The sequence below is a fragment of the Leptosomus discolor genome, chromosome 7, assembly GCF_034619465.1.
Source record: "Leptosomus discolor isolate bLepDis1 chromosome 7, bLepDis1.hap2, whole genome shotgun sequence".
NCBI lineage: Eukaryota > Metazoa > Chordata > Aves > Leptosomiformes > Leptosomidae > Leptosomus > Leptosomus discolor.
Genome location: NC_141397.1, coordinates 25,692,070 through 25,762,927, shown reverse-complemented (window position 1 = coordinate 25,762,927; position 70,858 = coordinate 25,692,070). Strand labels below are relative to the sequence as shown.

The following is a 70,858-nucleotide window of genomic DNA, read 5'->3' as shown; positions in this document are numbered from 1 at the left end:
GCTTGAGGTGTTTTTTAATACAGAAACTGAAAAAAAAAAAAAAAAAAGATACATAATGAAAGTAAACTACACAGGTAAAAAACATAAAAGAGTATAAAGTGATTGTGTGTTTACAGACTTAAACCAAGAAAAAATTATTAGCAAAAAAAAGATCTTGCAAGAATTTCCTCATGGCTAAAGGTATTCCTCTCCTTTCCCAGTAACGAGAGGCAGCAGTGGACAGCGTGTTTTATTGCAGGTTCTGGGTTTGTCGAACAAGGATGAAGCGATTCATCCCAGCTACCACTCACCATAATGTTTTTTATAATAAATGCTTAGGGTACCTGTTTCCAGCGGTGTTCTAGCTCCGAGTTGAGCACCCCAGCTGTCAGCATCACCTCGCTGCAGCTGCTGAGCACCCAACCCCTGAAGATGTGTGGGGCCTTGCAGAGCCCAGCAGGGCAGGTGAGTCACCCCTAGCCCGACAGTTGCAGCCTTTTCCCCTAGACCTCTCCTTTAATCCTCCTCCCTCCATTTTCCTGCTGTAATGCAACAGCTGTGATGAATTTTATTTCCCTTCTTTTCTCTGTATAACTTGATAGATAGAGCAGAGCACGGTGTCTCTGTGCATTTTTCATTAGAAGAGATGTATCGCAGATCTAGCCTGCAACACTGAACTGCAGACAAACCTCGCGGCATATATAAGCGTTTGACAAGCTTTGGGCTTCGATAAGGACAGAGACCAGGCTTCCCCAAAGGGAAGGATCGGTTTCTTAACTTGGTTGAGTTGGGTTTCTGCCATATTTACACAGTGGTGCCAATCACACTTGGATTTTCCGCTGCTAATCACTAAAAGACACAGGAGCTTAGGCAGAATTTAGGCCAGCGACAGAAAACCAGTCTCACTACTCATTCGATCGCGTCGTTACAATTTGGAGGTGTTCACATTTAAAGAGAAGCGCCCCCGCCGCGGGGCACACGGCCGGGCCTCTGCCCCAGCGCCGCTCGGCCCCCGCGCTCCCGCACCACGGCCGGGCCGGCAGCAACAGCGGCGGGTCAGTACCGGACCGCCCCGTGTGGAGGGCACCGGGACCGCCCCGTCGGAGGGAGCGTCCCTCAGCCGCCATCAACACCACACACCCCCGCCGCCGCCGGTCCGTGCCCCGCCCCTAGGGCAAGCCCCGCCCCCTCCGGCGCCCGACCCCGCCCCCTCCGGCGCCCGACCCCGCCCCCTCCGGCGCCAGGCCCCGCCCCGCCAGTCCCCGGGGCCTGCGGCGGTTCCTGGCCGCGGTGCGGGGCTACCCCCGTCGGGCCGGAGCGGCGCGCCCGGGGTAAGCGTCGCCGCTGCCCCTCGCCCGGCAGCGGGGAACGAGGGAAACGGGCGAGGGGAGGGAAAACGCCGAGAAGGATGCGGGGCGCGGTGCTGGCAGAGGGGCGGCCTGGTCGCGTCCCTGACGGGAGCCGGCGACCCGGCGAGGAGGCCGCGGCTGAGGGGAGCGGCGCCAGGGCGGCCCGTGCGGGCGGAGGGGCAGCGCGCGGAGGGGCAGCGCGCGGCGCCGGAGGGGCCCTGCCCGTCCCTCCCTGCCGCGCCGGTGCCGCCGCTCTCCCCGGGAAGGGGCCGGCGGGGCCCGCTCCGCCAGGGCGGCTTTGTCCCCCCGGTGCGGCGCCCGCTGTCCTGCTGGGGCTGGGGCGGGGGGAGGGAGGAAGAAGGCGGTCACGTGGCGGGAGGCGGCGGGGCGGGGGTCCCCTCTTCAGGAAGCGGTGGGGTGTGTGGGTGTGTGTGCTGAGCGGCAGAGCTGTGGGCGCTGCCTTCTGCGGCCCGGCCTCCCGCACGTCCGGCGCCGCTCCTGCTGCTGGCGGACGGAGGAGGATTGCTTTTCCCCTCTTGCCGACATCCTCGTTCAGCAAATGCACTTTCGCGGAGGTGCGGTGACCGGCGTGTCCCGCTGATAGGGGTGGGAGCAACGCAGGGCCTCCAAGCCTCTGATTTCCGTCATGGGGAAAGGGAATGCTGAGGTTTAATTTTAGCGTTAGGCAACTTTGGAGAGGCACCACTGCCTGATTTCAGCGCCCGAATTAAAAGTGGGTCATTCGTTCTTGAAATGTAACGTTGTGCGTGTATCTTAAGGGTTACACTGGTCTGCAGAGCAAACTGGTTAGGCGTACAGCAGTTTGGTCTGTGCTCGAAGTTGAAGTTACTCATTGATGAGGTGCCAACGTTGAGTCAGTTCGCAGTTTCGTGGTGGTCAGGTGTAAGTAGATACAGCGATCGACTTTAACGTGGAAAATACTCACCACAGATACTGAACTTGGAGAGTTTTTTTAAAAAAAAAAAAAAGAACCAAAAACAAACGTTAGCATGATTAGAGGTTTAAGGCCATCACAGTATTTCTGGCACAGTGTTGCCAGTACATATTATTATGCATGTTTGTCATCTTGGCTTTTATAACATGCTGTAGGGTTGTTAAGCATTAATTGCTATGAGAGCTGTCATTTTGTTCTGGAAATCCTAGTGTTTTGGGGGATTGTTAGTCAATCCAGCATTGCGAGAAGGCTTGTTTCTGTTTATAAGCCGATAGGGTTGTTATTTTTAGATGTTTTTCATCAGCTTTGCAGTTTTAAGTAGGCCAGATGCAGAGCGATTGGGTTTTTGTTTGTTGGTAGTGTTCAGGGCCAGGTACTTTGGGTAAAATGACATGGATCCTTAACTTTAAGTATTTTTATGTTATTTGTGTGTTAGACTTTTCAGGATGAATGTTGTACTTTGTAGACTTAGTATGTTGAGAAAGAAATGTTTGACCTTGTTAATGATGCTGAAATTTGTGAATTACTAAACTCTTCCTTCAGATGGATTAGGTGTTCTTTTTGGTACATTTGGACTAGAATGTGGTTTTCTTGGCCTGATGCATTCTAATTTTCATGAATTCTCAAGTGTTTCACCATGAGTTTTCAAAATGAGTTTAGCACAATTGTTCTGGGCCTTCATTCATGCAAAAGGATGTATTTAGACTTTACCATTTTAAACTTTGTCAGACCATCCTAGTTGAACTTATGTTTTAATAACTGTATCTGTTGAAATGTTTTGCAGGGCCAGATGTAATTTCTAGTAAGCAGGATTAATGGATTTCTTTCAGTGAATTAAATCAGCAAGAGCAATATTATCAGTGCTTTTGCAGAAGAGGTTGATGATGTGGTAATGGTAAATCACACTTGTGACAGCAGAAACTGTGATTTCGCATGGTTAGCCAGCAACATCCAGCAACTTAGCTGAGTCACTTTAAAGGATCACAGATGTATTGCTTGGTAAACATTCTCTAATTTAACTATATCTGCTAAAAATCTATTCTTAATTTGAAATCCTTAGTGACCGTGTTAAAAGACAACTTGAATATTACCTCTCTGCCTCGCCGTATTAAATTCAGCTAGGAGTAAGATTAAAAATGAAAGGTTGAAAAAGAATGATCTTAGTAAAGAACCAAACAAACATCTTGCATGACGTCACACTTTTCATGTTAAGATCAGCTACTTAGTCATCAGCTGAAGCCCTGAAACAGCATCACTTCAGACATCAGGAGGTAATTTTTGTTTAGCACTGACAGAAAATCTAGATGAGTTACGTGGAGGTGTCTTAGAATAAATATGTTATGCTGAAGGTTCAGATGTAGATCTTTGCTAGAATTTGCTGCTGCTTGGACTGGGTAATTATTTCCTTACAATGTCTGTCCTTTAAGCCTTGTGAGGAGAAAAATGGAGGTAATACGTAAAACTTGATACTACCTTTTGTTTTGAAGCACCTTCAAGAGCTATGAAATAGCCGTTAAGACTGAAAAGATCTTACAAGAGTTTTTCCTATATTCTAAAATAGATTCTTAAAATGCTGTATTTCTTAAGAGCTCTGAAGAATTTCCAGGGCTTGAGTTTGCCTGGAGAAAACTTTTGCACCATTTTGTTGGATAGTTGTTGAGGGAGTGACAGCATCCTGAGTGTTTCCCACTAATGCATAAAATGACTGACGTATTTCAGGAAGAGGCCTGCAATTCTGTGCTAGCAAAAGAAGAGCTTTTCTTGTCCAAACAGCATCTGGCTAGCAGCCCTGGGGCATATGTTTGTGGTTGAATTGGAGAAAACATATAAACAAAATAGTGTGTGTGAGTATCCTATGTGATAAACCAGTATCATGCTTGATGTTTGAGGCAATCAGTAAGATATTTGGTCTCTTTAAGGAGTTGTATTTTGTGTTTAGAGAAATGCTGACATGATAAAATAGATATGCTTCTGATACCTGAAAGGTTTATTTGGCCCACAGTTTTTTAACTCTGGCAAACGGAATGGATTATAAGCCCTTGTTGCTTAGCATTTAGTGCTTAGCAGAGTAAAATTTGGAGTGAAATCTTTATTTCTGTGAGCTGATGTTGGGTGGGCTACAAAGTCAGATTCAGAGAGCAGGTAATGGATATGAAAAAGAATGAAGACAAGGTTTGGCGGAGACCGCTTTAATTGTCTTTTCTTTATTTTTGTACCACTTCCCTTTTATGTTCACTTCTCCCTTCCTGCTTTTGCAAGAAATCAGCTGCTTTTTTTAAAATATTTTTTTATCGCATGTTACTGGCATGTGTATGTATACAAAAAATATACAGAAATCCTGTATACACATGTTAATGTAACTGCAGGGAGCTAATAGCATTTAACCTTAAAATCCTGACATAGTTTCTGGTCTTTGGCAAGAACATCTAAACCAAAAAAGAGGTGATGTTTTATTTTTAAGAAAACAGTAACTTAGTTTTGGTAATTAATTAATTAAGAGAATGCTATCAGTCAGAATGTATTGGTCTCAAATTGGATGATGTGTTATCAATTCTGTAACTGAGATACTTGTTCTTTGTATGTTCCCAGGATGGTAAATGCACACACTTCAGTTTTGTAGTTTGCAGTGGTTAAATACCTTGAGTGCAGCTGAGATCTGAGTCACATCTTTGGAATGTGTTATGGTGCATCCTTTTTGTATCTTAGGTTTTAGTATTTTCTTATAAGACAATGTAGTTGCATGTTTAAGATCACACTCTTGCTTAAACAAAAGCCAAACTCCACACATTTTGAGTTCTGGCAAGTCTTTTTTCAAGTATGTCATGAATTCAGTGTGGAATATATTTTCAAAGTGACTTTGCTTTAACTCTGAAGAACAGTTCTTTCATATGCTGTTTCCCATGTCTGGTTTGAGCATATTCATATGGAGGCACAAAGTCTTACTTGCTCATTTTTGAAGTAAATGTCTGGGATGTGCTGTTAAGAAGGAACCCGAAGGGGAAAGTGGCAGTGGAGATAAAAGCAAGGCAGTGCTGATACAGCGTTTACAAGCTGTTTACTCTGCCATTTTCTCAACTCTTGTAGATCAAGAAGTGAAGTGATTGTGAAAGGACTGCAGCATTCTGCAGGACAGTGCTCAGTAGCAGGGCTTCTTCAGCTGCATGGAAAAATTAGTCCAGGGTTGGGGCACTTTGATTTGACTTTCTGAATCTGTGAGTCTCACTCTTGGGATGAGGGAAGGTGACATTGCTGTTCCCTCAGATGTCCTACTGACCCAAAAGATTGACTTCTTTCTTTCTCCTTTTAGCTTGCAAACTGTGTCCTGCACTCTTCAGCACCTTCTTCCAATGTTCTGAGAAAAATGTTATTCGGTACAAATGTGGAATGTGTGCAACTGCCCTGTTACTTTTGTTAGGCCACCATTAGAGCATAGGAAATTAGGAAAACATCTTTCTCAAGGAAACTTAAAAAAGCCCCAAACTGGTGGGTTGGGGTTTTTTTATGGGGAGAAGTTATCTAAATATTTTTCAAATACAGTTCTTACTCAAGTAAATAGCATGACTTCAGAAATAAGTTGCAATAATTTTCTAGAAAATAAAACTTAAACCCCATGTGAAAGAAATAGTAGGAAGTAGGCAAAACAAAATGATGTTAATTTGGTAGCAAAAGCACATAATACTTGTGTTTCCACTCACTTTCTAACCAAGGCAAGTTAATTGCTCTTCTTGCATTGTTTTTGTCTGACATCTGGCCATCTGCTTGGCTGTATATTTTTCAAAATCTTGGTGATAAGTTATTTCAGGGCTCATTGGTGTGAAACCAGACGTGCATTATAAATACAAGAGTAACTGGTATGCTGTACAAGCTGTATTCGAGTGTATTTTGTGTTTTCATCTTATGGGTTGGATGAGAAATGTTCTTTTGGCCTGAGGGACAGGTAAGAGCTGCTGCTTCAGGGTGAAGCAGAGCTACTCTAGTTGTGAATGCTCTCCTGTATGCTGGTAAGTCTTGCCCTGCCCCTCTGACGGGAAGTCTTCCCAGTCCTCAAATGTGTTCCCTACTTGTATCTTGTAATTCCTGCTGTGTTGCTTAATTGTAAATCTAGAGCTGCACGCCGTATCTTGTGCTTATGTTCGGGGAATTTTGTGGGCATGCATCAGTTTGAATTTTTCGGTCTTGTTTTGATTAAAGCCTCTAGTGACCTTTTATCACAGTCTCTAGTGCCTGTCAAGTACAGGACTATCTAAAGGCTTTTTTTTCCCCATGAAATAACTAGCTAGGAGCTCAGTGTAGAGGACAGACTGTAAGATAAGGTGTATCTTTAACTGTGTAAGTAGAAGAAGACTCTGTTGGAGTGAACATTGGAGTAGGCATTGTGGAGCTGATTTACAGTGTCCTACAGAGTAGGAAGGTGTGCTTTACTAATTTATGAGAATAAAGCTGGAGAGGAGAGAGGGGGAGCCACAAAAGACAAATGAACTGTGAAGGAAATACAGTCCTGTGCAAGTCAGGAACAACGAAGGGCAGACTTTTTGGTTGAGGGAAAACTTCTTTGGACTGAGCAGTCATTGGAATTAGTATCTATGATACCATTTTTTTAGCATTAGACTTCTTCAGGTTGTCTTTGGTACCTTCATGTTGGTTCATACTAATTTGTCTCACTATTCAGTCTGGGCCCCTTGGTGCAGAGTGCAGCCATGAGTTCTAAGTTGGACCTGCTCCCCAGACACAACCCACTTAGTATTGATTTGAAGCAATTGCTTTTAATTCTGTAAATGGTTGTTCTCTGTTTGGGCTTTTTGATGATGTAATGTGACCTGAATGTTAACTAGAAAGTCACTTGTCAATGAAAATGACGTATCTTTCCAATTTCAGTCTCCTTTTAAATGTTAACCCCTGTTCTTTTAGATTGTATTTGGTTATTCTGTAGTCCTCCATTATTCAGCAGATTTTAGTTTTGAATAGGCTTGCCTAGTACCACAGGGTACCTATTTATATAGTTAAAAAATTTCTGCCTTCCTATTTTAAAATTAGAGATTATAAAAACAAAGTATTTATGTAGACTTTGTGCTTTAACTGGGATAAGAACATAAGAAAGGATGCAGAGTAGTCTTAAAATTCCCAAATATGCTGTGAAGTAATTAATAGAAAAACAGGTAATTTGGTTCCATTTGAATAAGTACAGCATCAAATATTTTTGTTTCATTGGATTCCAGATTCTGATGCTGTGTCTCTGATCTAACATGTCAAGGGGTTATAAACTACATGCTGCATCACTCATTAGGCCACTTTTCATGACTATAAAGGCTACTGCTATATATAGGGCAGGCATCTACAGGTGGTCCTATAAACCTCTGAGTATTGCTGGATATCAGAGTATGCCAGTAAGATCTCCCAACAAGTCTTAACTAGTTTTCTGAAATGGAAAGTTTGGCAAAGGCTGGAATTGCCTTAAAATAATTGCAGGTTAATTTTTGCTATGGCAAGTTTATTTTTTTTTTTCTTTTTGTGGCTTCCTTTCATGCCTGAATTTTGGCTAACCAATATGTTCAGCTGAGCTTGAGTCTTAAACCAGTGACTGATGGAGCCAAGTGCATCTCAGTAGCAGCAGGTGGCGTAACAAGGGGCAGGTTGGGAGACTTGGGTTGAACTGTAGGAAAGCTGTAGGAGTTAGTGCAGTACTGGCACACGTTACCCAGAGAAACTGTTAGAGATTCTCAAGACTCAGCTGTTGAGAGCCTTAGCTGATCAAGTGTTAGCACTGGTCAGTTCCAGTGCTGGTCCTGCTTTCGGGAGGAGCTTGGACTAGATGACCTCCAAGGGTCCCTTCCAGCCAACATTTCTGTGATTCTGTGGCTGCACAAATTACTGAGTATTCATTCTCTCCATGTTCTGTAACTGTGTGCCTCCTTTGTTTTTTATGAATTTGCCTTTTTTATTCTGCTTATGCTATTCATGCAGGAGGTAGTAAACTGTTGTTGCCCAGTCTGTAGACTAACTTTTTGTGGTAGTGAAATTCACAGGGCTTTATAATGTTAGTTCTTGTTTAGCTAAAACCCAAATTTGCAAGATGGAAGTGCATCTGGAGATATTTCCATTTTCCAAATTCTGTGCTTTCAAGATCAGGCTATAATACCAAGTAATTGAATCAGCTTTGAAACTAAGATGGTGCATTTCCCCAAATGTATGCTCTATTTATTTTTGTAAAATATTCCCTCATGTTTACTAAGGAACATTTGTTTCGAACAAAACATTACTTCAGACTAACTGAGAAGTATTTTTAAAGGCATTGAAACCTTAAAGCGCTTCTGAGGCAATGATGCGTTACAGCTAGAGACAGAATGAGTGCAGCTTGGAAAGGATTTAAGTGCCCTTCAGGAAAGAGTGCAATGACTATCAGGAGGTCACTAGTAATGTGTTCTACTGATTTAATGAAAATTCTTTCAATTATATAAACAGAAGAGGGAGAGAGTGTGTCAGCAGAATTTTTTTGGTTCAGTTATAGTAGAGAATGGTATAGAAAATGTGTCCAGGTAAGCTTTGGAGTCAGTCTCCAGCTCTTTGGGATTTTTATTTCCCTAATTTACAGTCAGCATTACCTCATCTTCAGAGAAGTTTGGTTTATCTATGTTGGCCCTTAATCTGGGTTTATGCTGGGACTTTCAGAAAATGTATTGAGAGAATTCTGCTAATACTTCTGCAGGTTAATACAGTTTTGTACCAGAAATTTTCTGCTTATTAGACTTCGTATATGCGGTGTATCAAAGCAGTCTTTATAGTTAATTGTATGTTCTGTCCAAGGTGTTGGTTAAAGCAATTTGTGTTTATACCTAGATAAAGAATGTAGTTGCAGTTTGTGATGGTGGGAGAGCAAATGGGTACGATGCTTAGTTCCCGGACCCTGAGGTCTTTTTATTGCTTCCAGAAAATGTGTTTAGTGAACTCAAGTCCAGCATAGTTTACTGTTTACTGGAACATCTGTGACAAGCCGGTCATGTGTCAGATACTGCCCACACTGGGTGTGGGGTGGGATGCTGCCCCGGGTCCTCCTCATTTGCAAAGTTCCCGACTCAGAACTTGCTGACTTCAAGACCATTTTCCTGTAGGTATTATGTTGCCTGTTATGCTTATACATCATTGTGTTTTATGTTACAGGAATGTATGTTAAAATTACCTGAAATTGTCTTTAAGTATAACTTAAATATTTGAATGTTGGAGTTATGATACCAGTTACCATATTAAGGTCTGCTCTTGTAAGAAATTTTGTTTTTACTATGCCGCGGAGTGTGTTCTTACAGATTAGCAGGTAGTGTAAGCAGTAATGCAAGTCCTTTTATCAGAAAATAACTCCTTTGGTAAGGAGAGGAAAAGAACTGATGTGTTGAATTTCTCTCTATATGAGGAAGCTTTTTGGCAAGGAAGTTTTTTTGTTTCATTGTGAGTGAATATTGCTACTGTTTCAGTGTCAGCTTTCTTTACAGGAAAGCCTTTGATTTAGTACTGAAAACCTTGTAGGTTTCACAATACCTAAGCATCTTGGCTGCTGCATTGGCCCTGTCATCCTATTGTAGTCATTGAAAAGAAGAATATTTTCAGGGTTTTTTTTTTGAACTCCAAGAAAAGCTATTTATGGTAGGAATTCTTGAGCAGTATTTAGTGTTGTGAGAGATATGCATAAAAATATTCTAGGCTTTCAATATATTTCAACAGTGGTTGTGACACAGTGTTACTTCATGTGAGTAGTTACTTTATGCAAATATGGTTTCTTTGATATTTTAAACTAAAGCAGTGTTGCCTTTACCTAAAATTGCCTCAACATGACACTTTGACTTTTGATTTTTTTTTTTTTTTTTTTTTTTTAAATCGCTTCTGTTATCTCTTCTCAGTTAAATTCTGCTGTGTGTTTTTTTCCCTTGGAAAGAAAAAAAGGAACGTAAGTTGTGCTGGTGCTCATGTGTGGCACATTAACACACAAAACACAAAAATAATTTAAAACAAGGACAATAGAATGGAAACAATAGGAATAGTATAAGGATAGAAAAGGGACGTACCATTCTGGTCTTGCATCCCAAGATATACGTAAAACTGACACACGCAATATGTGCCATCTGCTTCTGCCAGTATAAGTGAAAATGATGATGTTAATTGTAAATGTAACCTGAAAATCATGGGCTAGCTCTCACCAGGTACTACTAAAGGCTTCATTAGACTTTGAGGGCAGGGTAGGAATGCAGTTCTAACCTTGTTAATTTGAATAAACTCCTTTACTTTTCAATTATGCTAGTTAATACTATTAATAAGAGTAAAATCTTTATGTTACTAGGATAAGTTTCGGAATTTAATTTACTGTTTGGATGCCTGAGTTATGGCCATAACAATTGTTAAAAAAAAAAAAAAAAGACGACAAATCACATTTATTTTAAATTAAGCAGATACAAACTTTGCTGTTTTCAAGGAGGAAACCCTGTTGTCTATGACTTTTCATAGGTCAGTATAGAAAACTTACTTAGCTGAATATTTTTGTTGTGGGAGGTGAGTGAATGTATTCAGTTATCAAGAAAAGAGAAAAGGATAAAATCGTACTTCTCTGAGGAGAAACTATATCACGAATATATGAATGTGGATTCTTATCTCAGAAATTTTATTTCACTCTTAAATGTTTTGACGTTTCAGTAAGCTTATACATTCTGTCATTTCACCCACCTGGTGGATGAAGGAGGGGAAGGAAGGTGGTGGATGTAGTTTTTCTGGATTTTAGTAAGGCTTTTGAAACTGTCCCTTGCAGCATCCTTCTGGATAAGTTGTCCAGCTGTGCAGGGAGCAGGTACACGGTGCGCTGGGTGAAGAACTGGCTGAAGGGCAGGTCTCAAAGGGTTCTCGTGAATGGGGCTGTCTCTGGCTGGTGAGCAGTCACCAGCACCGTGTTCCTCAGGGCTCAGTTCTAGGGCCAGTTCTGTTCAATACATTTATCAGTGATCTGAATGCAGGAGTTGAATGCACTAAGGTTAGTAGGTTTGCTGATGATACTGAACTGGGAGGTGCTGTTGACTCTCTCAAGGGACAAGAGGCCTTGCTGAGGGATCTAGCTATATTGGAGCGCTGGGGAATGATTAACAGGGTTAAACTGAACAAGAACAACTGCCGGATTCTGCACGTGGGACAGAGTAATGCTGGACATGTCTAAATTGGGAGAGGAGTGGCTGGAGAGCAGCCCTGCCTGAGGGTGCTGGTTCACAGGAGGCTCAACAGGGGTCAGCAGTGTGTGCCCTGGCAGCCCAGAGGGCAAATGGCATCCTGGGGTGCATCAAACACAGCATAGCCAGACGGTCCAAAGAGGTGATTATTCTGCTGTATTCAGTGCTGGTGTGGCCTCACCTTGTGTTCTGTGTGTGGTGCTCGGCCCCTCAACTTAAAGAGGATGTGAAGGTCCTTGAATGAGTCCTGAGGAGGGCACTAAAGCTGGTGAAGGGGCTGGCAGGCATGTCTGCTGAGGAGCGGCTGAGGACAGGGGGTTTGTCTAGTTTGGAGAGAAAGAGGCTGAGGGGTGACCTCAACTGCTCTCCACAGCTTCCTGAGGAGGAGATGTGGAAAGGGAGGTGCTGAGCTCTTCTCCCTGGTACCCAGTGCCAGGGTGCGTGGGAAGGGCTCAAAGCTACGTCCGTCAGGGGAGGTGAGGACTTCATGTGAGAAAACATTTCTTTACCAACAGGGTGGTCAAACCCTGGAATGGGCTTCCTGGGGAGGTGGTTGATGCCCCAGGCCTGTCAGGGCTTAAGAGGCACTCGGGCAATGCCCTTAACACCATGCTTTAACTTTTGGTCAGGCAGTTGGACTGGGTGATTGTTGTAGGTCTCTTCCAGCTGAACTGAACTGTTCTATTCTATAGAGTCATGAGTCTGATGGTAATAATGAAATTAATGGTAATTAGTGCTAATTCTGTTTGGAGGAAGAAAGGACAGAATAAATGGCAGAGCTTTCTTCAGAACTTTTACTTACTTTTGAAAATGTTATTCTTTTCCTTAAAGAAGCAACATGAATTCTTAGGTATGTACTAGTCTTTACTAGAAGATGTTATGAGATAACCATGTTTCTGCTCAACTTTACTGTGTACTGTACAGAAATAGTCTTTGCATAGTAAATAATTAAATTATTTTAGTAGGCAGGTATTTTAGATAACAAGTGGATATTATCAAACTAACAGATAAACATGATTTATAGAATAAGGTTTAGTGGCTGGTATTTGAAACAGAGGTATAGAAGCAATTACAAAACCGTTTCTGACTGAAAATGTGTATTGACATGGGATAGTTGTGGAGAAGCAGGTTCCCTGGAATTCTTAGTGTGCAGAGAGTCTGCGTTCATGTTCCCACTGCAAAGCTTCCTAGTTCTTTCAGTATTATAACTGTTCAAGTGTGTTTTGTTGGTATTTTTTTTTTAAAAAAGGTAGAAACCTGATGCAAGTTCTGTTTAACTTCAAAGTTTGTCCACTTGCCTAACGGTGTTTACAAATTCTAATTTGTGCATGACTCCAAGGAAGGGAGGGAGCACATGTTACAGAGTTGAGGCTGGTACTTACTGGGAAAAGTCATTGCACAAATCCCAACACCTCTCACTCAAAGTTGGGTAAACATGAGGGAGAGAATGAGAAATAATGAAGAAGCTCAGTTGTAAATCTTCTTGAAAAGATCTTGAAACAAGAGCAAGTGCCGTACAACAATTTCTGTCTTTATTTTTATTCCGGTTAATGATTAAATTGATTATTTCAATCACATATTCCCACTTCTTAATTCCTCTGGCCACCTGTGCTCTGCTAACACCTCTTTAAAGGAGATTAGGCCCAGCAAAAGGCCTGTCAGCTTTCCTGGTCTTATGGTTTATGACCGAGAACCAGAAGACATGCCTTGGTTTGGCTTTGGAAGGCCATGGGCAGGAGCATCCGGGCTGATTGCCAGGCAGGAGCAAGATGGCAGTAGCTGCCTGTGCTTGAGCTTGGCCTTGTGCTTGGTTTGGCCCACAGCCAGATCCCAGAATGAGATGGTGATTGATACCGGCTTGGTTTGCCTCTGATAGCTTGTTCCCTGCAGGCAGAGACTCAGCTGGCACGGTAGTTTCTGTCTTGGCACAGGTCTGTTACCATTCTCATGACATAGCCCAAGAAAAACGGAATTGGAACTACCTGAAGGCTGCTAGGTGTGACTTGACCTAGACATTGGCCATCCCTGGCTGCCCTGCCTCTTCCTCGTGATGCCTGTGCACTGGCAACTCCCTGCCCCGCCTTTCCTTTACCCCTGTGTTTTTTGGTCCTGGTGGTTGCCTAGCGGTGTGTTACAGATCCCCCGTCTGCTTTTCCTGTTGTGCTTTGACTGACTGTGTTCTTGCAGACTGGGAATTGAAACGCTTGGACCAAAAGAGTGGGAAGGGTTTCTCTCTCTGTTTCGCAGTTTACTGAAAGACAGCCCACACAGGAAGGGACAAAGTTTTGTTCCTGAATTTCAAAAAGCTATTGGCCCAGTGTTACAGAAGCTTCTCTGATGTGATTTGCATTGCGGGATGTATAGCTTAATCTTCTGACTATTTTGCATAAAATTACGGGGTTTGTGCATTTCCTTTAAACTTTTTTGACCTTCTTAGTCAACTCTTTCTAGAGGCTTTAATAGGAAAAAGGTTCTCATGGAGTAATGTAGTGAATTGTACATCAAACTGCTCCAGTTCTATAAGAAATTTAACCTGAGAAATATTCTTAAAAGTCTTGTAATCAGGAGACACTTAGGGTAATGGCATTGCCTTCAACCAGTGGGTTGCATACAGATTTTTCAGGAAGACCCTGTCTGGCAATGCAAGTTGTCATAGCAGCTGAATTTCATCGCAGTATGTTTGCTTTATAGAATTACTACGGTGTTCAGGGGTTTTAATGGACTTCTGATCTTTTGGTTGTGCCAGCTCTGGATGTGCTTGGTAGCTAACACTGCCATTTTTCAGAAAATGTGTGTGGAACTTTTTAAAGTTGGCTTCCTATTGAGAGCATTTAAATCAGAATTGGAAACCTTAAAGATACGCACCATCATGCTTTTTATTCATTCGCATTTAATGATCTCACTCTAACAACGTGGAGAATGAAGCCTTCTAAATCTAGACAGTGCTCCGTCATTCCCACCGGTCTAATTGAACATTGATTCTTTTGTTCCACAAATCCTCTGAGAGATGAAGTTATATCTTATTTTAGAAACAATTTTTAGAGCCTACTTGCCAAATTCTCATAGTTGTCAGTTTAGCAAAAAGAGAATTGACATGGTCAGATGAAAATACCTACTGGAATTCTGGGAGTTTGGTGGCTAATGTGTTTTGGTTTTGTTTGTTTGTTTAGAAATTCTTCCTATATGGATCAGCCTTCTAGTGATGGTGAAACTGGAAGACGACCACTCTAAGAAGACCCAGGATGAATCGGGTGCCAGGTGATGCAGAAAATGCTCACAGTAGCAGTGTGGAATCCTGTCCTTCCTTGCGGGATGTCCACTCCATCAACCCGGCACAGCTGATGGCAAGGATTGAGTCATATGAAGGCAGAGAGAAGAAAGGCATATCAGATGTCAGAAGGACTTTCTGTTTGTTTGTTACATTTGATCTCTTATTCATAACCTTGCTGTGGATAATAGAATTAAATGTGAGTTGTCTTTTTAGTACCCTTAAACTTTATTAATTTATTTATTCACTTCAAGAGTGGTTAATAAGTTGCTCTTTTCTATCCCAAATTATATGCTATTTGTGTCTGTTTGAATTAAAGCAGCTTCTTACTTTAAGCTTTGATGGACGTAGTATCTACTCAAATGTATTTTTAGCTGTTAGGATACATGGTTTATTGTCTTGTTATCATTAAACTTTTTGATGTTTCTGTAGTCTGTGAACCATGCTGAAGAAACCATTGGAAATCCAGTGAACTTTTCAGGCAGCAAGTAAACAAAAATGTTACTGTACGTAGTTTGTCAAGAAGTGTGAATTTTAACAGGCTTTGAGAATTTGCCTTTTAAGTGGCTCAAAGTCGGTGAAGTTTCATTGAGGTGTTAGTCCCTGGAAAGACTTGCAATGACCGAAACGTTTATTTTGCTGTGATGTATTTTCTTTGAGACAAACTTAGTATGCTGTACATTGTGTATGGCAGGTGCATTTGAACAACATAAACTCCCTCAGTTGCCACCTTTTATCTCCGGCATTTGTAATTTGGAAAACAGGGCAGTTCTCCTGAAATTTCCAGAAAGCAATAGGGTAGCTGCTTTGTTTTTATTTCATAAGTAGCATCCTAGTTCTTGAGCTGGGTTTTAAGCTATAAAATACGCATTTAAGGAAGGACACACAGGAAAAACGGGAGGAATCCCTTTTCTAGACAAGAAGGATCTTGAGTAAACATTTTTTGTCAGCATTCCTTTACAAGATAAGTAACCTTGGTTATTGATCTGACATTATGAAGTTTCAGGAGCTGACTATTCAAGTAGTTCATTGGTGCAGTGAAAAATACACTTTCTGATTTAATTTGAGAAAGTGGACTTTGCTTGCTGTTATTTTGGAACTAGACTTCTGTTCCACTTCTAGGTGGAAAGTCTCTTGTATTTGATGTGTAAAGTTAGCCTGTCTCAGAAAAGCAGCATAGTGTTCTGATGCATTTCTTTTTTTTTTAGGCCAGTTTCTCAGCTTGTTCAACTAAGAGGAGCAGAGTTTGTGTTTGTATCTTGTCGAGGATTCAGAGTACAGGTTTTCATATTGGTGCTCTCAGAATATTTAAGATTCAGTATAGAAAATGCTACGAGCTCATGATACTTCGTTTTGAATGTTGCAGCATTAAGGGACCTCAAGATCCTAGCAGGTTTTTTTGTTAAAAGGTTTGTTGTAAGGAGAACATATTATGAACAGCAGTCCTATACTGCCAAATGTCAGCAAGAATAAAAACCAGGTTTTTGTCTTTGGAAGTCATAATGTTAGAAGCCATCATTTGGGATCTGACACATAGTTAGGTTTTTGTTGGTTTTTTTAATTAAGTTTTGTTCATTGGGAAGTCTGCATTAGGACTGTCCATCACTGGTACATAAGTAACAGGACTTCAGAATTGCTGCCAGAGTTCCTGTAAGTACTGTTTTCCCTTTGTCAACATTATCAAGTGTGCGTAGGCGTAACTTATTTTTAAACACTTCAGGGAGTAGCTCCGTGGCAGTTCGAGCAAACCCTAGATCAAGGTTGTCATGGTTCTCCGTCCTTATGTTAACATGGTGCTTGTGCAGCCACGCAGTGAACAGCTCGGAGTGGGGAAAGCTGATCTTCCTTGTTTGTGCTGGGAACCTGTGATCACACCTGCTGCCGTAGAGCAACTAAGGGGAAGCTGTATTTAGAAAGTTGTTTATCAGGTAGCCGTAGAGGGGAGGTAGGGAAGAAATAGAAGAAATTTGGAGTTGGAGTGAATAGTCTAAGGAAACTCTGTCCAGTGGTATAGTTGGGGAAAGTGTGGAAGTGTCTAGACTGCACTGCTTTAAGGTGGTGACCATATGTTGTTGGTACCTCCTTTCTTTAAAAGGATGACAGTCATCAAGCTCAGTATTAAAGCCTTCTGTTGGTGTTGTTTTCCAGTTACATAACTATTTCATGCAGTGCTTATTTATTTAATTGAATATTAAAAACAGTAGGATATGGACATTAAGGTTTTTTGCTCCCAACTAGTATATATACTCCTCTCACTCTCTGACCCAATACATCCTAAATGATTTTCTTACTAACCCAGTCTGGACAGGAAAGTGACAAATCCTTCCACTGGAAGGAAACACAGTGGCTAAGGAAGATGTGATTTTTGAATCCCCTGAAGCAAACGAAAGAATTAAACTTAGGTGTTAGTTATTTGTGGGAGAATGGACTAATAGTTGTGTCTTCTGTGTTTTTTACAGTGGGTATTTTTTGCTCAGCTCTCTTAAAACAAATAGTATGTGTGCTAATAAGGAAAAAGATCTGGAGTATGAATTTCAGTTGCTGTTTTGTTTCCTATTTGCTAACACGTGACTAAGCAGACCTAGCTTCTGGGTGGCTTTTTGATCAGATGTTTTGATCTTCCTTACGAGACATAGAATGCTCTGTGAATGTGTAAATAATCATTTCTTCTTCCCTCATCATCTGTTTGCTTTTATTTTGGGACAGTTTGAAATGTAGCTTGCAATAGGCCAGGTGATAATCCTAAATATTTTCACTTTGAAAATGTTATATAATCATGAAAAATAAGGACACTAATCTTGAAATTGACGCTCTTCACGTGTATGAGCTCTGTACTTAGTTTAATGATCTTTTTGTACATCAGTGGGGAACTATTAATTTCACCCTTCAGATTTGTGTATATTTTGGCTTCAGTAACTTCTGTTCTAAAGCTCTGTATGTTATTGTTTCTTTGTAGGTAAAAGGAGGCATTGAGACTACCTTAGAGAAAGAAGTCCTACAATATAACTACTCTTCTTCATATTTTGATATATTTGTAAGTGTTCTTTAAAAAAAAACAAACAGCAAAAGGATAGTTTTCCCACATTCCTCCTTCCACAGATGTTCCCTAGTTTGTCCTGCGAAAGGGATGATTTTTTTTTTTAATAATTTAAACAGAAAGGACTTGTGCCAAATTTCAGCTGCTTAGAGGTTGCCCAGTCCTGCTTTGGCAGCAGGCTCATGGAGCCTCGAAAGAGATGCTTAGGCACACTTAAACTGCATCTTCTGCTTTAGGGAGCATGAAAAAGCAGATAAAGAACTCAGTCAAGAATGTGAGACTGATGTAACATAAAGATAATTCATTAAGAGGACAAAACCAGTAGTCCTCCAGCTGTAAAATCATTTTGTTTAAACCAGCATTTTTGTCCTTCCACAGAGATAAGTCAGTTACAGTGAGGAGAGACTTGTTCCCAGGTTGGCCTGTATAGGTCAGAAATTTTTCAGATTTCTGTGTTTTAACTCAAACAGGGTTTTTTAACATTGTACTAAAAACAGGTGACATGAAGTATGATTCTCCTTTACTAGGTATAAGCACCTTAGGCAGATGGGAGGAACTCTGCTGCATTAGGAAATGTCTCTGTCTTTCAGCAGCGCTGTAGCTCTGTGGTTGCAATGCATTTTGCACTGCACGGACCACATTGCTGATCTTGAAGTAAAAGCTGTTTCTTTACGGTTCTTCTGAAGGGCCCTGTGTTTTTGCAAGATCATTAATTCTACCAGATCTTGTTTGCCTGGCAGAGATGAGTTGGTTTGGTATCAGTCATTTCATATTGATGACGATATCCAGAATCTAGTTCTGAAACTGATGTAAATACCCATCCTTGCTTCTGCATTGGACCATTTGCTGTGTCAAATGGAATGAGGTACCGGATACAAAAATTTCATAAGCTAGCAAACTATGCTACTTCTCCCTTTTTCTCTCATTATTTGGCTGGTAGATTCTCCATGATACACCTTACTGCAGAAAGCAAGAAATGTTATCTGGAAATGTGAATGCTCTGGAAATTATTTTGCACTGTAGTTGAACCAAGGGTTAAAAACATGTAGTGCAAAATAATAGACTTTTATTCCCTGGGAAGGGACTAGGTCACTGAATTCTGCAAAATGATTTTTGGGCTTATACAGGATTTCTTCTGTTTCTAGTACACATCACTGGAACATCTGTATTTGCATAAGATTAAATGGGTTCATTAAACCTCTGGCCATGTCTGTCCTTGATTTCTCTTCATTTTTAAGTGTTCGTTTCGCATTTTTTGGATTCTGAACGCATCTTTTAAAACAAGGTGGAGGCAATCTAATATCAAAGAACAAACAGGGAAGGTGAGGGTTAGGGTCCCTGATTTAGAAATCTCATCTTAATGGTGTAATCAATAGATCTGCTATTGATTTAATTTTCTGACCTAGAAATACCATAACTTACCTTCCTTTACTGCAAAATATTTGGAACAGCTTACTATTGCAGTCATCTCCATAAAGAAAATTGATTGTTGCAATGTTAGTATTTCAATAAATACTAAAAATTTAGTAAGTAGAAAATTGTGAAGTCTTTACAGTTTTTAATTATATTCTTGCACAGTAGCACACCACTAAGATCAGTGGGGTGCACAGTGATGCTCAAAAGTATTTGCTGGATTAACTGCATCTAGATTTAACTGCTTACATTGCAGTCAGGTAAAATGATGATGAGCATACTTCGTGTAGCTTGCTTACGATTCTAACTTCTTTGTGGAATTGCACATGCTTGCATATTTGAGCCTATGTAGGCGTGTGAGTGGTGCCATTTGCTTTACAAATGGGAAATTATGTTCTATTTCTGTTTCATAAGCACATTCAAATTTGTTTCTCAATAACAAAACTTAGATTGTCCTGTTTTAAGTTGTTTTGTAAGCAGTTAGTATTTTCAGTGAGCTGAGAATCTTGTGGTTCTTCTGTGTTCTGAATTAACCAACAAATATTTTTTTCCTTTCTCTATAGCTACTGGCAGTCTTTCGATTTAAGGTGTTAATACTTGCATATGCAATGTGCAGACTGCGCCATTGGTGGGCAATAGCTGTGAGTAGTAGCCAAGCGTAATGGAGTTTTAACTAGAATGGATCAAACAGACAAAATTTTAGATGCCTCTTAACGCTTGTATGTTAAGAATCATCTTGATGCTATATATTAAAATTCACTGTACAGTAACAGATTAAAAACTTCTATTCTGAAAGATTTTCAGCCTAAAGACAAGAATTTAATAGCACAGTGGGTGTGGTCCTTATTAGGTATCATGTTAATACAATTGAAGGCTTATTTTGAATCCAGTATGGATGGCTAGTCGTAACTGCTTGTTAACTCTGACTTGTTAATTAATGTTTGAAATATATTTGCATTTGAAATAGTGAAAGGTATTCAAAAAGAATTGGCATTATTGTACCAGAGATCCAGCTGTCCATTAACTCCCATGTTCTCAGCTTTTTAGAGTTTCAGGTGCCACCCATTGAGCACTAGCACCTGTATTGCTTCATGCTCCAATATAAAATGTTGGATATGCATCCCATCTCAGAAAGGAGGTTCGTGAGAACTGCAGGCAATCACAGTTGATTGGAGCAAATATCTTTAATTCAGCTGTGCTGTGTGGATGAGAGAGAATGCAAAACTTGATGACAAATTCATATTTCCACCAGTCAATACTGTAGACTGTAATAGAACAGGCATATTGCTGGCTTAGTGCATTGTAAATCTTAGCCTTTTCTTCCCTTACACTGTGGTACATGCATGTAGAACATGTTCATGTGTAACTTTCTTCAAGTGAGTCGCATGCAGTTTGTTTAGTAGTCTGAGATTAAATGCCACAATTTTTTTTAAAATTGTGTTATTAGCATGGCATAAATACATACATGATAGTAACTGCTGCTCTGATTGTTTAAGTGCACGCTTCTCAAAATACCTTACTCTCAGTTGTGTAGCTTCAGAGTATTTCTTCCAATGACAGCCAACCTGATGCAGTTGTTTGTGAGGTGGTGAGAGCAAACCCATCATGGCAGTGATCATTTAGATACATAAAGCTTCACTGGAGGTTTTGCAGAAGCAATTAATGTTAAAATCCTACCTGTGCTTACCAGAAGCTAGTTAGGTTCAGCTGTTATTTAAAGAATTGCTGGCCCCAAATGCACTAATAGAGTTAGAAACCTTGCTTAAGTGAACAGTACTTGTCCACTGCTTTTTGGTGGGTTTTTTTTTCAGATGTTCTATACAGCCTGCTATTTTTTAAATATGTCAGGGAGTATCAAATCTTCAAAGTGTTTAATTTTTCACAATATCAGTATGTGAATTAAAATATTAGTTTAAATTTACTCCTGCAAAGATGTTTTGTTATTTGAAATGGATCTTTTGATTTGGATGGTAGTGAAAAGCATTTGGAGCAATTGCTGTTTGCTTTTTCCCAAATACAGAGATAGATTTTTTAAATTTTTCTTTTTAAGGGACTTAGTGGATAAAATACTGCATCTTCATTAAACAGTAAGATAACAATTTATATAACTCAGCATCTGTGTAACATCTTAACTCCTATTGCTGTGTGGAGACACATTTGGAGATGTGCGTAGTAAAAGTTATCTTTATTATTGAGGTTATTTTAATAACACTTTGAAGTTAATTTTATCGTACTTGTTGCGTTTTATTAATCTATGATCTTCCTGTTGGTAAATATTTAAAGTTGCAACTGATAGATAATGGCAGAAATGAGAAAGTAAATCTATTTATTAGTCTTAACTGTTCTTACCCTGTCTCTTTCAGTTTACAACAGCAGTGACCAGTGCCTTTTTATTAGCAAAAGTAATTATTTCACAGGTATATATTCTAATCAAATGTTTGTTTTACTTTGTTGTTTTCTTGAAAGCAAGATTCTTCAGAGTGATTTCTGTAATGTTGTGTGGTTTTGTTTCCTTCAAGCTGTTCTCACAGGGTGCTTTTGGCTATGTGCTGCCCATCATATCCTTCATACTTGCCTGGATCGAAACTTGGTTCTTGGACTTTAAAGTGTTACCACAAGAAGCTGAAGAAGAAAACAGTAAGCTTTTGACATTTCCCCTCAATCGCTGCAGTTGGCAACTTTCGATCCCATGCTTTGTGGCAGAAGAATGCCTCTTTCAGCTTCTCAAAATTTGAAGAGCTGTGGGAAAAATTAAATCATATGGCATAATGTTTCTTCTTCTGGAAAGGAACATATGCCTTCAAAGAAGTGGGGTTTTAATTAATTTAGGAAGTTAAAAGTCACAAGGGCCAGATCAGCAATTTGTCAACCACTTAGGAAAGTATATTGTTTTCTGTGCTTAAGACATGAAAGTTTAACTGACTTGGGCTTGTGAAATTTTAATTTCTAGGTAGCGCATGGAATAAGTATCTGGTTTCTCTTTCAGGAAGAGTAGACAGAATAACTAACTCAATGTCACTAACTTTTCTTTTGAGGTGGAAAAAGGAAAGCTTCAAAATGCGCAGACAGAATGAGACCAGAGCAAGTATGAATTTCAGCTTTTTCAAGATGAGGCAGCAGGTCATCTGACACTCAATGTATTCAACTAAATGGAGGAAACCCGTTGATTTAGTTGAAAGATAATACTGCTTGAGTGGTGAGGGGGGAAAAAGGCATAGATTTCTGCTACAGGTGTTTTGTTGGTTTCAACAACAGGAGAGTAATTATACAGCAAACCTGATGTTTGTGCATCATTACCTGAAATACAGTCCGAAACTCTGTTGGAAGGGCATGTTTTCCTGTTAAGTAAAACAAAAATGGGGATGGATGCCTCCATTTATTTATTTTTTTTTTTAGTGCTCTTGAAAAGCAATCTCTTTGCTTTGATCCCTTCCCTCTTCTTTTCCACCACTCCAAGAAAGAAGTTGGTTAAATGAGTATGCTGGGTTTTGCCTAGAGAAAGGGAAAGTTAAGGTAACTCTTTTTTTCCCTTTTGAGAGGGTGTAAGGAAATACAGCTGCATCACACTTTTACCCCAATAGATTACAAATCTAACCAGTTCAGACCAGACACTTTTGCATTTTTTTTATACTGAATGCTCACGAAGTATTTGATACATACACATGTAAATACTTGATGATCATATTCATGAAACTGAGATATTATTGCTAAATCCCTGGGTCTTCAATCACACTTTCTTTTTCTTCATTCCTCCTGAGCTTGAAATAGATGGTATTTATTTAGAAATACATGCTTTTTGGTTGAACTCTACAACTGCCTGAAAGGAGGCCGTAGTGAGGTGGGGGCCAGTCTCTTCTCCCAAGTAACAAGCGATAGTACAAGAGGAAATGGCCTCGACTTGCACCGGGGAGGTTTAGATTGGATATTGGGAAGAAAAGAGTCTTCATCAAAAGGGTTGTCAAGCATTGGCACAGGCTGCCCAGGGAAGTGGTTGAGTCACCATCCCTGGAGGCATTTAAAAAGATGTATAGATGTGGTGCTTAGGGACATGGTTTAGTGGTCGACTTGGCAGTACTCAGTTAATGGTTGGACTCGATCTTAGAGGTCATTTCCAACCTAAACAATTTTATGATTCTATGATATTTACAAAACAGATGGGGTTTCACTGGAAAACGCTGATTTTAAGCAATTAGGTCAGACAAATGATAGGCACATTTGGATTTTGTTGTGGTGGTACTTATATAGTGCCTTATTTGCTTTTAAATCTGAGGCAGATAATGAAAACAGGTTTTAATAGTTTTTGGGTTTTGACCAGGTATTTTTCTCTTCTATCTGTAGTGGGAGTGGAAGCTGACTTTTTTCCATCTTACTGTTTTGTTTTTAAAAAACCCAGCCAAACAAACAAAAAAAAAACCACAGCAATTTTCTGCCTAATACAACAATGCTTGTAATTCGTAGATGTTTTGTCTGTAACTTAAAAAAAAAAAAAAAAAAGAAATAAGGGCAAAACTGTCTTTCCACTGAAGAAGGTTTCCAGCTCTAAAAGTTTCTTTGTGTGAGCAGGATTTAAATCTAAAATCCAACCAGTGTGTGTCTTCTGGTATCTTGTGACTCATTGTTAAGTACCAAGACTGACCTTCCTCTTTTGGACAGAGTGGAAAGATAAGTAAAATAGGTGTCTCCTTTGGAGACTTTGAACTGGTTAATAAGATAAATTGGTATGTAGAAATAGTGGTTTGACTTGGAAAGGCGTTTTTTTAGTAACTGCTGGCTACCTCAGATAGCTCTCCTAAGTCAGTGAAACATCAAGGTTTTCTTCCCCCCCCACCTCGATCAGTCTTCATGTGGCAGAGAGTAAAGGGTGGAAGTTCAATAACCTTATATTGACCTAAAAAGCCATCTTTGCCCTGTTGTTATCAGAAGACCTGTTGATGGCAATAAGGATGAGATGAATTAGCTTCTCACAACCCCTTTTGTTTTCTGTCCTGTATTAAACACACCATTTGATGTTTCCAAATAATTTTCCTCATTTTAGATGATATTGAGCCAAAAAGGATTTGAAGGTTGGAGTAACCAGGTATGTTGAGACAGATAGGTGAAAGCAAGCCATTAATGAAGAGTCTTATAGTGGCAAAGTGAGAAAATAATTTATTTAGGTGTGTGTGGCAGCTCACTGATCATTAAAAATATATTCCAGAGTTTTAGGTACCCAGGGAATATTGATGAATTTACATATGGCATCCTAGTCATGCAGTCCTTCACGCAGTAGAAGGAAGGATTCCTTAATTCATGTGGACCCGTACCTCTGTTTTGCTAGAGTGTGTCTCCTTAGCTGGCTGAAGTTGTAAAGAAGACATAAATGTTAAATTAACAGTTTGCTTTTTTTCTGAGGTATTTATTTGTAGAAGTAACTTGTTAGGATTGCTAATGTAATACATCAGTCTTTAAGATTCTTCATCCATACTTGATCTTTAAGATGCTCTGTGATAGCACTGAGGATTTGGGGTTTTTTGGTTTTTTTCCTTTTAGGATTTTTGATAGCACAGGATGCTTCTGAACGGGCAGCTCTTCTTCACCCAGGAGTCCTCTCTGATGGGCAGTTCTATTCTCCTCCTGAATCTGTAGCAGGTAGTTATGTTCACACCGTGAATGATTTTTTTGTATTGATGTTAAACTCCTACATATTTCACCCCCTTCCGAGGGTAAGGCGGGGGAAGGGTGAAGGGAAAAAATATCTTTTCCTTTTTATATTAAAAGTGTACTTTACAATCCTAAAATGAAAGATTCTTTTTTATTCAGTGATTCAGTTTAGTTACTACCTGTCAGATGAATTACAGTACGTGTAGTCAGCAGGGCTTCTGACGTATCCTGAAGGTGTTAAAAACAAGGTAAGTCTGAAAGAAAATGGTACTGCAACTGAAAGGAGACAGTTACTGTTTGTTTCTGCCCTTGATGATTCTTATGGGTCCCTTCCAACTTGAGATATTCTATGATTCTGTGATTTCTTATCTGCTAACAATAGTGTTTATGCAGCAGTGCACTATTTAGTGCTGCCTAAATGTGAAGCTTTACAGCATCTTAGGATAGACAGTGAATGTGAAGCTGCTCTAAAGCAAACTGAAATTTCAATCAGAGGCTTTTTTCCTTATAACAAAAAGCAAAAGCCCTCTCTGAACAAAGAGGGCAGCTGTGTGGATTGTTAACCTGTGCATATCATGTGCTTTGTTCTAGTTAAGGTAAGAGCCGAGTAAGCCAAAAAATAAATGTAAATACTGCAAAATTTAAGCATGTGTTTGCAGATATTTCAAGGAAATGAGTAATTTCTGTATGGTTTGAGAGGATTTGAGTTCCTTGAAGATGCAGTGTGAGCCCCCAAATCCTATGTCAGTCTAAAATGTAAATCTCTCCTGTAAAGCTGTGCTATATTATGCAATATATTTAAAATAATAATATCTGCTGATTGCTGCAGATGTGTTTGCCTATTTTGCATTACAGAGTTACACATATTGGTGATATTTTTGTTTAATGGCTGTCGCTGTGGTTGCTGAGCATCTTGGCATAAATGACTTAGAGCTCCATCTAGGGATGACAAAGCATTAAGACAATTTCGAGTATAACGATTCACAGTGAAAATGTATTTTAGTTAAAGCTGTGAGTCTGTCTTGAGGAATAATGGTTGGAAGTATTATACTGGATTCAGCCTGGGATTTTTTTGGCAATAGACTATATGGTGTGAGAGGAAGTGTAAGTGGAGCTAACTTACACTTAAGTGGGGCCAGGCTCTTCTCAGTGGCACCCAGCAACAGGACAAGGGGCAATGGGCACAAACTGGAGCACAGAAAGTTCCGCTTGAACATGAGGAAAAACTTCTTTACGCTGAGGGTGACAGAGAACTGGAACAGGCTGCCCAGGGAGGCTGTGGAGTCTCCTTCTCTGGAGATATTCAGAACCCATCTGGATGTGTTCCTGTGTGACCTGCTCTAGGCAAACCTGCTTTGGCAGGGGAGTTGGACCAGATGATATCCAGAAGTCCCAGCTCTTACCATTCTGTGATTCTGTAACAGGTTCTCCTTGGCAGTTTGGCTGTGTCAATGTTGCATGTCCAGTGAGCTATCGTGCCTCAGCATATGTGTGGTGACTACAGGTATATAGCTGGGCCATTGCTTTCAGCTTGTCGAATGGCTGCTTGTCACTGGGGTTTCAGTAACAGCTCTTGTGCCTTCTCCTAGTCTGCCCTAACTGCCAAGTAAATTTGTTTAAGCACCCTTTATGGGTATGAGAAACAAAAGAAACAGTCAAATTAGTATACTTGAACTAAAACACACACACTGGGAGTCACAAAGTATTCTGAAACTGTTAGGCAATGTACAGTAAAAATAGCTCACAATTAAGAATATTTTCTTCAAAATTCTGCGTTTCTTTCAGATGAGACAAACTATGGATTGTTCTAAGAGAGCAATTTTTGGTCAGTTTGCCTTATATATCGATTGGAAAAATATTTAGAGATAAATTATTCCCTATCATCATGCAGAGGGAAATAAACCTCTCTGCTGACATGGCAACATGTCTAAAAACAAATCTTTGCTGTCAGGAGGTGACATTTAAAACAGGCTCTGTTGAAATTTTCAGCATATTTATCTTTTTATGTCTTCCTTGGACGCACATGTCCCTTTTCCATCCACTTCTTTATATGGGTTGACCCGTCATGTTCAACATTAGACTTGGTTGCCAAGTAATCATTCTGGAGGTAACAAGTGGAAAATCAGCCTGGAAAGCGTACATTTCTACAGTTACAACTTGGGCTTCAAAATGAAGGGCAGGTATGCTGTTCCAAGAAAGCGAAGGAGTTCAGAGTAGTTTAGCCAAAAAAATCCCACATTTGTCTTTTTTTTTTTTCCTTCTTTGCTTTAAATTGATGGCAAAAGCCCAAGTAGGTCTCCCAGGCATTTTACCACAGACAGTTCTTTACTCACCCCCCCACCTGTGGGAGTCTTATTTAAGCTGCCCAAGACATGTATGGTGAAATGCAAGTGCTGATCATTCCCACAGCTGTCCTTGACAAGGGCTGACTGCCACCTCAGATGTGGGCAGCTTGGATTGGATCTCCAGAACTGCGGGTCAGCGCCGCTCACCCCGCTTGCTTGGCATGTGCTTGGTCTCCCTGAAACAACTGATCCATCAAGCCACCTTCCTGCAAAGCAGTGCCTCCAGCAGGAGCTGTTGCTGGGCACGCAGCCCTATGACCAGCTAAGCTTGCTTTTGGGCCTTCCAAGGCTTTGTCACAAACAGATTGCTGAGAGCAGGCAGGGGATGAGGAGAAGAGAACTGGGCAGGGAGAGGCAGAGGGAGCTGTTTGATTTTTCGGCTTAGACTGAGACGGAACACAGATATGGAAGTTACTAAATTGTAAAGCAGTATTTCTGTTTGCTTTCAAAGTGTCTGCTGAAGTTGTCTTCCAAAGGGCAGGATGTAGAGTTGATTGTCCTGACTGTGTTGTAGTGAAAACTTGAAGCACTTGCTAACTGAATCTGTTGACAGGGTAGATATTTCAAGAATGATCAAGTGCTGGGTTTTGGGTTTGATAACTGTTAAAAAAAACCCTTCAGTGTGAAACATCCGAAAAGATAAGAAAACTAAAATAGAAAGTAAATACTTTTATGGGAAATAGTTGCTTTGAAGTGCCTTTTGATAAGCTATTACCAGTGGTGGTCAGCTGCTTTCTTTTTCTTTTTTTTTTTTTTTTTTTCCCTTCTCTCAACTGATCTAATCCCATTCCTGTCTTCCTTTTCAGGATCTGATGAAGACTCTGAAGAAAAACAAGACAGTGAAAAACCAGTTGTATAGCATATATGAAAAACCAGGTAAGTTCCTTTGCATAGAACCTGAATATTCCTAAATTTTTTTTTTTTTTTCCTCTTAGTTCCTTCCCAAATAATTTGAACAGTGGGCTAACTCTTAGGAGTTCATCATCTTTGAACCCAGTCTGTCTGTCTTGGCAATCTTCAAGCAGGAAATCCTGCCAGGCTCTTGAGAGAGTCCTCTGCTGCTGAGTTATGGTTAACCCAGGCCCAGGGGTCTGAGAGCTGTTCTGGAGTATAGTGTAAAAGGCTGCAGGCCCAGGATGTATTTACCTCTAGTATTTATTTGTTGGCTGTCCTGGAAAGGACAATGGTGGGCCAGATGTGTAAAAGCTCCTTTTTTTGCAAGTGGGGAGAGATATTTCTTTGGAGATGGCAATGCAAAATTGCTAGGAAGATATTTTCTTTTAGTTTATGTCTATGACAAATATTCTCATCTTGTAGATTGTATGGGCAAAACTACTTCAATGTTTCCCCTCCTCAGTCTCTTTAATACTACAGATGGGTTACACTGGAGCAGCTGTGTCTTAAAAGATTTTTGTAGTGTAGTTTGGTTAAATATGAGAGATGACTTCCTTATTTTGGAATTCATTTTATTTACTTTTAGAATTATCTTGACTCCTGCAAAGCTCAAGCTAGGGGGTGGTCTTAAATGTTCTTGAGAAGCTGAAATCTTCTAGTGCTCATCTGAAACAGGGGATGGTGTTTTCAGTATCTGTTTTCTTGACTGGCATCTTCATTGATCCTGACTTGTGTAATCTGTTACAGAAGGAAAATCTCTGAGGGAAGTTGTTGGGGTCTGGAAACTGGCAACAGAGTCTGTGGCTGAGTTGCTGGTGGAGCTGCTGACAGGAGACCTTACTCATTAGAAAGCAAAGGGAATAGTTCCCGTGTACTGTAATACCTCACAAAGATGTACCTTGTTGACATATGTATATTAGGTTGCCTCCCAGATGGTATGAAAATACTTGTCCATAATGTATTTTATTATTCAGTGATTCCTGAAGTTGATCTTCTAATGACTAGGTAATTACTGGAAAGTGTTGTCTTGTGTACCTAATCAAGAGACTGGTAATATAATGAAGTAAAACTTCTCTATGGTGGAAGTATATTTAATGATTGTTGGGAACTCGCTAGGTAAAATTGTTTTATGTTATTGCAAATTTGTCATTAGTTTTATGTTTACTTTTTTTAACTCCATGCATTTTCTTTTTTTTTTAAATGGATATGTTCACTTTCTAAAATAAAAATGTTAAAACCTGGGTAATGCATTATGATACCTTGTTGCTTTATCAACTGAAAATCTGCATGTAACACTCCGTTATTTCTTGTGGGGTAATGAAGTTTCCAGTTTGTATAGATTTTGTGCAAAATGTGTTACAGTGGTGTTTGGCTGCCTGTAGGGATGGAGTGGTAGCGAAACATCATTTCTTTGTTGCGTGTGTGATATCAAAAGGATGCAAGGAGCTTTTGTAAAGAACTTAGAACACAATTAGGGTTCAAATTAAAGCTCAAGCATTTTTTTTGGAAGACTAATGGCTTCCCCTCACACTGGAGCCTGTAGTCAGATTGTCAGCTGCAACTCTTCTTTGAAATGAATATCACATGTGCCTGCTCATTTGCTATCTGCCAGACTCTGTGATTAAAAGGGAAGGGATTTGCCTTATTTTAGCAAGGGGTCTGAGATATTACAAGACCAGTTCCTGCAGTAACAGATGACTAAGTGCTTTGCCTGTACATTCACATTGCAGCTACTGTCACACAACAGACATTCTTAAAACAAAAGGAGGTAGGTAACCTATATTGCTTTCAAGAAGCAAGCTAGGTTATAAAGCACTCACATTTCAATTAAGTTAAGCTCTATCTCCTTTCACAATTACTTAATCCAATTAATTTTCTTCAGTAGAAGCTGTATTCTGTTAGTGTATTGCTTAACAGTTAAAGCATGAGTGGAGATTATTTTAGGAACTTCTGTTGGGTTTGGACATAGCTCAAACAATTCTTTTTTATTCTTTGATCAACAGAAGGAGAATAGGCCATTTGCTGTCATGTTAGTATGATATTAAATCGCCTCTTTTTCTTTCCTCCATCAATATTCCAGCTTCATCCTCTACTAAGTAAAACAATATATCATGAGTGTTTTTTAGTTATGCACCACCCTATAACACAACTTGCTCAACATCTCTCAAAAACTTTATACAGGTCAGGCAGGTTAGCAAGCTGCAAAATGTTGCCATCTTCTGTGAAGTGTTTAGGAGGTAAAAGATGAGTCCTAAAAGCTTTGTAAAGTACATGTTCCACAGTCCATTTCCATGTTGTTGAACCAGAGTCAGAATCTTCATTCTGAAATACAGAAGGACAAACAATTAAACTGAGATTCCCTTTTGCTAGAGGAGAACACTCCTTAAGAAACTTCATTACGTAAGAATACAGTGATTGTAAAATTCTGCTAGTATTAAAGAAGTTCATTCTATACAGCCAAGTTAATTTTAAGCTCTGGAAAGTCACTGGCAGAATGGGCTAGATTAACTGAATGACTAAGCTGATACTTAGGCACAAGGAGACTATATTTTTAATTTATATGCATCCTTATTCTTCTATAGAAATTTATCATAGCTCAGCAGGTTAAAAAATACATCCCAAACTTAGAGGCCAAGGACTGTTGTAATAAGTACACTGCAATACCCAATGTTAAAAGGTTCTCTTAATACTTCAGAAAACTCAGGCCACATTGCTTCGGAATCTTGCCTCACTGCTACTTCACTTCACTGAAAGTAGAGTTGGGACTAGGAGTCCATAGCTGAAAAAAGAAGTTTCCTCTATGTTGTTAGTTCATGTGACTAGTTACATATTCTTGTACCTGAGAGGTTGTCAGGTTGGCTTCATCGATTATGTATTGCTTTCTAAGGGAGTAGAACATAGATAATTCTTTACTTAGGCTTTCAAAACACTCCTTTTCTTCATCCCAGTTTACCTGTTACAAGAAAAAGTAGTCATTTAATAGAATCTGGATAGCAGTCAGAGACTTTAATAGAGATTCTTAATGTGGAAAAGTCATAATGATGTCTTTACCCTAACAGCACAAAAATGGCCAAGGCATAGAACAACAACAAAAAAGGTAGAAATGAAGGCTTTCAAAACAAAATATTCTCATTCAATCAGTAGTTACAAATGCAGAGGCAAAGCACAACTAATCAGTAACCACAGCAAAGGTGTCTGGACCGTGTAACCGTGCATTTAACCAACTCCAGCCTTTCCTCTGCAGCTTCTGATGAATGAATGATTCACTTCATTCTTTCCTAAATAGAAAAAGTAATTTCTAAATGAATAAAATCATTAAGAGAATGTACCTCTGTGGCCAAGCGAAGGATGAACATAGGCAGTCCTTCCAGCGGTGGAACATAGTTGTCTATCAAAAGTGGTAACCCAATAAGGTTTCCTTCCTGCAAGGCAACACTGCTGTTTCAGTAAAAAAAAAAAAAAAAAATTTCTTTCTTGCAGCACATGCCCTAAAACAGTTACATATTGTAAGACTGATTCTTGCCTTATTGAGCTTTAGGGGTACCTGAAGTTACAAGTTTCTAAAGCCTGACGCCAGGCAGACATTGCAGGAAGAGCGTTAGTGGGGGGTGGTGAACTTCATGAGGCCTGGATTTAAGCCACTCCCTTCAGACCTGAATTCAGCCTCCTCCTCTACCTCTAGCCACTGACAACACAGATCTCACTTCCCAGGGGAATATCCAAGTGAAGTGTCTGGGCTATATGTCCCTTGATGAAGATGTTCAGTTTTGTATAGAGCAAGGGATGCATTAGGTCACACAAAAAAGGACACATTGAGAGCAATGGTGATGCTGCAGCCCTGCCTGGTTAAGCAGCACACCTTGTTGGATAACAGATCGGCATCCTAGTTATGGAAGCAATGACTAAATTATTTTATTTGGTAACTAATTAAATATAAACTTCTTTGTGTAGCACCCTTCTAAAAGCAGCGTAAGTCCTTAGCATTTTTAATGAAAAAGGTAAACCACATAAATCTTACTGGAGCTAATTCGTAGTGAGAGTAAGTACTGCAAGCAAACCACTGTAGTTATCTGTTACCAGAAAGCAGAAGCATAGAATCATTTAGGTTGGGAAAGACCTTTGCAAATCATTGAGTCCAACCATAAACCTAATGCTGCCAAGTCCACCATTTACTGTCAGAAGTAATAGCAGCAGTCACCTCATCAATTTCAAGAGAGAAATAATCTTTCAACATTTCAGTCTTCTTTTTCAGAAACTCCACAATGTACTCAGCAAGCCCTTCTTTTGGGCCATCTTCTTCTGTCCAGCCACTTTCAGGATCCTCTAAAGCAAGCATTGAAAGCTCATATAGAGGAGCTGGCTCCTAAAAATGGAGAAGGCAAAGTTGTTACAGATCAACATGCTCTACTGGAAATCTATAGCTTCTTCCTGCACACATACAAACTAACTGTAATATACTGTTACTAGCCTGCAAAGCAAACAGTTCTGCTTATCATAACCAGTCCAAAAAGTATGAATTTTTCTGATATAATTCTGAGCAGTCCACAATCCCACAAAGTGCTGTGATATTTCCAGGATAAACGCTAGCAACCAACACTGTATTTATGATAGATTGCGTAGTCAAATTATTTGTCCCAAGGTAATTAACAACAGCACAACTTGGATAGAAGTAACACTAATAACAAGCATCTGGGATCATGACTTACAGCAGTAGCTACAAAATTACTAACGGTTTTCTACATTCTGTTCTTACTGTAAAAGAAATAAAACATCATTCTTTTAGTGGACAAAAACCAACCTGTAAAACTATACATTTGTCTGAAAGGACAGAAATGTAAAAAAACCTTTTAATATAGGATATAATGTAAAATTATACTTACAGACAACCTTAAGATTCCAAAGTTTGCAAAGTCATAAATAAGTATCTGGTAGAAGAGTTCTTGGCTAAATTGAAAGACAAAAATTAGTTATATGGACAGGATCACATATCTCTGAGTTAGCATGATTAAAAGGGGAAAGTAAGGGTCATCATGTAAGCATTAGACAAACATATCCATTCATATTAACAAAGATCTTCCTTTAACTAACAGTTGAAGATTCACAGACACTATCTAGATGTTTACAATTAAATCTTTGTTTCTGACATCATCAGCCACATTGGTACAGAAATGCTACACACTCAAGCATGCAGCTGCTATCAGTTTATTCCCAACTACCTTATGTTTCAACCTCCTTAATCCTTTGCTGCACTGCAAGAAATGCACAGGAGCTTGGAAATTGATAGATGCGTCTACCTTACGTATATTCTCTTACTCGTTACAAAATTTAAGTAGCTGCCCTGTAAGGCTGCATATGCAAAAATACAAACTTTGTGTTATGATCATGTCCTGCAGCTCCTCTTAACCCAACGGGATACAGCATTTTACGTGACTTTTTTGAAGCCTCTGCTTGCTCATCTTTATACAGTGTGCTGTAGATGATCATGGAGCAAATAAACTGTCTTTCCCTTCCCCTGGTCTCTGAGCACACAGAGCTGGCATTTTAATTATGCCAATTCCCTGCAAGTTTTCCCAAGCACGCCAGACTGGTTTCCACTGTTCTGAACTGACTGCTTAACCTCTACCCTCATGACTTCTTGGATAGGCAACAACAATGATGTTTTTCTGTCATTTCCTTCCTTCTTCTAGTTAGCTTGTTAATTGGTACTTACTCAACTGCCAGCAAGTCTAACAGCTTCCTTACCTGAGTTTTGTTGTATTGAGAAGGTACAGTTTTGTCTGGTACTGGGCCAGAGCCCACTGAGGGCTGACACAGCCAACAAAGGAGTGGTCACGTAGCATCTCCTGAAGATCTGAAACAGTTGAGGGGGTGGGGGGAGGAAACAAAAGGATGTAATTTTGTATTTGCAACACTGCTCTAATATATTTGAGTGGTTTGTGCCTTTTTAGCATTAAAGGCTCAGATTACTGTTCAGTCACTACTACACCCCTGCTGCTTCTTATAGGCCTGTACTACCAGTTATCCATGTTTTAAAATATTTTTCATTTGTGTGCATCCGCATGTACTCTTATGTGTTATAACTCTTCTCACTTAGGCTTTAAAACAGTTAAAGTACAAATGCAAATTAAAAGAAAAAATAATAAATCTTGTTTGACTTGAAAAGCCTTTCAAAATCAGTTTCCACAGTTTCCAGCCACAGATTAGTAAGGGAGCACAGACATACTTCAAAGAAAACTGCAGCTGTAAAACAACTTTGCAAAAAAACTAGTATTGTCAGACTAAATTCTGAAAATGTGATAGAACAGGTCCATAACTTACTTATTTTTCTCCCTAAATAAGTTTCCAGCCTTCTCATTTTTTTTTTTATATATATATATATATATTTAAAAAAAAAAAGTATGAGAAGTCAGATTCCACAGTAAGAGTTCATTTTAGGCATTCCACAAAAAAATGTCACTAGTTGCAGTCCTTGGGAGCAGCTTTGTTACAGGAGCTTGGCCCTGCAGTCACAGCACGTACAAAGCACTACGCTACCCCGTTCCACTGTTACTTTTGCCAAAGCAATACAATATTGTGAGGAGAGTTAGTTCTTTCTTGCAAAGGTCTCCTGTAGGTATTTCTTACACATGTAAAGAGAAAACACAACCTCAAGCAGCTGCACAAGTTCTACCATATATTTTGAGACATTTTTCATCATTTTGTGACTCGGGGACAACTTTCTAATTTCAGTATTTAAAGTGACAGTCAGTTATGGAATTAACGGCTCAGAATTACCAGCCTAATGCAAAACTTTTCTGGAGCACAACCAAAGCATAAGTACATGCTTTCTAAAGATCAAGATTTTTAGTAATTCATAAAAAAGTCATTTATTACAGATGTCTGTTAGTCTAGCCATTTTAGCTGTGGAGCATCCCCAGTTCTTACTACCAGAAAAGTCAAAATAAATTCAACAAAACCCCCAGAACACAAGATTCCCAACATTTAGACTAACTGAATAATATGAGTTATGCAACTCAGTGTGACTCTGAAGGAAACTGAAAGAGCTAAGAGTTTCGGAAACAACCCTAGGAAGAACTGCAAACCTTCTACCTTTTTCTAAAAAAAAAAAAACACTCTTATGAGGAGGGAGAGTAATATTTCACCAGTCTTATCATTTCATGGAAGTGGGACAGATACAAATGAGAATGAAAAGCAAAAGCTGTAAATAAAAATGATGAAGCCTGTCCCAGACTACTTCACAATCATGCAACTAAGCAAAATTTTTGTCATGACCATAACATACCTGTCACTTCTGTTTGAAAACTACAAAATAACGTTGCTTTTCAAGCTGTGATTTTATAGTGTTACTAGTTATGATGCAAGTTAAGGTTTGCAAAATATTTAGCATGCGTAAAATGTCTGTCAACTAACAAGGTACATGGAAGTTTTTAAAACAATCTCCAGTGTGACTCAGTGACAGCAAATGCCTGTTCAAAGTTTGGTCCAAACATTTTTGTTGAAAGGCCGCTTAGCAGCACAGTGAGCTGCCTGGGCCACCTGTTAGATATCTTTTTCCGCAGCAGTTGAAACAACCGTATTTAGTAGGTGGAATAACAGTCTTGAGAAGCAAAAGGTTTGCTTACTTGCATGTGCCTGGGTACTAATTTCCTCCTGGAGAGTCAATACACTGGTCAAGTTGATAATTCTTCTTCGAGGGGTGCAGGCAGCAGTCATGTCCTTTCTGGTGTCATCCTTCTCCATTTCTATGTCCACGTCTTCCCGTGGTCTCTTGCTGCAATATCAAAATGAAAGGATTTATGTTCAATTCTCCTATTACTTAGATAAAACACACCAACAGCTAGGATACTCAGTTCACATGCTGTACGTTAACATAGGAAATGCAGAAAATTTCCCCAAGCTTCCCAGAAAGACAGACTGGTTTATTTTGCTTCCAAGGCATAATTTGTTAGGAAAAATTAGTTCATAATGGAATTTACAACTCTCTAATACCAATCACATTAGTCATGTGTTGTTTAAGCACCAAGTGAAATGGGTTCTAAAGGACACATCAAAAAATGTTGATATTTCTAATGATTTTTTTCATGACCCTTTTTCTGTAATACTGGGGGGAATCAGATTACCTCGGAAGACTTTGGCCTTTTCTAACAGCTCCTGCAGGAGCTATTAAAAGATTACAGCATTTTTATCTTTACTAAGGCAATGTCTACAAAATACAATCCAAAGAGAGACAGACCGGTATGATCTCCCTAAACTAAATGCCATTATTTGTCCTGCTTCCTGCCTTTCAGTAGGCATGGAAATCCCATTCCAGTTAAAAAACTTATCACAATTTACATAATCTACAGTTCACAGATGAAGTTTAATTTATGAATAAAATGCCATCAGTTAGTCTGAGAGAATTTTTCCTTCTGAAAAAGCAGAAGTCCAAAGTCATCAGAAAAATCTTACTTCAGGGCTGTGCCTGAATGCATGACCACAGGAACGATGGGTTGTTCAGCCTGGAGGAGAGAAGGCTCCAGGGAGACCTTAGAGCGACCTTACACTACCTAAAGGGGGCCTGCAGGAAAGGTGGGGAGGGACTCTTTGTCAGGGAGTGTAGTGATAGGACGAGGGGTAACGGTTTCAGACTGAAAGAGGGTGGATTTAGATTAGATGTACAGAAGAAGTTCTTTACCGTGAGGGTGGTGAGACACTGGCACAGGCTGCCCAGAGAAGCTGTGGCTGCCCCCTCCCTGGCAGTGTTCAAGGCCAGGCTGGATGGGGCTGGGAGTAACCTGGTCTGGTGGAAGGTGTCCCTGCCCATGGCAGGGGGGTTGGAACTAGGTGATCTTTAAGGTCCTTTCCAACCCAAACCCTTCTGTGATTCTATGATGAGACTTACCGAGGAGGCACCGTCTCTGGAGACAAGCGTCCACTCTCACTCAGCCCCCCAGGCATCACTGTGTCCTCCTCAACATCAGCCATTTCCACTAGGTCACTGACATCTTCCATTTCAGCATCCTGCGGCCTGACCACAGCCTCTGCAGGTCCTGCATTAACCTCTGTCGTCACTGCAGCGGGGGCTGTACTTAGGGGGTTGTTCACCGGCTGAAGAAAAGCATCCAATTTCTGCTCTCGGGAATCAGTGCGGACCATCTGATGTGCGTAAACTTTATCACTGGTTCCTTTGGTAACCACAGAAGAGTTTGCGGCTGATTTTACAACCTCACTGGAAGAACAATCGGCCCCTGGAAGCAATGTCTTCATTCAGATACAAGAAAGCAAAGAGAATAGATTCAACAACAAGAAAAACACAGAAAGATCAGCCACACTTCTCACAGCATCTTACTGCTCAGAGGCAAGTACCTTTCAAACCCCGCAAACACAGTGTCAACTGCTTACACAGGTTGCCAACTTCACACTTGCCAGACATAGAGCATAAATGTCATCATCTTGGCAGTTAACAAAATCATTAGTTAGCATTCCCTTATCAAAGCGAAAATCTTCAGTGTAAAAAAGTGCAAAAGAAAATTGTTTTTCTAAGAAGATGATAGTAATAATTTTAAACTATGCTTTACATAAAGAGATATTCTTCCCAATTTTTTTTTCCGCTTAGATTAAATTCAAGGTGTTGTCAAATACGTAGAACAAACTATTTCCTGAGTCACACATCTTTCACAAACCAGCGTAGAATAGAAACAATTTACCACCTGTGAAGACTAATATACTTGAAAATCAAAGACTGAACAGATACTTGACAGAAAAATATTTAAAATGTTTTCATGCACTTTTTTCCTAGTAAGTTCACTGCCACATTGTTAACATTGGTATATTAAAGCAATTTCATCCTTGAAACGTGGAGCAAAGATCACAAGCTAACAGTATAACACTGATGACTTTCAGTCACTGTGTAGATTGTAATTGAACAGAGTAAATGTATCCACAGTCGTTAAAATAGCGCAGAGCTGTGGTTGCTGCAAACACGTATTCTCACCTGAGTGAAGTACATCCTTGAAGAATTCGAGCCCAATAACTTGCTCTCTACATGTTGTTGCACACGCTCTAGAATACTGTCTTCATGAAGGAAATGGACCTCATGTTTTGTAGGGTGCACATTCACGTCTACGTTCTGAGGAGTTATTTCCAGGCTGGAAAACATTTTAAAAGAAGTTAACCTAAAGTTTCCCATGGATGGCAGAGAGGGCACAAATAGGTTCAGTGCAAGATTTGTCAGGCTTGGGGCAAAGGAGTCAAAGTGGTCCTGAAACCTGCTAAAGTCACACTGCAGTCAGATTTGTTTGGTATATTAAAGAATAATTAACCTGAAGAGCTCTATTCCCAACTCACCAAAATCAGCTTATATAGCCAAGCTTAAACCAAACTCTCCGTCGTACTACTACAAAAAACAGGTTTTAGAAATATCTTTGACTTGCACTGTCTCATGAGTTAACATGAAAGGACTTGAAACTACAGACACGCTGACTACTTCTGAAAGTAAGGCCTGTCGTCTTAAGATTTCTTATCTCCTGTCTTAATTAAATTAATATTTAATTATCTCCTCTCTGGCAATTAATTACCTCAGTGCAATGCTTAACATTACTATCACAAACACAAATGTCCTTCTAAACCTACTCACCCTGGCTATGTCCTACAAGATAGTATTAAAACGCTACTTCTTCCTATTACTTTACCTTAAATATAGGAATGGATGTGTACTTTTTGGCAAATAAGCAGCATACACAGTTTCTATGGCTTTCCGCAAAGCGGCTGACTCTACCAATCGATCTGAAACACAGAACAAAATGCTATTTTCAAAGCCCCACCAAAACACGCTGCACGGTGCCCAGCTACTCCCAGGCCAACATCTTCACGCTTCGTATCTTCAAAGGTCATCCGTTATACCCATTTTTCCCCAGACCTATTTATTCTTCACATAAAACCAGGAATAGGCAGTATCTTCTTACTATGCTTTATATTTAGAGTATTTTTTCCACAAATAATGAAAAGGTAGTCTGGTTACTTCAGTATTTCATACAGTCAAGGTTTATTGCATCCTACGCCAATGTTGCTACAGAATGGAGAGACCCCTCTGTGTAAGTTGGCAGGACACAATTGTAACCGTGACGCTCCACAAGCTTAAGTTACTTTAGGCCCAGTCTTATCTGCTTTCCACTATTTAGACTGGAAAGCATGATGCAGGTTACAAATAGAACAACACCTTAAGACCTACAGTTAACTGTAATACTTCAGTGTTTTTAAGAATTCTCCTTTTTCAGTTCTTCAGGAAGTTTTGTTCTTCTGATTAGTATGTAAGCAACATATGACTGTACAACATGCTGCTATTTTTTTTAACTTACGGTTTATGAAGAGTAAAAATATACATTTCTTCACAGAGTAGTTTGCATTCGTGATGTAGCCTTTCATTTTAAAGGCCAGACTTGCATCTTCACAACCCACTTCTATTAGTTCCCTATTGACAATTTGACAGAAACACACAAAAAATGCATTTTTTTGTTGATGCAAATTTCAGGCAGTTCTCACAAGTAGCAATATACTGTTCTATATTGGGTTTATATCACAGTTAGTGAAAACATTAGAATTGAGAGTTCAAACATTCATTGCTGAGTCATAAAAACTATTTCACCTGAACTGCATTGTCTCTTCTTTCTAAGTAAATGTAAAGTAGTAATACAGTATGATTGGAGCCTGTAAAACTATCCACAGTATCTTTTTAATACCTTATCACAGTATCCATAATTTTATAACCATCTATTGATCATTCTAATATGCATTTCACCATTTCACCATTTACAGAGATAGACGAGGACACTTCAGAATTGTCAGCAGCCAGGGAAGAACATGCTTTTTCTCGAACTACTCTGTCCACTTTTGCCAGTCTAATATTTATTGGTGGGCTGTTAAAGTCATAAAAATGTCAACATTTGTTTCCTGCTCATGCATACAGATTCCAACATTAACGATTTTCATAGTAGTTTTAATAGATTTTATAATTTTCATGATTCATTAGACATGGAAATCCATTGTGGTAGCTGGTGAGCACAGCTCTCCAGCAAACCTGAGGAAGGAAACTTGACATCAACATACCTGCTAACAGCATTTCCAAAGATGGACCTAATGTTGTCCACTGTTGAGGCATTCGATAAGGTTCTAACATCTGACACGGTATCCCCTTGCTAAACAGAGCAGAAATGAGTATCAATCAATGCGCAGTTCTGGCTGAAGTTTAGAAATACATTAAACTTAACAGTAACACTTCTAACACAACAGCAAGGGACATACATCATCATAATGTTTTGTATTATTATTTACTTATAGATGGTAAATGGCACAGGATTACAAGATTTGCTAGATCACATCAGACCCATTCGGGCTGGTCACTCCGTCTCTGAAAGTGAGGAACGTAAGCAGTTCAGTAAATAATTATCAAGAATGCCACAGAATGAAGGCACTCTACCCCATCCTCTTTCATACAGTAATTAGGAACCAGACTCTCAAAAGAAGCTGAAACAGCTCCAAGCTAAAACAAAATAAAAACGTTGACCACACAGAAAACTTCAAACTCCTGACAAATACATTCTTGTCTTGTTTACCTTTAACTAATGTGTTTTCTACCCAAACTGCATCAGCATGCATGTCAACATTTCAGTACGAGGGAAGGACACACACACACAGACTTTTCATACCTTTTTAACTGAAAAGCTGATGCCAGAGTTATGGATGGCATACCTGAAAAACAGGTAAACAAAGAACTGCAGTATGAGAAAGAAAAATTTACTTTCCCTGAATGCTGAAAAGCAGGTAGTACAGGGGCAAACAATTTCATTTCCTGTTACACCGTAATGTGATTTGAGCCAAATCGAGCTTTTGTAAACTAAACAGCTATAAATAGAAACCACTTATTTTTATAACTCACCTGTAACCATATGAAATTCAAGGATCACCTTAGCTTATCTCTCAAGAACAAATTATCAACTTCTATAGACATGGTCAGTTTGGTTTCATGGCATAGGTTTAACTAGAACAGCAGCAAAACCTCCTCAGTATAACAACCATTCTCAACTGCTGTGGAGGAGGATCTGAACAATGGCTGCCTCACCCTTCTAACTTCCCCTACCCAGACTGGCTGTCTGTGACCCCAGGGCCAAGTTCTCATACCCTACAGAAGCGTAACCTTGGCTCAAATGCCTAGGGAAGTTGCTAAGTTGGGAGGAAGAACACACAGTAGAACCTTGGAAGACGAGAAACTTAAAAATGCTGACAGGTTAGACTGTTGTGACCAGGACAATTAGCAACTCGAAAATTCAAGAGGAAAAAAACCCCAAAATTAAAAGATGTAAAATCCTAATGGAAAAAAGACCCAATGAGTTGGAGGCCTGTAACTCAGCAAGACTTCAGATCAGCTTGTGGATGGAGCAGTGGGACCTGACCCTTCACCCCCTGGCTGAAGCCTGCCTGGCCAGTAGACTCTTAAGTATCTCATTCAGGGAGCAGGCTAACACTCAGCATACAGTCTTGCTACTCTTTGCCAGCTGTTGTTCACTGAAAGCGTAAAGCAGTCATTTTGGTTAAACGGAGTAGATCCTGCTTGCAAAGCTTCTACACGTGGCAAAAGACACAACGAAGGGACCCAGGAAGAGAACATCTGGTTGCTAAAGTGATACTACTTTTTCTGAGGACATGAAACCGCCTCTCAGCTTTTTCATACTCGGCCAAATCTCAACACTCCTGTACAGTTTTCACTTGGATTCAATTCAGCCCAAGTTCATTGACAGTTCACTCATTCAAGCCTCTCACGATTTGCTTGCTCCAATTCTACTAATAATAGTGATAGACTGAATACACTGTTTCTCCTCTAGATCTTCCATATCAAACTGGGCTGTTATCTGACACTGTACGCTAATAAATAGTTAAAAAAACCCCCCACAAACAAAAAACTAAAACCACCAACAACAAAGTGACACCAAAGACACACCTGCCAGTCCCTCTCAAAAACCTCAGTACTCCCCATGGCAGTGTAAAAAACTGGAACCTCCTATTTCAGTTTACCTGCTAACAACTTCTAGTATTTTTGCATATTCTTCATTTGGATTTTTTAAAGCTTTCCTCCGTGTATTTACATTGTAAAAGAGATCTTCAACCTACAGAGAAAAAGATCACAATTAAAAACCATTTAAAAAATCTTCTCTCACTATATAACTAATCTATTAAGAATCATAGAATCATTTTGGTTAGAAAAGACCTTTAAGATCATCAGAAGATGGAATTAGATACTACAGAATTTTCTGAGAGTATTTTAGCTCGTGAAGGATCAACATTCAATTTATTCCTTCCCTGCTCAGGTTGACCTAACAAAATACAACTCCAGAGAAAAGTACATTGTATTTTGGTACATCAGTGTTTTTACCACCAACAACAACTTTACAGCTCACTTTTCAGTGAAAGTTATATACCTTCCACTGCGGATGGCAATGGATTCCCTGATTACACTGTGTTTTAATGAAATGCAAATACAGTTAAAACAGTTGCTGCAATCAAGGCTGTTAATGGCATGAAAACAGCAGCTTAAACTGTTCATTTTCACTATTTATTTAAATAACATGCAAATTATTATTCTGCTGTACTGAGAACGGCAGAAATTTAAAGTTTAGCTTTTTTTAAAGCACGTTATCCGAAACATTGACATGGGAAGGATGCTGGGTGTAAGGGAAACATTCTACAAGGTGATACTGTCATGTATACCTTACAGTGTAACACATACCAGTAAGTGGTGCAAGCGTAACGACCAGGGAACAGAAAAGGGACAAGAACATGCACAAAAACCTACTGTGATCTGCGTTCCTTGGTTTCCAGCACAGGGTTTCGGAGGGGCTTTAATTTTTCCGTCACTGTAAGTAGCTCTAGGCAGAAAATAAAAAAAGGTTGTCAGACATCTAGACTTACAGGGGGGCAAACACAGACAGATGATGACAAAAGGGAGAAGACAAAAGAAATCTCAACACCGTCACACTCCTCCCAGCAAAGAACTTGGGACACTGGCAATTGGCTGCAAACCCCAACCCCACTTCCTGCTAGAGGAAAGCTGTCTTCCTTGACTGTGGGACCCAGAGGGGCAGTGGGCGAGTGGCAATAATGGCAGAGAAAAAGGGGCAGGTAACGGGATACGTGTTTTGAAATGGTATTACTGAGCCTTGGCCTGTAAAGGCAGGATTATTGTATTTTATCTTTCTCTAATGGCTAGACCTGGACTAATAATATTTTTTCCACTAGACTTTACACTTCAGTTATTCTTGACTTTACATACAAGATCTGTTTCCTTTTTGGCTGTGAAAGGGTTTTGAGCATAGGAGGCTTCTGACCCACGTAGGTCCTTCAGGAACTTATAGAGGTGCATAATTTCAAAGGTCATACTTTTTTTTTTTGCCCTGTCACATACCCTGCATACTTAATGCAAGAAAGACCACAGTCACACAATGCTTTGAAAAACCAAGATGCAAAGCTGCTCTTTTTTTTTTGTTCCTCCTCCTTTTTCTTAAAAGTAGTTGAGAAATCAATGGATAGGCTTGCTAATATTCAGAGTAAAATTTCAGAAGAATAGTCAAACCATTTTTTGGATAGGATTAGGCACCACACAAAAGCAAACTAAGCTGTAAGTTCTTGTGCTCAGAAACTTATGAAATTTGCAAGACACAGTGACTGTGTATATGCACCATTTTATCCTGAAAGGGAGAAAAAGACAGTTTACCCTACGTGGGCTGCTGAAGAAGAATTCCCTTTATGATTTCCCCACACTCCCCCCCCCCAACTTTTAAAACATGTTGTTTAGCTAAAGCTTATCTTTACAATCTGGAATTTAAAAAATCACTCTAACTATGTTTTCTCATATTCTGGGTCTTTTTTGTAACTACCTTAGAAACAATTCCTTACCCCACCCTCCTCCTTAATAAGAGCACTGAAAAGAGGGTTAAATCCACCTGTTCATTATTACACACAGCAGAAGTCACACACGCACAGGCATACCTGTATGCACACTTTGCATCAGCTGTTTTAGTTGTTACTGTAACATGGGCAACATGACTGATGCTAGCCAACGCCTAGAGAAAAAGAAAGCATCTTTGTAAACCTCACTCTGGAGGCCACTGAGGAGTGTCCACACTTCAAACAGATCACTAAATTTTTATATACTACTTGCAAGTGATTAATAAAAACCCTTACAAGAAAACTGCAGGCCAGTAAAGCTTTAACAAATTTTAGTACCTGTAACACTGACTTTTATCCAGGACCTTCTTTTGGCTTTTCTAACATTTCGTTCTCTCTGACACACAAGCAGCTAGCCATGTAACGTAACTAAAATAAATTTGCAAAGTTACCACAGTTGTGCCCTTTTCTTTCTTTCATGTTAACAAAAACTAGCGGGAAGGTTTTAGCCATTGCTTTCCCATCCCTGCCCAAGTTCTTCTCCTGACTGTAGGTAATATTACAAAGTTAGGTTACAGTGGTTTTCCTGGAAAACTCGGTGGATGTGTGTACACAGCCTGCTGAAACCAGCCTCAGGACCAGACTCCGCTGGTGGTGGAGCTGGTTATGTTGCAAGTGTGTGAGGAGAGGACTCAAGCAGTCACTTCCGAGAGCATGCAACGATCTATGTATCTGAGCACAGGCGACATACTTGGGTAGCTTGTTGTCCATCTGGAGGGGAAAGCAGAACTCCTCCTGAACTGTTCTTTCAGTCAAGTTTAGATACAGCCTATGAGAATAGGCAGAACAACTACATTCGAGGGGTCAAAGATACTACATTTGACTAATAGCAAAAGCAAAGGAATACAAATGTATGTGTCAAACATTTAGTTTTAAGTATTGTATTTAGACAAATGTCTGACATCAGAGTCACCTTCCACTCAAATCTTTGTCTTTCACCTGTAGGTTCCTGAAGCAGCATTTGAGAAGACAAGCCTTGTTTTACTTTAAAAAACCCAACACCTTACTCCAGAAAGCAAGAAGAATACATACCTCTCCCTAGGCATCCACCTAATCTTGAAAGACATAGAAATGTATTTTGAACTATATTCACGTGGCAGACTCTGACAGAAAGAGAAGCTTCTGTAAAGACTATTGGGCATGAGATAGTAAGTAAACCCCACTACACCAGGATCACAACAAACAATGAACAGTTTAAAAACCTCTGTGAAGAGCTTACCTCACCCCTAAAACCATACGTAGAAATACTAGCCAAGTCTTCAAATTTTTCCAGTTTACTTGTAGTGAATCTCTCACATACAATGTCCAGATCTTCTTTCTGTGTGAAAGGGACAAGTCATAGTCACTTTCCAAGTTTTTTTCAAGATCAGAAACTTTAAATAAATTTTAAAAGGTAGTATTAAACATCAGCATACAGTTGTCAGCTTTGTTTACTCACTCTGATACCACAGCCGTTATCTTGGACCTGGATGAGCTTCAGACCCCCTTCTTTAACTACCACCTGGATACTCGTAGATTTAGCATCCAAACTGCAGAAATCAAGAAAGCATTCTAGAGAACAGCAATTCTAGAGAATAAAGAACTTCGTGACTTTGAATTAAAATTTAATTTCTCTTACAGGAGTGGTAATTTGTTTCTACTTGCCACTCCTTGACACTCCCATTGGAATTCACTGTCATTCAAATAAATGGAGCACAGAAGGTTCCACGTGAACATGAGGAAGAAATTCATTACTCTGAGGGTGCCAGAGCACTGGAACAGGCTGCCCAGGGAGGCTGTGGAGTCTCCTTCTCTGGAGATACTCAAAACCTGTCTGGACACAATCCTCTGTGACCTCTCTCTAGGTGAGCCTGCTTTGACAGGGGGGTTGGACCAAATGATGCCCAGAGGTCCCTTCCAGCCCCTTCCACTCTGTGATTCTGTGATGTACTGTCTCCTTCCTTTTTCTTCCAACTACAGTGATACGCTACTCTGAATCCCCATCCACGACAATTACGAACAGCTGTCAGAAGTTTAAAAATTAAGAAGGTGCCTCGTCCAACGAGCAGACCTACTCTCCCCGTTACGAAACCTACCGCAGACTCCGCTGCGCCTTTCCCACCGCTGACGCAGCTCGCCCCGCTCACTAGAGAGAAGGCAGCGAGTTTAACCCCAGACTTTATCTTCAAAACAAATAACCGAATTATTAACTTGACATTGAAAGCAAACGATGCCTAAGCTTATCAGACAACACCAACACAAATTCAGAGTGGCTTTTGGGACGGAGCTGTCCCCCTGTGCGCTCACTTCGCCCACCCCTACGCTAACATCCCCCCCCTGCCCTGCAGCAGCCTCCGCCCCCGTCCGGCGGGGCAGACCCCGCGTTACCAGTTTTCGATCATCTCCTTAATGGCGTTCGCCGGTCTCTGGATGACCTCGCCGGCCGCGATGCGGTTCACCACGGCTTCATCCAGCCGCCGGATCACGCCGGCCATCAGCGCCGTGACGGGAGCCCGGCTCGGGCGGCCGCAAGGAGGAAGGCGGCTCCTCGGGCGGGCCCCTCGGGCGGCCCCGGCAACGAGGGCTCTGAGGGGGACGGGGGGACTGGGGCTGCTGCCGGAGGGGCACCTCGAAGGGGGCGCCGGGGGGCCCGCGGCCCAGCGGGAGGCGGCACGGAGGCCGGGAGACGGGTACCACGTACCGACGGTGCGGCGGGGGGAGACGAAACGGCCGCTCGCGCCACACCGCCGCTCACCTCCCTCCCGCCTTCGAGAGCGCGCGGCCCTCCGATTGGGCGACGCGAGTGCCTATCACACGGCCTCCTGCCTTCCCGCGGCAAAAATCAACACGGACGGGGGAAGCAGAAGGTGGTGGGACCACGTGGCCTCGCTGCGATTGGCTGAGCGGCGCGGGGGCGGAGCGGTGCTGCGCGGCGCGGCAGGGGCCCCCTTGCGCGCGCACGCCCGCCGCCGGGGAGGAGCGCGCCGCCTGGCGGCAGGAGGTTGCGCTGCGGGCGGGGTGGCGGCACGTGTGACGCCACGCCGCGCACCTCCGACGTAGGCACAGCAATAGTGCCCGCGGCGGGCCCTGGGCGCGCAGGCGGTGAGGTCAGCGGGCGTTGCGTGGTCGCAGCACAGGTCACCTCTCCGTGCGGACGCTCTCTGGGTGCCCGCGGCCGCAGCGCGGTGCGGCGTCTGGCTGGCGCTGCCCTGCGCGCTGTGACGCGCGCCTGTGGTGGCGGCTGGCGCTGCGCTGCGCCCCTCCGGCAGCGGTACGTCCCGCACGGTGCGGGCTTCCCCGGCTGGCCCTGGTCAGCGCACGCGCGGCCGCGGCCGCCCGACCCACCGCGGCCCGCGCTGTGGCGCGGCGAGCTCCGGAGCTGCCCGGCAATAGCAGAGCAGGTCGTTACTGGTGGCGTGGCGGGAGCCTGGCAGCCAGCGCCGAGCTCTGGGGTGCCCCGGGCTGCGGAGGCGCTCGCCCCGCAGCGCTCCCGCTTCCCCCGGCAGCGCGCGTGGCCCCGCGGCGTGTTGTGCTGGGTCTCTTGGTTGGGGCGGCGACAGGAGACGGGGAGCCTCGTCCCTTGGTTGCAGCTGGGGAAGGGACCGTAACCGTGACACAACGACACCGGTTGGCTCCCACGGTGACCCTGACCAGGAGATGCCGGCATGCGAAGAAGCTGGTGGGCCCCATAGGAATTAAACCACTGCGCGCCCAGCGTGGCCTTCGGGCCTGTGTTGTGCTGCACAAACCCCTTGTCCGCAGGACGACCTCGGCTCGCTGCGAAGGGTGAGCTTGCGGGCAGCTCCCCCACCACACCAGCCGTGACACCACCTGTGCGGCCTTGCCCTTATCTGGCAGTGCAGCAGGGAGTTCTCATGTGAACATCCTTTGTGTTTGACACAAGAAATAATGAATGCACGCGTTTTCATGCGAGAAAATCCTACCAAATAGAATAACCAAAGTGAGGAAACTCTTCCTACAGACTAAGTCTGCATGGTGCGCTGCACGTGCACTGGAGGCCCTTCAGTGCTGCACAACTTGAGGTTCCCGGCATCAGTAGGGAAAAGGGTAGATTTAGGTTGGACATTAGGAAAAAGTTCTTTAGTATGAGGGTGGTGGATCACTGGAACAGACAGACGAGAGAGGTGGTGGAAGCCCCATCCCTGGAGACATTCAGGGTCAGGCTTGATGGGGCTCTGAACAACCCGACCTAGTTAGAGATGTCCCTGCTTATTGTGGGGGGGGTTGGACTAGATGACCTTTAGAGGTCGCTTCCAACCCAATACATGATTCTATGATTATCTGTGCTGTTGTCTCTCTCTGCATCTCCCAGTGCAGCTCTTCACTGCATTTCCCCAAGCACTGTAAGCACTACTTCTCCCAGGCAAGCTGCCAAGGGAGCTTCAGGGAAGCAAAAGCTTCTCCAGGAGGTCAGCGTCACTGCAGTCCCTTGTCACGGTGGTGTAGGTTATTCATGGGTTGCTTGTAGCTGCAACACCAAGAAATGGACATCATTCCCATTGAAGATGCTCTACTGTTGGCATGTCCTAATCTATAGTAACTTCTGCAACTTCTCATGCTCTTCATAAACACCCGTCTTCATGTTTGGGATCATACATTAGTTGCAAAAGGCTGGCAGCCATCAGTAAAGCAGAAGGAAAAAAAAAAATAACATCCTGAGAAGCACACCTTCATGGGTGTCACTTTAAACAAGAGGCTCATGGCTGTGCCCACAGCTGTGCCCTGGCCAAGGGCTTGAAGAAGATCCAGGCCCTGCAAGGAATGTGTGAAGCATGAAGCAAAACCATTTTTTTGTGAGCGTTAAGGATTAAGTGTGTGAAAAGTGGATTTGCGGTACCTTACAATAAGGTGCTTTGCCTTGCCAGGACATTTTTGTCCTCAGCGCTGCCCAGGATGGCTGCTATAAAGTGGCACTCTAATTCCTGCCCATATGCAGTGCCCCCAGGCATAGAAGATCTCCACAAAAGCTACTTTTGAGACTCACTTCAGGTTCCCCACTTGTCCTCTGCAAAACCACCTGGGTGGAGGCCAGCAGTCCTGCCCTGCCATCCCCTGGCCGTGGCTTCCTGGTTGCAGTGACAGCTACCTGGGCCACGGCGCCCTTATACTTTGACTCGCAGAAGAAGGTTTGGGACCTTGGTACAACCCTGCTGTTAGCATGAGCGGGGAGGTGGCAAGGGGTTAACAGGCACAGTGAGAGGGTGCATTTCGGGACCGTGCACCAGCCTTGGCTCTGCACCTGCCCAGGGAGAACCAGGAGCATGGGGAGCACTGAGCTCCAGAGCAGATGGATCTGGCTCTGCCTCAGGAGCTGGACCTAGGGCAGGAATCTGGTTTCGGTGGCCTCGGGCAGTCTGCCGAAAGCCTTAACCAGCTGAAGCAGCTGGTAACGGGAGCAGGAAAGCCGAAGGCATCTGCTGGGTCTCAGCGCACAATCTGGGACAGAACACATTTACTCGAACTCCTCCTTGTCCGTGCTGTTGCGGACAGCTATTTGCCCCAGACCAGCCAGGAGGAAAATTTCCACCTTTTGTGATTTATACCTGTGTTACACTTTGTACCACACAGATGCAGTTCATTTTACTGGATGTTGCTTGCATGAAGCTTTAAAATCTTGTGCGATCTGTGTCAAACTCCAAATTTCTGTGTCGAAGCTGCTGTGGATAGGTCTGTTCCTCTGTTTGGCTGCAAGTAGCCATCAAAAGACTTTTTCATATTTGCATCCCAACTGCTCCAGCTGGAGGTCAGCCCTGCCTGTTCGTACCCTATGAGCTTTGCTCCGACATGTTCAAGTTTGGAGTTTTGTTTTGTGAAACAATCCATTAAAGAAGGGAAACATCAGTAACGACTTAATCCCTAAAAATAATTCACCAGAGAAGCCTGGTAGAGATATATATGTCATGGTAAAATACTTCTTTGATTTTTAGATATGTTTTTTTACTAAGAAGATAAAGAAATATGAATTTGTTGTTATTAAAGCAAATAGAATCATTTTGGAAGATATAACCGGTGTATTTTGCTGCCAGGGCTCAGAAGAGGTATCAAGGCAACAAAAGGGGTGAGGAATGAATGAAAAAAGCCTGTTGGAATCTTAATGCTTTTCAGGATCCCAAAGAGGAAAGCTGATATATTTAGCAATCAATGCTAAGAAATTTCAGAAGGCAAGAATTAGTGTCTTAGAAACACACGGAACTGAAACAGCCCCACAGTTACTAGAAAAATGTAGTGAGTTTTTCCCTTGGAGGCCATTTAATTACAAATAAAAAAATAGTGCAGTGGAAGAACTGCAGTTTTACCAAAATCTTTCTCACTGCTGATAAGAGGTGGCCCAAGTGCCAGTAAACAATATGAATTTTTAGTTCTTTGATTTTTATTAACATTTTTTTTTTTTAATGCAAAGATCTGCCTAGTTTTGGGTCTGATAATCTTAATCTACTATACTGTATGCCATTTTCAAGTCTTACCCACTAATTATCTGCAGCATGTGCTTACTATTCCGACCCAAATGTATTAAGAAGCCCAGAAAACAGTTTTAAAACTTATTTGTAATTTGTTAGTGACCCATGCAAACTCAAAATTGCTTTATTTGTCTTGAGCAATTCAAAGAGAGTATTAAGAAATAGTAAATAAGGTTTAAGAAAGAATTGGAGCATGGGATTGTAGCATTGAGGAACCAAGTAAGTCCTGGTTGGCACGACACTATCTTCTGCTTTACAAACCAAGAACCCAAGACTGCACGCTGCGACGTGAGGCAAGGCTACAAAAAGGTAGAGACCTGCTGCACTGGAGAAGGGACTGAAGAGTAATAAAATGAGTTTGAAAGGTTAAGTTTATTAGGGGTTTAGACAGCATCTCAAGCAGAATAGGAGGTTAAAAGATGAGGATTGCTTGAGCAAAAAAGCCTTGGTTTTGTTTTTCGTTTTGTTTTTAAAGAGAAGCAAGTTGAGCAGCATTCCAGTAGGTAACAGGACTTTTTCTACGCTAGTACCTTTATAAAATTCCTTGTGAGAAGCAGCTTTTTTCATAGGTGATATTCCACTCTCAGGAAAAGTCTTCTCATTTGCCCCTAAATAATTTCCCTTGATGTGCATGTTAATGGGAAATGGTATCTTTCAGCCTTCTTACAGTTCTTACTGCCAAACAGCAAAATTTATGATAGTTTCTTGAAACTGTCTCCAGTTGGCTAGAAAGAGATAACTGAAAGAATGCAAACCAAATGACCTCGATTCGCAGACCTCTGCTTCTTTTCAGCTTCTAGTGACAAGCACCCAGAGCGTCCAGGCAGTTCTTTTAACCTTATCATTGCTGAATACAGACGCGCTCGTCTCGCCGTCAATTTCGTGCAGCTTAGGATGCAGAATAGCGTAGTAACATAAAGTTCGTGCTGCAGTGGCTGGCTGTATATCAATAGCGGAAGCAATCGCACTGCCAATACCAATATATTACTAAACCTATTTACAGAGGGGCTGCCCCAAGTTACTGCAGTGCCTGCCTAAAAATCCCCCCCACAAAGCCCCCCATCCCAAGACAGAAAAAAGCAGCCGGCTTGTGTTCCAGTGGAATCGAATTACCCAATATATGGTTCAAGTCAGTTACTGTTGCTCACCTGACACAGGATCACTTGTTGAGCCGCAGTAGTTGTATTCTTGAGTTGGTATCTCATCGTCTGGGGCTAGGTGAAAACGTGCTTCTGCTGGTAGAAGAGCTACTCAAGACTGTGTGATGTGTGCCTTATATACATAGCCTCAGGCATTTATGTATTGCAAGAGGAGTTTTTGCTAGAAAATATTGCCCCAATTAATATTTTTCACCCCAGTTTATACTGCATTTTTTTGAGTTCTGAAGGAAAGCAGATTCTGGAAGCGAATGATGAGAAAATAACTTTGAAGTCCATATGCTGTGTATTTATATCCCCTCATCATACCCTGTGCATGCAGTCCTGTCAGGTAAGGAATTATTATTAAGTCCACTTTATACGACCCCGGAGCACCCAGGTGAGCAGGATTATCTGTGCATAGCCCTGTAGGACATGCCTGATAGAATTTGGAATCAGAGTTCATTCTTTCTATCAGTATGTTAACCATAACATCACTTCTCTACCTTGAATATGGGCATTTATTTATATGGACCTTACAGCATCCATACTTGCATTTCCTAGAAAAAAAAAAAATTTACTCTGCTGTACAAGCTGAAGACTTGTTACACTCCAAGTCTTGCAGGTAAAAGGAGACACACACACATGTGGAGTTAAGCATTTATTGTTGGCCCAATTTGCCATCCTAACCAACATCCAACAAAGCATTAATGGTAGCCCAGTTGCAATGCTACTAGCACTACTAGTAGTCCAGGTTAATACAGGGAAGTCTCACTAGTACAGTTGAAATAATTACACAGAAAAATCTTCCTAGTACCTACCCTCTACTTCTGGTGTCATGCTGCCTCTTCCAGCGACCCTCTGGGTGCCCAGGTGGACAGCCCCAGCCTGCCTCAGGCAGAGAGGCTGCAGAGAGTGTCACTGACAGACCAGCATCGCAGGTTCTTCCTTGGGAGGAGGGTGATCCTGGGGTGGAGATCCTTTCCTCCTTGGTCTTGGGGACTGCCTGCTTTTATTCTTATATATTCCCTTAATGCAGTCTCTGTATGTGCACTTGCTTTCCATTGGTTCTCAGTTGTTCAGTTATCTGATCTTTCTTTTCTATCTGAACTGGTTTAACAAGATTATCCTCCAGGAATGACCACTGTGGTTTGTGTTTATAGCCTGGGACCTCTGGTACCATCCCGCTTTTCATTCCTGTACCTCCCGTTTTGTTCTAAGATCACAGGTAACACAGTCCACAACAAATAGCTGTGTGTTGTCACAATAAGCTAAAGCTAACCTAAACCCAACCTGACCACAAGATAATTGCTGTCACCGCTGAAATAAGGCGAAATTGGCTTAGGCCAGCATAATGCAGACAAGTGCTGAGATCCTGCCCTGTCAAGCTGGAGCAAATCCTTCAGCCTTTCACTTGTAATGGCAAAACCAGTATTTACTTGGCTGCAGACGAAGTCCGAGTTCTTAGGGAGAGCACTGCTGAAAGCGTTCTGTAATTGTCCTTTGCAAACATACCAGAACACTACTTGTTATCTCTTCTTTTCATCTGATAAACACTGTCACAAGCAGAACACTTATGTAAATTACTCATACATTGCTACGGAGGCAGCATTTTCCGTGTTCCTAAAATGGTATAAAGATGGAATTTATGACACCAAATTTATGCCAAATTTTTTTTTCCCCATTACAGTAACTGCATCATTCCACAGTGTTTAGATTTTTCCAACCTACTGTTCACAATGATGCTAGTTTTTCTGAGATTCAATTTGTTTTTTCCTTTGAAACAAAAAGTCTTCTGGGACAGTCAGGAAGTATGAAACAAAAGCCCTAGTTTTTTCCTTCATTTTTGTAACTTAGTTGCTGGGTGACTGTGTATTCTGCAGAATAAAAGACTTATCTTTATAAAAATTTTGTGACCTCTGGATGGTAACTGTTGTATGATGGTGCAATACTACTGCATAACATTGTATATATTCTGTCAGTGTTGTTGGTTTGGGTTTTTTTTCTGGGATTTAGTATATTCTGAAAGATCAGTTCTTTTGGCATAGTCAGTTAGAGGAAGCTTAAGATGAACTTAGAATTACTATATTAACGATATAGAATTATTATATATTAATGGAAATAAAACAAAGAATAAACGTATTTTAAATTATATACAGGTGTCCTCATCTTGAGATACAAGAAAGATGTTTTTTACAGTGAAAACAATCAATCACTGGAAAAACCTCCCCGGGGATGGCTAAACCATACTCTCTCACCTCCAGTCTGTGACCTGCATGCTCTAAAATTTAGAAGTCACATTTAAGTGAGTATGTAACTATTCAGTTTCTGGGCAGGCTCTGGGGAATTTTTTACCACCACTCTTCTCAGGGCATTTAGTTCAATGGACATCGAGAGTAGCAAAAGCAGCTGTCGCGGATGAAATATTTTGACACGGTTATGATTTAGCAGCAATTCAAAATTTATTAAGGTTTAAAAAGTTGAATTTTAGCAGCACTTAACCATTAACCAATTTAAAGATTAACGAGGTGATTTAGTAGAATATGTTATAATTAACACAGTGACTTAATTACAGATTTGAGGATGACAAGATTCACACTAACTTACAACAAGGTATCCTAAATCAAGGCATGTGTGTGCATACATATATATATAAATACAAATACACACAGACAGACAGAAATATTTGGATCCAGTGAAACAGACACCCACACTCGAGAAGGCAAACACATGGATAGGTGGAGAGGTGTGTGGAAGAGGCTAGCCTGCAGTTAGAATTTCCCTTTTCTCGAGTTTAGAGCAGATACTGACAATGCATCGGCATTCCTCAGTGGGCGATAACTGAGCCTTGAGCAGGTTGAGTTCTTGCCCCGGCCAGTCGGCAGCTTTGTCAGCAGATGGTCTTTGAACCACGAGGAGTCTTCTGCCTGAGAGGCATCCCAGCTCAGGGGAGATGCTGGTCACAGCCCGCTGCGACCCAGGAGAGCTCAAAGTGTCTCGCTTAGGGTCGCTATTTACAGGGTCTGAGATAACCGACTTTTGTCAGGTGCTTTTCCGTTTTGGGCCGACTTGGATGATGAAATATTCTGGTACTTTCTATCAGTTGCACAGGCCCAGAACTTGCTGGATTTTGGAGTTCTAGTATCACCTGCTTTGGGCCACAACCCAGGCACAGATGTACTAGGCTGTGCGATAGGGGAAGCAGAAGTGGGGTATGTGAAGGGGGTGCCTTAATGCTCTGGTACGCTGCTTACGACCTAGGTACAGGCGTACGGGGCTGTCAGGAGGTGATAGATTGTCGTTATTGTTCCCAGATGATAGGGAAAGCAGGAGCCAGGTATGTTAGGGGGGGTGCCTTAACGCTCTGGTGCGCTGCGTTTCACAATCCATACCTGACTTGTCCTAGGTTGTGAGGGGGAGTTGCACCAAGCACCGAGTGGCCCAGGGTGGGGGGAGTTGTACCACCATGGCACCATGGACTTCAGTCAGCTGAGAGCACCTGCAGGGTTTTGGATGCACTGAGGTTTGCACCACTGCGGTGACTACCCCAACACCAGTAATTGAATGAAAATGACTTGGCGGTTGTGTGTGGTTTACCCTCTTGCTGAGCTGTAATTGGGAGGGGGGAAGAAAGGAAGCAGGGGGAAATCAATAAGAGGCAAAGAGGCTTTTATGTTAGTGGAGGGCAAATGGGCTGCTGAAGCTCTGCACATTTTCACTTTTGAGTTTCACTTCTGTGGAGGGACCTTGCTCCCAATGACAAAAAAATCTAAAGCAAATAGATACATGGCCCATCACAGGAAGACACCATGCTGCAATACGTGGCTGTTGGTCAGCAGAGCCACATAACCAGGAGAGCACAGTGACCCACAGAATTGCGTAAAATTTGCATCACATTCTGCAGAGACTTCTGGGGCTTTTAGATAATATTATCTGCAGCATGTAATTCAGAATTTGTTGCCTGCTTGTGCTATAGTTAAATAGGTTTGTAAGCCTGTGAGAGTTAAAAGTGCTATGGAAAGCTGGCTGAGACATTAGGATAAGTAGTGTTCAGACATTACATTAAAGAGATCATGCCACATTTGAAGGTAATCAGAGTATATCACAGCCATATTGTCTTCCTTAGTAGCATGACAGCAAATGTATAAACAAGATGTGCCTTTTTGTAGGATATGGAATGGAATGGATACAAAAGCAACCTGGTTTTCACTGCTTCCTTTTTTAACTTAACGTAGCAGACATTTAGTGGAGGGGATGTGAGAGGTCCACCATGCAAGTGAGAGGGTTAGGTATAGTGCTTTGTAAGGAATAAGTAATCCAGGAAGAGAAATCTTGCCAGCAGTTCCAGAACAAGGCAAAAGTCTAGATAGTGACCGAATAAGCACTCCTGCAGCTGGAGGAAACATCCTGCACGTATGGAACAGGCAGAGGGGTGCAGTGACTGGATGCTCAGTTTGTACAGGAGTGGCCATGCCAGCCATGCTGTACCCCTGGCATGGCTCAGTTGGAAGGTCCTGGAGGATGAGTGGCAGAAGGTGTCCTTTTTAGTAGTCACTGTCATGAGCTGGTTTTGAGAGGCTGAATCACACAAGGGGAGAAGAGGAATTTGGAAACGCTGTTTGCTGCTCTGCAGCCATGATGGCAGTGCCCACTGTTGGTGGTAAAAACAAGTACCTCCTGCTTAAATCTTGGCATGAACACATTACAAAAACAAACACAGAAAATCCTGCCAGTCTCTTCTAGTGTGCAGCTAGGACTGTGCTGGCGCTGAGACCTGTGTGGGAACATAGTTGTGAGTTGTCCTGGTTAGCCTGTGCAGATTCTTGACTGGTTTCCTGATACACAGACATCTCCTGGCCTTTGGGCACCTTGTCCTAGGAGCATTCCTCTTCCTCTCTGTCACCAAGCCTGTCACCTCTGTTTCTTGTGAAGTAAGGCTCAATGCCACTCTCTGTTGCTAAAATCCCATCCAGTTCTTGGTGTTGTGATAGACGTGTTCTTTGCTGATTAAAGCTTTGCCTTTATGCTCCAAAGCAGCTGATGGCCCATTGCTACCATTATTTTTGTGACTATCTTAATGTAATCTTAGGTATCTTGTGGGTTTTGGCATTCCCATATCACACCATCCATTGGCAGCTGCACCCCATTAGAACATACTGGTATGGAAGCACATGGACATGGATCTGAAGTTATCAACTTGAAATTACCTGAACTAGAACTGAGGAAAATTCATGGATTTACTTCAAAACAAAAAAGTACAAAAGTATGTATCTTTGGTTTATTATTATTTTGGGTTTCTGCCAGGATGACTCATCTCTGATGACAAACCCTGTGTTTTAGTTTGTTCTGTCGCTGCCAGCTGTTGGTTGCCCTTTCTCCAGACTCCTTCAGGCACTGGTGCTGGGGAGACTTACGGGTCCCAGCCTGTACCAGTGAGCCTCAGGGAGTCCCTTTCCCAAAAACCTTCATCTTTGTCTCCATTTTCCACCTTTCTCTCTCTCCTCCTTTGCCCCCACTCCCTCTTACTCACCTATTTTGCCTCCAAAACAAACAGGTTGAGCTAACAAGTGCAGAAGGAGCACGTTTCTTTACCCTGGTCACACCTATTGTTCTCCCTACCTGCTGTTCATCACTCGCTTGGCTCAGTTTCTGCCTCCTGTAAGACTGTTTGAACTGTTCTCACTCCTATGAGCATTGTTTAGCAGCCATAAAAGGAGATAGTAAAGGAGGGTAACTATTTGTGTGGTACTAAACGAGTCCTACACTTCTGCAGCTTTAATGCTGCTATCAATAGCCAGGTTAAAGTCTAGGTAAGAGACATCCCTGGAACAGTCCCTCCATGCACAATAGGCCTTGTGGTGTAAAAGATAATATTGCTTTCCTAACAAGATACACAGTTCTTGATGTCACAGGACCCCAGTCCCAGCTCAGGACATACTGTGCCACAGCTGTTTTAAGTGTACAAAGAATAACACTGGGAAATGGCTTGGATTGCGCTGATGGCAAACACAGGATGAACAAAACCCCTTGTTTTGCAAAGAGCACCAATAATTGTGTATGGATCCCTGGCAACTGCTTATACAATGACACAGACCCTTTCTTGGAGGGCTATAGAATGCCTTAATAGGCATCCAGGTGGTTTACAAGTGTACTAGGCAGGCAAGGTTAGCCAGTCAGATTTTAAGGAAAAGGAGGAACAGTAAGGGATAATAGGCAAGATACGTGAGACAGGAGAGATGTGAAGGGATTTTTTTTTTTCAGCATTAGGGCAACTAGAAGCCAAATAATAAAATAGGCATGTATTTGCCATCAGTTGTCTTGCATTATCTGTTACTTATTATGTGCTTAAGATTCCATTAAAAGTTCTTTTAAAGCTATTATTCTGAAGTAGCTGATTTCTCTGGGACAAGTTCCTTGACCTTCAGAAATAAACAAGGGTAAACAGAAGTTCATCACCAGTATTACTATGTCAGTTTGGAGATACGCTTTTAAAGTCAAGCAGACATTCCTGAAATAATTGCCCGGATAGAAGCTGCACTTGGATACCTCCACAAAACCACACCTGTGCCACAAACTTTAGCCCTTATAGCTGTAAAAACTGAAGACATCATTTATGGCCAGTGTATTTGTGTTGGCTAACTCTCTCGTGCAGGGCAGTTATACCAGGAAAAACATGCTTTTCCATGCACAGTATCAGAGAGCCATAAGGGCCATCTGCCTCCCTGGTTTGGCTAGGACAGAATCACAGCCCAGCCATGCTAGGCAGGCCATGAGCAGTTTTGAGTCATCCAGGGCAGCTGACCCGAGTTAGCTGCAGGTGTAGCCCACACCGTAATGTCGTGGTCATTATAGAGGGGGAGGTTTTAGAAAAGTTTGCTGAGGAGAGGGAGTTTCTGTGGGGTTCTTGCTGAGGCTCCTCCTGTGGCTGCTCTCTGTTCAATTGTGATGGCTGGATATTTATTTGGCTGAGTATAACTGTCTATCTCTGTTGGTATTAGTGGTGGTTTATTAAATCTGGGTCTGCTCTCCTTTTTCCTGATTTTTTTTCTCCCTGGCTGGTGAGGGGTCATCAGGTGTTAGCATGACTGTTATAGTTTAGCCCTGAGTGTAGATACCGCTACCCCCAGTGAGGGAGCTGGGCAGGCTAGGGGGTGGCCGGGTGCAGCCCCCAGCCCAGGGTGTTGGGCAGCTTGGTGGGGATGGCCAGGGGCCGGGCCGGGATGTTGGCCTGCAGATGGGTGTCAGGATCAGGCCTGGTGAGGGGAACCAGGGTCTGGTACAGCCTAGTGATCGCCAGGCCCATGGGCTCGGGGCTGACCCAGGTAAGGTTGGTCAGGGCCCTTAAGGCTGATTGGTGTCCTGAGGGCTCTGATGTATGGTATAGCCTGCTTGGGTCCTCAAGAACAACATCAGTTTACCTGTTCAGGTTGTGCCAGTGTTGGGGCGTGTTGCAACCACAATAGATGCCATGCCTTCAGCTGGGAGCTGAGCCTGCATCCCATCAGACACAGCTCGCTGTTAAGATGTGGTAGTATCTGCCCTGGGCTCGGTACTGTGCTCCAGGAGGTGCTGGCTGCTCAGGAAAGCAAGAGCTGTTGGTGGAGTAGCTCCCTCAAGCTCAGCATGGCTGAGGGCTTGTGACATGTGCTGCAATTCTCTTTCCTGGATGAGTTATGAAGGGTGTTCTTTCACCTCAAAGTGAGGTTTTCCTATCTTTGAAAAAGGAGCAGAGCTGAAAAGCACTATTTCTAGGGTCAGCCTTGTACTGAGGCCCATACCTTCCGTGCAATGGATGCACCTCCATCATGAGCTCTGATGCACAGGCTCAGGTGTGGAGTGACAAGGAAGTGGAGGGGTCTGTTATTCCCATCCAAAATAAATGTTTTCCCTTGGAAATGTACCCACATCAATGTGTCTACAGAAGGGGTGTAGGTGCTAGGTAGAAAGGGGGTTATACACCATTTTATGCTGCCTTGCCAGACTATGAGCACTTCCTCCCAGGGCTCCTTCATCACTGAAGCACCCTGCATCGGCCAGTACACCTACCTTCTCTGAGGGTGTGTGCACTCCAATGCGTGGTACTGCCTCCCCAAGTGGGTCCGCCCTTTCCAGTTTTGTTTCCTTCTCCACTTGTTTAGAATCAGGAAATAAAATAATTTGCAGACTCAGTAATTCACTGGCAATGTGTGTATGTGGCAGGGACGTAGCTTTGGGAAGTATTTTGCCCTGCACAAAAAGGAAATGCCCCGCTATGCACCAGTGAAAGGCTTGCAAGCTGCCAAGTTTCATTTTTACAGCTAGTTAAAAAAAGTTTCGTTTTGTCTTGTGACTGGTTTGGTAAACACACCCATGGCCTGCAAACAGATGTAGCAAAGACTGTTGTGTCGGTGTTCAGGTCAGAGTACCTTCCAAATCAAAAAGCAGTGTTTTCCACTCTCTGCAGCAGAACTGAGGTGGGTTGGTCCTTGATTTCTCTGCACTGAAGTGAAACACCCTTAAATAACAGTGATAGGGAGTTCAGAGGTTATATGAAATGCCAGCTACATTAGTCCCCATCGGCCACTCATGCCTCTCAACATTTATGCTCTGTTGATTCACACAATCACTTTTGTCTGAATAAGAACTGCAAAATCCCACCCATGGACTTTGATTTCTGCAAGTCTCTTAGCAAACAAGATTATGCTGGGGAGCACAGTTTCCCCACCTTGTATTGATGTGATCCAAACCAACAATTGTGGCTATACTTCGGACTGCTTTTTTTAAAGGTGCCTTTGCCTCATTCTTTTGATGCATTCCACTTGGAGTGAAGTGATAAAAATGCCCGTGCTAAGGTTTGCATGACTTCATTGCTTCAGTCCCTAAATGGGTAGCCAGATAATTTAGGTGAAAACTTGGCACAGAAGATGGGTGATTAGCAGAAATTCATTTTTGTATGATAACGTGGTGGGCTGACCTTGGCTAGACACCAGGTGCCTGCCAAGCTGCTCTATCACTCCTTTCCTCAGTAGGATGGGAGGAAGAAAATAAGATGGAAAAAAACTTCATGGGTCAAGATAAACGTAGTGTAACAAAGCAAAAGAAAAGGCTGTATGTGGCAGCAAAGGAAAACAAAAGGTTTATTCTCTACTTCCCATCAGGTGATGTCCAGCCACATCCCGGGAAATAGGGCTTCAGTATGCATGGCTCTGGACAACAACCGTCGTAATAACGAATACCCTCCTCCATCCCTCTCCTTTCTCTTAGCTCTCATTGCTGCACGGACATCATATGGTGTGGAATATCCCTTCGGTCAGCTTGGGTCAGCTGCCCTGGATGTGCCCCCTCCCAAGATCTCGCCTACCGCCAGCCCACTGGTGAGGGGGGAGTGTTGGAGAGCCAGCCTGGGTGCTGGGTGCCCCCTGCTCGGCGGCGGCCACACCACCGCTGTGTTACCGACACCTTCCGAGCGGCCCCTGCAGAGCGCGGGGGGCTGCTGGGGGGAGATCAGCCCCATCCCAGCCAGAGCCGGTATGGAGGAGGACCTGCGGGCGGGGATACTGGATGAGAGAGAAAAACCCGAACGGAGACGTGGTTCACAGAAATGTGAATTACTGAACGGCCTCTTGCAAAGCGTTAACCTTCGGCTTAGTGCTGCGCTTTTCCCCGCCTGAAAAGACAACGGGAAACCATGAATTACGGAACGATGACGTTAGCGCAGGAGAAGCCTCCGCTCCCCGGGTTCCCCTTAAACCGTGGAAGACCGAAGCCTCCTCTGCACAGGGTCAGCCTTGAGAAACCACCGCCGACGGTAACGCGCCCCGGGGCCAGGGGGTGACCGGGGCGGCGGCGAGCGCTGGTTTTCCACGTCTGCTGAAGACGCTGCTACGCCATTCAAAACCGAGCGGCGTTCCTACCCCTGCCGCGGCGGGGGCACGCAGCCGCCGCGCCCGTTTCTGGGGGGGCCGTCAGCAGATGTCAGCCCCGGGGCGCTCCCGGTTTCGATTTCTCGCGCGTCCCCGTCACCGCGCCCCCCGCCCCCGCGCCACTCCCGAGGTGACGCCATCGGCGGGGGCGGGGCGAGGGGCGGGGCGTCCGTGTTTAGGGGCCGGGGCCGGCGCGTCACGGGGGCTTCTGCGCGCGGCGGCGGGGGGCGCAGGCACGCAGGTAGGTAGGTGCTCGCGCAGCGATTCCCCCCCCCAAATCCCGCCCTCCCGGGGTGCGTGCGTGGGGCAGCGGGGCCATCGTCCGCCCTGCGCCCCCCCCCCGGGCAAAGCCACCGCGGCCGCTCGGTGCGGGATTTGGGGACGCATCTGCCCGCCCTGCGCGGCTCTTGGTGCCTGCGCTACGGGAGGGGGGGGGGGGGGGCGACGGCGGCGTTGCCCACATTGGTGGAGCCGGCGGGAGCTTCCCGCGCACTTACCGCAGTTCGGGAGCGGGGTGGTGCTGCCCTGTTGAGGGGCGGGGTGGCGGGCAGCGGGGGTGGCCGCGCTGGCTGGGAAGGCCCCTAGGGAGCGTGTGTGGGGCGGTTGAGGCGGGGAAAAAGGGCAGAGCGCATTCGTGCTCCTGCCGGGGGTGCGGGCTGGGCTGGTACAGCCTGCGCGGGGGGGCCGGAGGAGGTGCAGGGTGGACCCGTGCTCGGGAGGAAGAAAGGAGAGAGGGCGTATGGCACAGCCCCGAGCGGGGCATGGTCTTCCGTGGGGTTGGAGCCCTTCCCTGAGAAGCAGAACTCCTGTGCGAGGTCGCGGAGTGGTCACTTAACGAAACAGGCTCTCTCGGTTGGGGGGGGGGGGGGGGGGGCGGGGGCGGGGGGTTTGCGCAGAGCGCAGCCTGCGCTTCAGAAGCAAAGAAAGCGAAAAGGTGTCTCGTCGGGCTTTGTATTTTTTTGTCCATTTTACAGAAAATGCACTTCAGTTGGGTAGTGTGGGTTTATCGCAAATGGGAAGAAGCTTTGCTTTCCCGTGAAAACGTGCAAGAGGGAGTGTTTCCTGCCAGCGGTTTTACCAACAGGCAGTTAAACTTGTCGAGCGTTGGCTGGAATGGTACAAGCTTGAAAACCTTGCTGTTCAGGCAATCTTGCTGGTTTATTTTTCGTTATTTTGTTGTTGTTGTTTTCATTCTAAATACGATACCATCTTGAGCTGATCTATCCAAAGGAAATATTGAGGCTGTTTGTTGCCAGTGCTTTCTTACCGGGTCAGCTCTGTTTGATGACAGGAACATCGCTAGGCTGAGCAAACAACTGCAGCAGTATAAACACCTCCCTCCTGGACGGAGTTAGGTCTTGCATGGCAGAGCTGGGCTAGGGACTTCAAGATTGTTGTTTCAGAGGATGGGAAGCAGGGTTAACTTTTCCCACTGTTTTGTGAGGTGCTGGAGGTTTTTTGTTTTGTAAAACTGTAGTGACAGTGTGTAGGTAGAATATTGAAGGTGTTTTTGCATCAGTTTTTTTGTATATAAAACGGGAGATGCAAGCCCTTTCTTAGTTTACTGAAAATAAGTGTATGTATGTATACAGAGAGTTTTTCTTGAAAATGCAACTCCACACCTGCTTTAGCTGTGTGTTGTTCTCTTAGGTGTGACTTGTACTGGTAGGTTTCAAAGACAGCAGAATCATTTGAAACTGAAAGCAAAAAACCTGTTTTGTTTCACATAGCAAAACAGGATGTACTGGGGAACAAGGCCAGACCTGTCACTGGTGCAAGCTGTGGAGCGGTCTTCAACAAAAGCTAGTCTGCATGTCCTCAGCGTGAGTTCAGCTTGTGAGGAGAGGAGGAAGGATGTTCCGAGATGCCACCTTACATCCAGGATGGTGTATTGTGGCTTTGTGTGAGGACCTTGGTCGCCAAACTAATCAGCAACCCATTGAGGTCCTACCTATAAACTGAGAGCACTGTAATATTTTTGTCTTTCAGTAGTGTTATTTTTCCTTGTAATTTTTCTAGGGGGCCTTCCAGAACAGGGTGTAATTTCAATGACATGATGTCCTGGTTTTGGCTAGGATAGAGTTAATTTTCTTCTGAGTGGCTGGTGCAGGGCTGTGTTTTGGGTTTAGGTTGAGAATAATGTTGATAACACACTGATGGTGCAGCTGGTGCTAAGCAGTGTTTGCATAAGTCAAGGACTGTTCAGCTTCTCCTACTGCCCTGACAGTGAGGAGGCTGGGAGGGGGACAGGGAGGGGGGCACAAGAAGCTGTGGGGAGACACAGCCAGGACAGCTGGCACCAACTGACCTGGGGGATATTCCAGACGATATGATGTCATGTTCCATACTTCTTGGAGCCAGTGTGCTTTTGTTGGGCAAGAGCTAATGAGAGCCCGGAGGTTTCCTGATGGAAGAACATGGATTATTCGAATGCTGATGAAATTTAGTTGTCACTCAGCCACACTTTAGATGCGTTGTTGGGCTCTTTGTCTCCCTACCTGTTGCCAGTTGGTAATGTCTGCCTGTTAGGTTAAGGGGGAAGAAGGAAAGATTATTTATTCTTCTACTTAGTAGGAATGAAAGTAGTCTTCAGAAGTCAGATTTCATGGAAATAGGAGGATGCTCATTTCTTCACCACTGTTTTAATTCAGTTGCAGGGCTCTCCAGATTGCTATACTTCATTTGTTGTTTGCATTTTATGTGCCTCTGCCACCGAGTAATGCCATAGGGACGGAACCTCAGAGCTTACCTTTCCGTATCAGTAATATTTAAAAGCACGGCTGTGAAGACCTTCCACGCTTTCTCTGTGAATAAGCGGTGTCACACAGTTTCTCTTTTAAAATGCGTAAACCAGATGCAGACAGAACAAACTGACTGCTTGGGTTCACTCTGATTTGTACAGTTTTTAGTATTGGCAGCTTTAGATGTTCAGAAAGCACAAGCTGGCCTTTCAAGACTGATAGCTGGCTTAAGGAACACAACACTTTTCAAGAGTGACAAATGACTTTTCTGGGCAGCCTCTCTTTGTGATTTCAACGTTATCTGCTGAAGTGAGAGGAGTCAAAACTTAGCCTTGTAAATCCTCAAAACTGCCCTGCTTCTGAGGACAGTCTGACTGAAACAGTTCAGTGGGACACTGACTATCACAATAACATAACAGTTGGCAACATCTGAAGTAAATGGGAATTTTGCCCACTGGCAGCAGTATGAGTTGGAGCTGATTGTTTATGACTTAACTGTATAATCTTTTGTTTTCATTCTTTGAGTAGAACTTAATATGCTTCATTTTACTGTCACAGTTGTGCTGGTGGCCTCAGGAGTCATAAAAAAAAAGTGACCTGAGTGGACAGTCTTGTCTGGGGGTTTTTTGTTTGTTTGTTTTTCTTTGATGGACAGGGTGTCACCAATGCGCTGGGAAGGGTCTCCCAGACCTTAGGGTGTCCCCTGACATTTATGTGTTTCATGGACTCCATAGCTTGGCAGAAATACCTGCTTTATGGGGGGCACCTGTCTTAGTCTACTCTGTCTGGCTGGGATGGGGTTAATTTTCTTCATAGCAGCTCCTACGGTGCTGTGTTTTAGATTTATGACCAAAACGAGGCTGATAACACGCTAATGTTTCAGCTGTTGCTGAGCAGAGTGCACAGCGCCGGGGCCTTATCTGCTCCTTACTTTCCCCCCGCAGTGAATAGATGGGAGTGCGCAAGGATTGTGAGGGGACTCAACTGGGCAGATGATCCAGACTGGCCGAAGCGATAGTCCGTGCCGTGTAACATCACGCTCGGCAATAAAAAGGGAGAGGAGGGGGCTCGGGGAGATCAGCCATCCCTAGCTCGGGAACTGGCTGGGGATTGTCTACGGGTGGGAAGTGGTAAATGAGTGCCTTTGCATCACTTGTTTTGTTCTCTTTCTCTCTTCTTCCACTCCTCTTTGTTTATTAAACAGTTTTTATCTTGATCCACAAGTTTTCTTGCTTTTACTCAGCCTTTCGTCTTTCCCCATGCCACTGGGGGGAAGCGAGCGCTTGGCTGCGTACAGGGGTTAACCCGCAGCACTCACCACGACAAAAGCTTTCTTTAGTTCTGTTCAGATGCAGTTGTGACCTTTACTGTGCTGGTTAAGCCACAGTAATAGAAAACATTTTTTTGATGCCCACCATGCTCAGTAGACTTTATATATAGGGTCTTTGGTTAGTCCACTGGTTTTGAGTTAAAATTGTTTGTGCTTCAGGAAGATGTTAGGCAACAGCAAAACATGCTGTGCTAGTCAGCACAGTGATTCTTTTTGATCATTGACTTAGATGTTAGATTTGCATGCCTATATATCTCTTGGGTCTGCAAACTTGAGTGTAGTTGCTAAAGCCCGCAGCAGACATCCCAGTTATTTAAATGACCTACAGTTTGGAGTTTTGGCTGGGAAACTCAGTGCTGGAAAAGAATGGGAATTTGTGTTCTGCTGGCAGTCCTGCTGCCTGGAACGGGGTGAGGATGCTGCCTCCTGATCTGAAACGGGGAGCTCAGTTCCAAAATTTCTGAGCATGGGACACGTTTGAAAGTCCTTTTAAAAATGTATGTTGCAATTGAGGGTCTTTTGCCGTATTGTGGGAAAAATAATCCTTTAAACTTCTTGTGAATACCTTTTATTTATAATTGTACTTTGAGTAGATTCCAAGGAAGAGTAAGGTAAATATAATTCTGGGAAAAATTTCACCCTAAGTAGAAGCATAGCCTTCTTAAGAACAAGCTTAAAATTCAGCTGTGACTTAGAAAACCACAGGTTCACGTGTATACCTACATGAAGAAGCTCTTGTGTAGTTGAACTGTTTTGGTATTATTCTTGGTGAAAATAACTTACCTAACCTTCTGATGCTAAAAAGTTGAAAGCTGAAAAAATCTGAAAAATCAAGGTAGAACCATGTTTTAGCACTTGCCTTTTATTCTTTGTGCTGTTGCTCTATTTTTTTTTTCCTTTTCTTTGTCTCAATAGCACTCATACCGTGCAGCGTAAAAAGATCCCGCTTACACTATGAGTACACTTGATTTGCTGTCTGGATAAGTAGTGTTTTTAAAATGTATACTGTATGCACATTGCTCAATGAAGTGATGATTTGCCTAGGGTAAATGTCATAATTATTCTTCTAGCATGACTGGTCACCCACATGTAGATGGGTGTCCTAGGTTACAGTGTAAGATGTGCCCAAAAAGTATTCTATTACCATCTTCAGGAGCTGATGAGACCAGGTGGGGCGGTGCTCCCTGCCTCCCCCCTCTGGACTATCTCCTGTTAATGGGCACAACAATGCCTTATCGCCTGACCCATCGATAACTCGCTCCTGGGCTATCTCCTGTTAATGGCCCATCAAGGAACTGCCTCACGACTCCCCATCCCATTGTGAGATGCTCCGCCCGGGGGGAAGGAGCCAAGCAGTCCATGCTAAATAAAAACTGAGATCTCGAACACCCTAGCAGCCTTCTTCCACTGGATTCCCAGAGAAGTTTTTTCCCACTGGAGTTCCAGAGGACAAGAGCTACCTACCTACCACTGGACCTTCGGAGGAAGACCAGACCCTTTTACAAGATCGCTGCTTCAACAGAACTACACCCATCACTTCAGGAGGACTGCAGCCACCATCTTATCAGACTGCTACCGCCACCCTAACAGGGTGTCAGGTTGTATTTCTGACTCTGTCAGTTTAAACCAGTGGGTTTTTTTTTTCTGTCTTGTTTTATATATATAAGTAAAGAACTGTTATTCCTGTTCCCCATATCTTTGCCTGAAAACCCCTTAATTTCAAAATTATAATAATTTGGAGGGAAGGGGGTTGCACTTTCCATTTCAAGGGAGGCTCCTGCCTTCCTCCGCAGACACCTGTCTTTCAAATCCAGACAGATTTTGGCACCCCACATGGGGCGAGAGGGCGTCGAGAGAAAAAGGAATAACAGTTCTTGTGCATTGGATAAAGATTCCTCTTTAGGTGGCATCATGTGGGCCAGCTTATCCTGGTTCGTATGGCATATGGTTGTGGCTATATTTCTCCCATTTGCAGGCCCTTATCTAAGCATGGGTCCTATAACTAAGGCTACTGTGGCCGTTATCCAGTTTGTTTTATGGATTAATAAGGTGAAGAATTCATGGCTTATTAACTTCCTCTGGAAGGCAGGCACATGGATTCAGAGCTATCACACACTGTGTGTTTTGGGAGTTACTTTAATAATGGTACCTACTGTGAGGAAATGACACCGGGAGAAACTTTCTCCCAACCCTTAACCCAGCTCTTTGGGTCTACTCCACCAGTTTTCGAAGGATTCAGATCTTCCCTAGGTGCTAATGATATCATACAGTGGCTGGTGTTGCTGATAGTCCTGTTTTATTCAGTATTCAGAGATCAGGGGAGATTGACTTGGATAACCACCCTGACTAGAAATGCTGCTCCAGAACCTGACCCTGCCTCACAGCTCACATCAGAAATGAACCACCCGGATTGGGTGAAGGAGATACGTGAGATGGGCCAGATGCTGAAGGAGTGCATTCTCTCAGCTGCTGGGAAACCCTCCTCCTGCCTCGAAGAGGGAGAGTCTAATGGTGCAGCAGTAGAACCCACAGACTTTACAACCGTCCAGGTTCCAGCTGAACCGCAAGGGCAATCACAGCGAGCAGCAGTCGCCCCTGTGGAAACGAGGAAATCTAAGATGAAATCAGAGCGGCCAGTTAAGAAAGGAGGGCCCTCAGAACCTGCAGGCGAGCCAGTGGTTGAGATAATCACAGAGTCCCTGACGTACGACAGTCTCCGTAATCTGCACAAAGACATCGTACGGCGGGGGCGTGAGGCTTTTACAACCTGGTTACTTCGGGTCTGGGACCTTATGGGTACGGGTGTGCAACTGGATGGCAGTGAGGCAAGGAATTTGGGACCCTTGACTCAGGACTCAGGTGTCAATCTGGTATTTGTAAGGGAGCCAGGGACCCTTTCCCTCTGGGAGCGGCTTTTAATGAGTGTGAGAGAGAGGTTTGTCCACAGAGAGAGAATGCAGGAGCACCATCACAGAACGCGCTGGAAGACCCTTGAGGAAGGGATCCAGCAGCTGAGAGAAGTGGCAGTATTGGAGGTACTCTTTGGGAGGGATGGACAGCATGGTAATGACCCTGACAAAGTCAGGTGCACAGGGCAAATGTTGTGGAATCTGGCAAATCTAGGGCCATCTGAATACTCCACCTTCATTGCAATGATTAATGCAGATAACGACCGAGAGACAGTGGGTTCTGTCACGAGCAAGCTTAGAAATTTTGAAAGCATGATCAATGGCCCAATGCAGGCTAACGTTTCTGCTGTGATTAAGAGCCTACAAGAGGAGATGAGGGAAATAAAGGAGGAGGTGAGGAGGAGCAGTCCCCATTTGGCACCGGTACAAGTCACACGCCCCAAAGTCGGAGCCCAACGTCCCCCAGCTAGAGGGAGAGGGTACACCCCACGAGCTGAGCTATGGTACTTCCTGCGTGACCATGGGGAAGACATGGGAAGTTGGGATGGGAAACCTACTTCTGTCCTGGCAGCACGGGTGCATCAACTCAAGGAGGGAAACACTAACCAGGGGAGTAACACTAAAGTGAAGGTAGCCTCAACCTCCCAGGACCAAGCTGCCAGATATTACAGAAGGGAGGATGATCCGATAGATCCCCTTGAAGGAACCTCTAGTATGTATGTCCAGGAAGGAAATGGTAACCAGTGCTAGAGGGGCCCTGCCTCTAGCCAGGGAGAGGCACGGGAAAACCAGATATTTTGGACGGTGTGGATCCGATGGCTTGGCACGTCAGAGCCACAAAAATACAAAGCGTTAGTTGATACTGGTGCGCAGTGTACCCTAATGCCATCGGGACATGTGGGGGCAGAACCTGTTTCCATTGCCGGGGTAACGGGGGGATCGCAGCAATTGACTCTGTTGGAAGCCGAGGTGAGCCTTACTGGGAAGGAGTGGCAGAAATATCCGATTGTGACTGGCCCAGAGGCCCCGTGTATTCTGGGCATAGACTTCCTCCGGAACGGCTATTACAAGGACCCAAAAGGTCTCAGGTGGGCATTTGGGATAGCTGCTGTGGAGGCAGAGAGCATTAGGCAATTGAACACCTTGCCTGGACTATCAGAAAACCCATCTGCAGTAGGACTCTTGAAGGTGGAAGAGCAACAAGTGCCAATTGCCACCTCGACAGTGCACTGCTGGCAGTATCGGACGAATCGAGATGCCGTGATCCCCATCCACAAAATGATCCGCGAGCTGGAGAGTCAGGGGGTGGTCAGCAAGACCCACTCACCCTTCAACAGCCCCATTTGGCCTGTGCGCAAGTCTGACGGAGAATGGAGATTGACTGTGGACTATCGTGGCTTGAATGAAGTGACTCCATCATTGAGCGCTGCCGTGCCGGACATGCTGGAACTCCAGTACGAGCTGGAGTCCAAGGCAGCAAAGTGGTATGCCACTATTGACATTGCCAATGCTTTTTTCTCCATTCCTCTGGCAGCAGAATGCAGGCCTCAGTTTGCCTTCACCTGGAGGGGCGTACAGTACACCTGGAACCGACTGCCCCAGGGGTGGAAGCACAGTCCCACCATCTGCCATGGACTGATCCAGGCTGCACTGGAAAAGGGTGAAGCTCCGGAACATCTGCAGTACATCGATGACATCATTGTGTGGGGGAACACGGCAAAGGAAGTATTTGGGAAAGGAGAGAAGATCATCCAGATTCTCCTGGAAGCTGGTTTTGCCATCAAGAAGAGCAAAGTCAGGGGACCTGCCCGAGAGATCCAGTTCCTGGGGGTAAAGTGGCAAGACGGACGGCGTCAGATCCCCACCGAGGTCATCAATAAGATCACTGCGATGTCTCCACCAACCAGCAAGAAGGAAACACAGGCTTTCCTAGGCGCCATAGGTTTTTGGAGAATGCACATTCCTGAGTACAGCCAGATTGTGAGCCCTCTGTACCTGGTTACCCGCAAGAACGATTTCCACTGGGGCCCTGAACAGCAACAAGCTTTTGCCCAAATCAAGCGGGAGGTCGCTCATACGCTAGCCCTTGGCCCAGTCAGGACGGGACCAGAGGTGAGGAACGTGCTCTACTCTGCGGCCGGGAACAATGGTTTGTCCTGGAGCCTTTGGCAGAAGGTGCCTGGAGAGACTCGTGGCCGACCACTGGGATTCTGGAGTCGAAGTTATAGAGGGTCTGAGGCCAACTACACTCCCACAGAGAAGGAAATCCTAGCAGCCTATGAAGGAGTCCAAGCCGCCTCGGAAGTGATTGGCACAGAAGCACAACTCCTCCT

At 43.0% G+C, this 70,858-nt stretch overlaps 2 protein-coding genes across 6 annotated transcripts; one reads left to right on the top strand and one right to left on the bottom strand.

Annotated features, from left to right (window-relative positions):
- Positions 1-14,672: 14,672 nt before the first annotated feature.
- On the top strand, positions 14,673-29,272 carry STARD3NL (STARD3 N-terminal like). Its single transcript, XM_009956731.2, has 8 exons — positions 14,673-14,944; positions 17,702-17,779; positions 19,759-19,836; positions 21,559-21,612; positions 21,715-21,832; positions 24,725-24,823; positions 27,987-28,056; positions 28,822-29,272. Exons 1-7 carry the CDS (start codon positions 14,720-14,722, stop codon positions 28,037-28,039), a joined length of 705 nt encoding a protein of 234 aa, XP_009955033.1. The 5' UTR covers positions 14,673-14,719; the 3' UTR covers positions 28,040-28,056; positions 28,822-29,272.
- Positions 29,273-30,202: 930 nt separating this feature from the next.
- Positions 30,203-46,538, bottom strand: MLH1 (mutL homolog 1). 5 transcript variants are annotated; one of them, XM_086467712.1, is made up of 19 exons: positions 46,417-46,538; positions 45,488-45,578; positions 45,269-45,367; positions 44,092-44,165; positions 42,899-42,971; positions 42,121-42,212; positions 40,758-40,800; positions 40,159-40,247; positions 39,411-39,523; positions 38,745-38,838; positions 38,048-38,201; positions 36,956-37,314; positions 35,697-35,845; positions 33,817-33,925; positions 32,955-33,018; positions 32,273-32,437; positions 31,404-31,496; positions 30,914-31,027; positions 30,203-30,396 (listed from the first exon to the last, which is right to left on the bottom strand). In XM_086467712.1, exons 1-19 carry the CDS (start codon positions 46,521-46,523, stop codon positions 30,229-30,231), a joined length of 2,250 nt encoding a protein of 749 aa, XP_086323838.1. In that variant the 5' UTR covers positions 46,524-46,538; the 3' UTR covers positions 30,203-30,228. The 5 variants fall into 5 exon arrangements, with proteins under 5 accessions (XP_086323838.1, XP_086323833.1, XP_086323835.1 ...); XM_086467707.1 differs by lacking the exon at positions 31,404-31,496 and having other exon boundaries at positions 46,417-46,523; XM_086467709.1 differs by lacking the exon at positions 32,273-32,437 and having other exon boundaries at positions 46,417-46,523.
- Between the last annotated feature and the right edge of the window lie 24,320 nt (positions 46,539-70,858).

Coding starts and splice junctions, on each gene's coding strand:
- STARD3NL (XM_009956731.2), top strand. CDS start 14,720: ATGAATCGGGTGCCAGGTGATGCAGAAAATGCTCACAGTAGCAGTGTG. Junction 17,780..19,758: donor CTTCATATTTTGATATATTT/GTAAGTGTTCTT, acceptor CTTTCTCTATAG/CTACTGGCAGTCTTTCGATT. Junction 21,833..24,724: donor AGAAGCTGAAGAAGAAAACA/GTAAGCTTTTGA, acceptor TTTTCCTTTTAG/GATTTTTGATAGCACAGGAT.
- MLH1 (XM_086467712.1), bottom strand. CDS start 46,523: ATGGCCGGCGTGATCCGGCGGCTGGATGAAGCCGTGGTGAACCGCATC. Junction 40,801..42,120: donor ATACTAGAAGTTGTTAGCAG/GTAAACTGAAAT, acceptor CCTGTTTTTCAG/GTATGCCATCCATAACTCTG. Junction 39,524..40,158: donor TTTGGAAATGCTGTTAGCAG/GTATGTTGATGT, acceptor AATTGTCAATAG/GGAACTAATAGAAGTGGGTT.